The following is a 72,089-nucleotide window of genomic DNA, read 5'->3' on the forward strand; positions in this document are numbered from 1 at the left end:
GGGAGAAGCAGGCTTCCCGCTGAGCAGGGAGCCTGACGCGGGGCTTGATCCCAGGACCCTGGGATCATGACCTGAGCCGAAGACAGACGCTTAACCGACTGAGCCACCCAGGCACCCCTACACCACATCTTCTTTATCCAGGTATCAGTCAATGGACATTTGGACTTTTTCTATAGTATGGCTATTGTTGATAATGCTGCTATAAACATTGGGGTGCATGTGCCCCTTTGAATCTGTATTTTTGTGTCCTTTGGGTAAATACCTAGTAGTGCAATTGCTGGATCCTAGGGTAGTTCCATATTTAACTTTTTGAGGATCTTCCATAATGTTCTCTAGAGTGACTACACCAGCTTGCATTCCCACCAACAGTGCAAGAGGGTTCCCCTTTCTCCACAACTCACCAACATCTGTTATTTCCTGTGTTGTAAATTTTAGCCATTCTGACAGGTGTGAGTTGGTATCTCATTATGGTTTTGATCTGTATTTCCCTGATGATGAGTGATGTTGAGCATCTTTTCATCTGTCTGTTAGCCATCTGTATGTCTTCTTGGAAAAGTGTCTATTCATGTTTTCTGCCCATTTCTTAACTGGAATTTTTCTTTTTTGGGTGTTGAGTTTGATAAGTTCTTTATAGATTTTGGGTACTAACCCTTTATCAGATATGTCCTTTGCAAATATCTTCTCCCACTCTGTAGGCAGCCTCTTAATTTTGTTGATTTTTTCCTTCACTGTTCAGAGCTTTTTATCTTGATGAAGTCCCAATAATTCATTTATGCTTTTGTTTCCCTTGCTTCCTGACGTGTCTAATAAGAAGTTGCTGTGGCCGAGGTTAAAGAGGTTTCTGCCTGTGTTCTCCTCTAGGATTTTGTTGGTTTCCTGTCTCACACTTAGGTTCTTCATCCATTTTTATTTTATTTTCGAGTATGTATAAGAAAGTGGTCCAGTTTCATTCTTCTGGATGTTCCTGTCCAGTTTTCCCAACACCATTTGTTGGAGAGATCTTTTTTCATTGGATATTCTTTTCTGCTTTGTTGAAGATTATTTGAACATATAGTTGTGGGTCTGCTGAATGTTTTGAACTGATGGAATACAGTTATAATAAATGCTTAATTGTCCTTGGCAGGTGATTCTTGCATCTGTGTCAGCTCTGGATCATTTTCAGATGATTGATATGTCTCCTCATGAGGGGTTATGTCCCCTGCTTCTTGGCATATCTGAAACTCTTTGATGGAATGCCAGACAGTGTGAATGTTACCTTGTTGGTTGCTGGATATTTCTGTGTTCTCTATAATTTTGAGCTTTGTTTAAGGATGCATTTAAGTTACTTGGAAACTGATCATTTCTGGTATTGCTTTAATTATTTGTTCAGTGGTCCAGAGCAGTGCTCCCTGGAGGGCTAATGATGAGTTCCCAGTACTGTGGCAAGACCTCCCTGAGTCCTCCCCACCCTATGCCTTGGGAATAAAGAGGGTTCCTTTTCTCAGCCTATCTGTTGGGCACAGGCTCTATTCCCAGAGCTGTGTGAGCACCAGGCCCTATTCAAATGATTGTCTACTGACTTGCTGTCTTTGCCTCCCACAGAGGCCTTGAGCAGGACCCTGCTGCAGGGATGGAGGACTCTTCCACAGCTCTCACTAGTTGACTTTCTGCAGCTCTGTCCTCACCCATACACTGTCCTGTGGATTCTCAGCTCAGTGTCCTCAACTCCATGATGTCTACTGGGCTTCTCTTCAATTGCACCTCCCCTGTGCCTTGTCTGGAAACTCTCTGGAGGCAGTACCTTGGAGCAACTGTAGGGGTCTGCTCACCATTGTCTCCAGGTCAGCTGTCTTCTTTGCCCGATGCCCAGTATCTTGGAAATCTGCATTTCCTGGATCTCATTTGGTTTTGTTGCTGTTTTGTTTTGTTGTTTCAGGGAGGAGAGAAAACCAGTTCTTGTGAGTGCACATTGGTGTGACTCCCCTAAGTGAAAGTCAAAGTTGGAAAATGTCAATGTAGATTCTGAATAGAGAGTTTTACAGAGTAAAGAGCCACAGCCCTCCCTTCAAGCCTGAAGTCCAGGGTTTGTCTGAGATTTTGTGGAGTGTTTGAGGGATAACACCTAGCCTGCTTACCTCTGTCCCCAGTGGGAAGAGAAAAACACAAAGCAACTTTACCAAAGCACTGACGGGCTAAGCACTGAAAAGAGAGAGAAGCACAAATTCTGACTGTCTCAGAGACCTTGCTGTAGTGCTTCTTAGAAGACTCCAAAAAATATAAATGCAGCTCCCCTCTTCAGCAAATTATGCAAACAAGTTTTCCATACTTGGGGAATTTGCAGAGGTCAGCACAGGAATGGAATGGATAAGCCTCACCCAGGAGAAACCACTTTCAGGATCAAGACTCCCCCCGCCGAGTATGACTTGTGTTGCCTCCACCCCATCAGAGCCTCGCAGGCCTTCCACCTTAAACACACAGTCACTAGGCTGCCACACCCCAAAACCCTCTACACCCACTCCTGTCTCAAGCATCCTAACCCTCCTACACGAGTCTTCCTAATACAATGGAAGCAACAGCGCTGCTACTTTCTCAGCCCCGGTAATTCTACCACCCAGAACCACACGGCAACCTTGCCTGATTTACATCAGACACGCCCGGTCCATGACTTCAAGGGCCTCTCCTCACTCCCCCACCCCCTAACCCGGTAACCCTGCCTCCCACCTCCCCTCCCACCTTGGATTTCAGGTCTGATGCTCCTCCTCTTCCCCCACCCCTCCTCCACCTGCCTGGGCTTCCTTCCTCTCACTCCCAGTCTCCTCCGTCTTCTCCCCATCAGCCTGATTTGGTTACCACTTCTCCTCCCTCTCCCTGCGGCTCCAGGCCGACACCACACGTGCGCGCGCGCACACACACACACACACACACACACACAGCGCCCAGCACAGAGAAGGCTGCGCCAGCCTGAGAGAACCTGAGGTACAACTTTCCACCAGCCAGGGAAGCACAGATACCTCTCTCTCTTTCTCTGTCCTCTCTCTTTCTGGTCAGAACCTGTTTTGGAGGAGACAGAGTGAGAGGGTTGCACCTGTGGAGGTCAGCCTCCAAGCCGGTTCCCCCACCACCTCCCCGCCACAGGCCTGGACAACCCGGGGGTGTGACCGAAAGTCAGTAACCTCTGAGCACTGGGGCTGAGACCTGCGGGGAACACCCCACACACCGAAAACATCCAGGTGCCTGCTTTTTTACACGGCTGGTTCCTAGGGTTGGGCAGCGGCGCCCCCTCGTGGCTGCCTCGGAGAGGTGCACAAGGATCCCCGTGTTGAGAGGCAAGGGCAGGTCCAAAGGAAGCCATCCCGTCTGCCTACTCAGACCCAGCTCAGAGTTCACAGCGAGGGGTTGGTGGGGTCCCAGGCGCCCCACTCTCCCACAGCCTTCCCTCTCTCCACCACTAGGATGAGATTTCTGCAATCAAAGCCCGCCTTTTGAGGGAAAAAAACCAGGTCTGGAAAACAAAGCAAAACAACTACTCTGAATAGACTAGTACTTGGGCAATTTTATAGTCCTTGATGGAGCCCTCTAGGGTTCTGATTTGCCTTTGTCTTGATTGCGCCTTGAGGTAGTGGTTTACTTTTACTAAACTGTTAAAATAGAAAAGATTTTAGAGGGCACATCTGACATCAGTTTTCACCTGAGTTAATAGTGTGGGCCAGAATAATGCCCTCTCCATAGGAGGTCCCCCATTCTAATGCATGGAACCTGTGAATATGTTACATAACACAGCAAAAGGGACTCTACAGAGGTGCTTATGTTAAGGACGTTGAGAAGGGGAGATCATCTTGGATTATCCAGGCGGCCCCCTGGAATTACACGCAGACCTTAAAACTGGAAGAGGTAGAAAAGGAGGTCATAATGGTGCTGTATAAGGAGGACTCCACCTACTATTGCTAGGGCTGAAGATGGAGGAAAGAACTATGAGCAAGGAATATCCGGACTATAAAAACTAGAAAACGCAAAGAAACAGATTGTCCCCTAGAGCCTCAAGAAGGGAGGCAGCCCAGTTGACACCTTGATTTAAGTTCCATGAAATCCTTGTTGGATTCTTAATCCATAGAACTATATAATAATAAATGTGTGTTCTTTTTAAAAAAATTATTTTAGGGATGCCTGGGTGGCTCAGTCAATTAAGCATCCGCCTTTAGCTCAGGTCATTCATGATCCCAGGGTCCTGGGATTGAGTCCCAAACTTGGCTCCCTGCTTATCGGGGAGCCTGCTTCTCCCTCTCCTGCCCCACCCCCCTGCTTGTGCTCTGTCTCTCTGTCAAATGAATAAAATCTTTAAAAATTTATTTTAATTCCAGTCAGTTGGCATACAGTATAATATTAGATTCTGGTGTACAATATGGTGATTCAACACTTCCATACAATACCTCGTGTTGATCACAACTGCACTCCCTAACCCCATCACCTATTTCAACCATCCCCCTACCAACCTCTCTTCTGGTAACCATCAGTGTGTTCTCTATACTTAGGGACCTGTTTCTTGGTTTGCTTCTCTGTTTGTTCCTTCCTTCCTTCCTTCTTTTCTTCTTTCTTCTTCCTTCCTTCCTTCCTTCCTTTCTTTCTTCTTCCTTCCTTTCTTTCTTTCTCCTTCCTTCCTTCCTTCCTTCCTTCCTTCCTTCCTTCCTTCCTTCCTTCCTTTCTTTCTTTCTTCCTTTCTTCTTTCTTTCTTCTTTCTTTCTTTCTTTCTTTCTTTCTTTCTTTCTTTCTTTCTTTCTTTCTTTCTTCTTTCTTTCTTCTTTCTTTCTTTCTTCTCTCTTTCCATTTGCTCCCTTGTTTTGTTTTGTTTCCTTAATAACATCCCTTTTTTAAATTTACATTCAATTTGTCAACATATACTACACCACTAGTTTTGATATAATGTTCAAATATTCATCAGGTGAACATAATACCCAGTGCTCATCACATCATGTGCCCTCCTTAATGCCCATCACCCAGTTACCCCATCCCCCCACCGACCTCCCTTCTACAACCCTCAGTTTGTTTTCTGGAGTCCAGAGTCTCTCATGCTTTGTCTCCCTCTCTGATTTCTTCCCATTCAGTTCCCTCCCCTTCCCCTGTGGTCCTCTGAGCTATTCCTTATATTCCACATATGAGTAAAACCATATAATTGTCTTTCTCTGCTTGACTTATTTCACTTAGCATAATCCCCTCCAGTTCCATCCATGTTGATGCAAATGGTAGGTATTCACCCTTTCTGAGGGCTGAGTAATTTTCCATTGTACATATGAACCACATCTTCTTTATCCATTCATCTGTTGAAGGACATCTCAGCTCCTTCCACAGTTTGGCTATTGTGGACATTGCTGCTATGAACATTGGGGTGCAGGTGCCCCTTCTTTTCACTACATCTGTATCTTTGGGGTAAATACCCAGTAGTGCAACTACTGGGTCATAGGGTAGCTCTATTTTTAACATCTTGAGGAACCTCCATACTGTTTTCCAGAGTGGCTGTACCAGCTTGCATTTCCACCAACAGTGTAAGAGAGTTCCCCATTCTCCACATCCTCACCAACATTTGTTGTTCCCTGTCTTGTTAATTTTGGTCATTCTAACTGGCGTAAAGTGGTATCTCATTGTAGTTTTGATTTGTTATTCCCTGATGGCAATTGATGTGGAGCATTTCTTCATCTGTGTGTTGGCCATTTGTATGTCTTCTTTGGTGAAGTGTCTGTTCATGTCTTCTGCCCATTTATTGACTGGATTATTTGTTTTTTGGGTGTTGAGTTTGAGAAGTTCTTTAGAGATATTGGATACCAGCGCTTGTCTGTATGTCATTTGCAAATATCTTCTCCCATTCCATAGGTTGCCTTTTAGTTTTGTTGACTGTTTCCTTTGCTGTGCAGAAGATTTTTATCTTGATGAAGTCTCAATAATTCATTTTTGCTTTTCTTCCCTTGCCTTTGGGGCCGTGTCTAGTAAGAAGTTGTTGTGGCCAAGGTTGAAGAGGTTACTGCCTGTGTTCTCCTCTAGGATTTTGATGGACTCCTGTCTCACATTGAGGCCTTTCATCCATTTTGAGTCTATCTTTGTGTGTGGTGTAAGGAAATGGTCTAGTTTCATTCTTCTGCATGTGGCTGTCCAATTTTCCCAGCACCATTTATTGAAGAGACTGTCTTTTTTTCCATTGGATATGCTTTCCTGCTTTGTCAAAGATTAGTTGACCATAGAGTTGAGGGTCGATTTCTGGGTTCTCTGTTCTGTTCCTTTGATCTGTGTGTCTGTTTTTGTGCCAATACCATGCTGTTTTGATGATCGCAGCTTTGTAATATCGCTTGAAGTCAGGCACTGTGAGGCCCCCAGCTTTGGTTTCCTTTTTCAACATTGGCGTGGCAATTCGAGGTCTTTTCTGGTTCCATACAACTTTTAGGATTGTTTGGGCCATCTGTGTGAAAAATGTTAATGGTATTTTGATAGGGATTGCATTAAAAGTGTAGATTGCCCTGGGCAGCATAGACTTTTTCCCAATATTTATTCTTCCAACCCATGAGCATGGAATGTTTTTCCATCTCTTTGTGTCTTCCTCAATTTCTTTCATAAGTGTCCTTAGTTTCTAGGGTACAGATCCTTTACTTCTTTGGTTAGGTTTATTCCTAGGTATCTTAAGGGTTTTGGTGTGATTGTGAATGGGATCGATTCCTTAATTTCTCATGCCTCATTCACATTGTTAGTGTATAGAAATGCCACTGATTTCTGTGCATTGATTTTGTATCCTGCCACGTTGCTGAATTGCTGCATGAGTTCTAGCAATTTTGGGGTGGAGTGTTTTGTGTTTTCCACATAAACTATCATATCATCTGGGAAGAGAGAGAGTTTGAGTTCTTCTTCGCCACTTTGAATGTCTTTTATTTTGCTTTGTTGTCTGATGGCTGAGGCTAGGACTTCTAGTGCTATGTTGAACAAAAGTGGTGGGAGTGGGCATCCCTGGTCATGTTCCTGAACTTAAGGGAAAAGCTCTCAGTTTTTCCCCATTGAGAATAATATTTGCCGTGGGCTTTTCACAGATGGCTTTTATGATATTACGGTATGTTCCTTCTATCCCTATACTTTGAAGAGTTTTCATCAGGAAAGGATGCTGTATTTTGTCAAATGCTTTTTCTGCATCAATTGAGAGGCTCATATGGTTCTTGTCCTTTCTTTTATTAATGTGCTCTTTCACGTTGATTGATTTGTGCATGTTGAACCACCCTTGCATCCCAGGAATAAACTCCACCTGGTCGTGGTGAATAATCCTTTTATTATTATAATCCAACAATAATGAACTGTTGGATCCTATTGGCTAGTCTCTTGGTGAGTATTTTTGCATCCATGTTCATCATGGATATTGGCCTGTAATTCTCCTTTTTGTTGGGGTCTTTGGTTTTGGGATCAAGGTGATGCTGGCCTCACAGAAAAAGTTTGGAAGTTTTCCTTCCATTTCTGTTTTTTGAAACAGCCTTAGTAGAATAGGTATGATTTCTTCTTCAAATGTTTGGTAGAATTCCCCTGGGAAGCCATCTGGCCCTGGACTCTTGTTTTTTGGGAGGTTTTTGATTACCATTTCACTTTTCTTGCTGGTTATTGGTCTGTTCAGATGGTCTATTTCTTCCTGTTTTGGTCTTGGTAGTTCATACATTTCCAGAAATGCATCCATTTCTTCCAGATTGCCTGGTTTGTTGGCATATAGCTGCTGGTAATAAGTTCCAATAATTGTGTCTATTTCCTTGGTATTGGTCGTGATTTCTCCCCTTTCATTCAGGATTATATTAATTTGGGTCTTTTTTCTTTTGCATAAGTCTGGCTAGAGGTTTATTGGTCTTATTGGTTCTTTCAAAGAAACAGCTTCCAGTTTCTTTCATCTGTTCTACTGTTCTTCTAGCTTCCATTTCATTGATTTCTGCTCCAATCCTTATTATTTCTCTTCTGCTGCTTTTTATTTGCTGTTCTATCTCCAGCTCCTCTAGGTGTAAGGTTAGCTTGTGCATTTGGGATTTTTCTCATTTTTTGAGAGAGACTTGGACGGCTATGTACTTCCCTCTAAGGACAGCCTTTGCAGTATCCCATAGTTTTTTTTTTAATTTTATTTTATTATGTTATGTTAATCACCATACATTACATCATTAGTTTTTGATGTAGTGTTCCATGATTCATTTTTTTGCGTATAACACCCCGTGCTATCCCATACGTTTTGAACTGATGTGTTTTCATTTTCATTGGTTTGCATTAATTGTTTAAATTCTTTAATTTCCTGGTTGACTCATTCCTTCTTTAGCATGATGTCCTTTAGCCTCCAGGTGTTTGAGTTCCTTCTAAATTTCTTCTTGTGATTGAGTTCCAGTTTCAAGGTATTGTGGTCTGAAAATATGCAGGGAATAATCTCAGTCTTTTGGTATTGACTGAGACCTGATTTGTGACCCAGCATGTGATTTATTCTGAAGAAAGTTCCATGTGCACTCAAGAAGAATGTGTTCTACTCTTTTAGGATGGAATGTTCTGTGTATATCTATGAAGTCCATCTGGTTCAATGTGTCATTCAAAGCTCTTGTTTCTTTGTTGATCTTCTGCTTAGATGATCTGTGCATTGTTGTGAGTGGAGTGTTGAAGTCTCCTACTATTAATATATTATTATCGAGAGTAACCATTGAAAGATATGAATTTAGTGCCATTGTAGTTCCTGTAAAGTCCCTGTTTCTATATATTGTCTCTGTTAATTTCTGGTCTATATATCTTGGGGTCTTTCTTCATTTAGAGAATCCCCCTTAATATTTTTTGCAGGGCTGGCTTGGTGGTCACATATTCTTTCAGTTTCTGCCTATCCTGGAAGCTCTTTATCTTTCCATCTGTTCTGAATGACAGCCTTGCTGGATAAAGTATTCTTGGGTGCATGTTCTCCTCATTTAGTACCCTGAATATGTCTTACCAGCGCTTTCTGGCTTACCAGGTCTCTGTGGATACATCTGATATTATTCTGATATTCCTTCCTCCATACATAGAAATCTCTTCCCCCAAGCTGCTCTCAGGATAGCTTCCTTGGCTCTAAGATTTGCAAGCTTCACTATCATATGTCAGTTTTAATCTATTTTTATTGATTTTGGGAGGGACCCTCTCTGCCTCTTGGACATAAATGCTTCTTTCCTTCCCCAGATTAGGGAAGTTCTTAGCTATGACTGTTCAAATATACTTTCTAGTCCTCTCTCTCCACCCCCTTGGGGATCCCAATAATTCTGACATTGGAAAATTTAGCAGTATCATTGATCTCTCTAAGTCTATTTTCATGGGCTACTAGCTGCCTATCCTTATCTTCCTCAGCTTCCTTCCTTTCTATCAGCTTATCTTCTAGATCACTGATTCACTCTTCTGCCTCATTTACCTTGGCTGTTAGAGTATCCTGTTTAGACAGCATCACATTCATAGTATTTTTTAGTTCAGCCTGATTAGTCCTTATTTCTGCTCTTAGAGATTCTATCTTGTCATTAGTGCTTTTTTTCAAGCCTAGCTATTGACTTCATGTTTGCTATCCTGGATTCTGTTTCTGACATCTTTCTTATATCCATATCCATTAGTTCTGTGGCAGAGGTCATTGTCTCTGGTTCTTTTGTTTGTTGAGAGTTCCAACCATCCCTCTGAGGGATGGTTGAGCAAATGAACAGAGTCCAAAATACCAACCACAACCCAAGCAAAATGCACATCAAAAAAACCCAAAGAGGTCGAAAGCTACCATAGATACACAACCAAAGTCAAGATGATCTAAAACAATTTAAAAAAAAAGAAAAAAGAAAAAAGGAGGAGGAGAGAGAGATTATAATCTCTCAGGGTGGACAAAGCTGGGTGATCTACCTGTTCCTGACTGATTTTTGGTCTATGTGTTAGAAGACACTATATCACAAAATTGCAAAGAAATCAGAACTTATCAAGATAAAACTGAATACAGTGAAAAACGGACCAGTATGGGGTATAAATGTATAAAATGTAGATGTGAAAAAATAAAAGTTAAAAAGCCACTTAAAAACATAAGTTGGGAAATAAGAATCTATATGAAAAGGGAAAAGTGTTAAAAAAAAGAAACAAAAAAGAATTGTAAAATTTTAGCCTGAAGGGCAAACAAATCATGAGGGAACACCTGGAGCTCCCTATATTATCTTCCCCTGGCACTGGACTTTTACAGTCTTGTTGGAAATAAGCTTATCATCCACCCGTGTTTCCTGCTGTTCAGCTTCTCAGGCACCTTTGCTTAGATTGAGTTGCCCCACCCCAGGGGAATGGGCTTAATGTGAGCTGGTGATCTGTGTGGCTTTGTTCCCTGGTGGCTTTCCACTTCTCTTTAGAGGGTAAGAGTAAATACTGCCATGCAGGAATCTCTGGCCCAAAGCTGCAAGGTCGAGGTCCCTTTCCTTCAATAAATCTCCATGTCAAACTGTCTCCACTTCTATGTGTACCAAACTCCACAGACTCATGCAATTCTTGCCCACTACACCTGTCCTGGGGGAGATACAGGGACCCATGAGCATCTCTGAGCTTTGTGACTTGCTAGTGGCCATAGGGCTCGCTCATGCACCCTCTTCCACAGCTCCCAGATCACTCTGGGTGCTGCCACGGTGTCCCTTAGGGGGCCACACTGCCATGAAAGCTGTTGCCCAGTCATGGGCACAGCCTGTTTGTGTGCCAAACTGCCAAATCCGGTGGGTCCCACCTGCTGCACCTCTTCTGGGGGAGTTCCAGGGACTTGCAAATGTCTCTGCGAGTTGTGACTTTGCAATTGCCTAGTGCCCATGGGCTCACGAGTGCACCCTCTTCCACAGCTCCCAGGTCTCACTGGTTGCCACTCCAGTGTCCTTTCATGGGCCACACTGCCCTGAGTGCCCTGTTGTAGGCACAAACCATTTTATATTTCCCTTAGGATGTTAAACAGCCTGCACCTTCTAGTCCTTTTCTGGGTGGTCAGGCAGAGAGCAGTCTCCCTACTGGCTTGGCTTGCTGTTTATGGTGACTGAGCTGAGAGTCCTTTCCAGGCTTGCTGACTATAACCAGTCTCCCTGCTCCACTGTTTGGGCACTCTATTGGTTCAGGCTCTCCCATTTTTTCTGAGTCTCCTGGGATCCTGAGACCACAATGATCCACCTACAATTCTGCCCTATTCATCCCCTGTGCCCTTTTTGGAAAGGGGTGTCTCTCGCTAGAGCAGACTTCCAAGGGTCCCGATTTTTTGCTCTGGTGCTGTATCATTTTCCAGTGGCCAGGGTATGGAGGTTCCTTCGCCCCTCCATTTATCTTCAGATATTTCCCCCAAAGATTCAAGGTTCCATACCTCCTACCTTGCAAAAAGTAATTGTTTTTCTGATTGTAGAGTTCCAGATAAATCTTCTTACATCTCAGGTTGAATTCATGTGTGTTCAGAATGGTTTGATAAATATCCAGCTAAATTCGAGGGGCCAGATGAAATGAGGTCCCCTACTCTGCTGCCATCCTACTCCCCTCAGAAAATCTGAGTTCTTATGTGAAAACACCTGCTTATACAATGTGTCAACTAATTTTAAAGAAAAATAAAAGCATTAACAATGAAGCTGGGTGTGTGCCAAGGAAAGTGTGACTTCAGATAGGTGGCATGTAATCTCTGCTTGGCCCTGCAGTTCTTGACCTTTAGGTCTGTGTCTACTGCTCTGCCGTGTCTTCTCCCGGTAGGAACACTACCTGGCTCACCTCTGCAGTCCCTTGTTGGAGCAAGGGACTGGCTCAGTAAGCATTGCATGAAACAAACATTTGTTGAATGAATAAATGCAGGAAGGCACAAATAAATGAAGAAATTAATGAATGTGAAATGAGTGCTAGTCTGTTGCCCTGTGACTTTCCGCAGAGCTGTTGACTGTGACCCTGTAGTGTCCACTCAGGATGAAAGTGAAATGGGGGGCAGATCAAGATTAGCAGTTGGTGAGAGTGAGTGGCTAGACAGGCTTTGAAACAGATGAGACTCCACGTTGGGGGAGTTGTCAGTGGGTTCCATCAGTTTAGAAGGCTGTAGCAGGCTCCATGGTTCCAGGCCCACTCAGACTTAGGGGAGCCCAGGGTTGTGTGGTGAAGGTCCTGACCCAGGCAGCCTATTCCAGGGTCCCTCAGGGCTCCAACCCCACCTAGCCTCCTCACTGACCACCAAAGTTGGAGGTTGGGATGTGGGTGGTGGGAAGTGGGGTCTTTTTCTTGGGGAGACCCAGAGCCCCCTATTAGGGCATGATGAAGGGAAGGGAAAGTTCTCTATCCTCAATGTCTTAGCTGGACTAAGAATTAAATTGACATGAGACAGAATAGGAGAAAATACCAAAGTTTTATTACGTGCGTACAGAGACCCAATAATGAAATTGAGGCCCAATGAAGTGACCAAGGCAGGCAGTTTTTATACGTTTTTTAGACTAAGAAACAATAAATCTGTGAGGCATTGACAGTATAAAGAAAACTTAACTTTGGGAGCTTCAATTAGTAAGGGATTCTAAAAAGAGTTTGGGCAGGGGTGGTTAATTTGTGAAAAGTAACAAAGGTTGTTTATACAGCCTTCTTTGCTCTAAATTCTCCACTTTTGGTGATAACAATGTCTCTTTACTTCCTCCTACAGGGAGGGTCACTTTCACATGGAGAAGTATTTCCAGCTTTCAGGGGGACAGAGGAGAGTCTGAGTGTCCTTGTAGCACAGGGTGTCTCTTAAGTAACTTTTATTTAAAATAATTGGTATGCCAAAGTGGCACATTTTGGGGTGGTCTGCCCTTGACCCCTACAATGAATTGGGGCAATTTTCCTGGTTCTGCACAATGACTCTGGAGGTTGCCACTGGGGAAAAAAGGGTGTGAAGTGTCTGAGGAACTCAGCCATGTGTTATGTTAAAACAAATGGGTAAACAAGTGAGCAGACAGAGGCTCCAGTCCTGTCTTCATGCTTCTTCCCCCACACCCAGGACAAGAGTGGGGCTATCTCTGCCCATCTCACCTTCTCCACAGTTGTTCTGCTGTTGGTCCACAAGGAAGTTCACCCCTTCTAAGTTGTTTATTTGGTAATGGAAGGTGACACCAGGTACACAGTGGGACCCCCAGGCCCTACCTGTACTCTGTTGCCTGTGGGACTCTGGGTGAATGCTCATGGCAGACTGGGGTTATCAGAGCTGGGTTCCAGTCCTAGCTCTGCCAGACTTGCTGGGTGGGCTTTGGAAGTCATTCATCCCCTTGTCCAGGTCACCATTTTCTTATCCACTAAGTGAGGAGACAGGATTGGTTGGCCTTTAGTCATTCCTAACATTGACTCCAGGCTTTGCTGGAGTCTTGGGGGGCTCCACCAATTACACAGGCCTTATACCTCTCAGGATCTTGTTCCCACCCCATGTGAGGCTCCCCCAGCAAAGGAAGTCAGGCTCCCTCTCCCCACAGGGCAGATGGCACCTGGGGCCCGAGCCCCTTCCTGGCCACACAACCTGCTGCCTCTTTCTTCATACATCCCTTCACCCTCATTGCCCTCCCTCCCTCCCTCTCAGCCCTCAGCCCAGGACTCCCAGATGCCTTGGAGTTTATTTATTTATTTATTTATTTTTTCCTGAAGTAGGCTCCATGCCCAGTGCAGAGCCCAATGTGGGGGTTGGACTCACGGTCCTGAGATCAAGACCTGAGCTGAAATCAAGAGTTGGATGCTTAGTGGACTGAGCCTCCCAGGCACCCCTCCCCCCTTTCTAAAGATTTTATTTTTAAGTAATCTCTACACCCAACATTGGGTTGAATCTTACAATCCTGAGATCAAGAGTTGCATGCTCTACTGACTGAGCTAGCCAGGTGCCCCTCTTCCATAGAAGTTTCTGGATCCAGACTCCTGACCACAAATCTCCTGACACCCCTGCCCTTCCACTGCTCATTCTGTGTGTCTGGTGAATTAGGATGGCCACAGGTAATGTCAGACCACTGTCCTGGGCCTTTGGGCCAGTCCACACCAAGCTTGACCACCCTACCAATCTGCATCCTGAGTTGTCTGTTGCCTGCTCCCTGCCCCCCACTTCCACAGTGAGGTCCCTCCTGTAAACAGCTCCTTAGATCCCCACCTGCAGCACTCCCAAGTTAGAACATTCCCCCCCAACCCATTCCACCTGCTGTCTTCACTCAAATCCTCATGACTTCTGGGAAACTTCACCTTCCAAATAGAAAAATCCATTGTTACCTCTTGTGTTCCCTGGCTTCTGCTTTTCCAATCCCTCCTCTCCTATCTCTTGCAGAACCTGGTATTTGTCCTCATTATGCCCCGAGTTTCCAGATCCTTCTAGAAATTCCTAACAAGTATCTCAGTATCTCCCTGTTGGCTTTCCCCTGCCTGTCAGAAATTCCTTTGAAGTATTCAGTCCTTTACAGAGAATAAAGGGCTTTCACACACATCACCGTGGTGGCAGTCTAATTACATGCCTTTGGGTCTGGCTCCCTCACTAGGTTATTAACTCCTCTCGACCTGGGGTTCTCATGTTTACTCAGCCCTTTATGATAAGATTTGCATTTGAGACATCTGATAAACATTTGAAGACTAATATGTGCCTGTCTTGGTTTTGATGGGACTCATGCTTAGAGGATTACATCCTGTAATTAAGAAGTTGTGCAGTGTGGCAGAGAAGGAAAGAAAGTGGGAGGTGTGGTGGACAGCAAGGTGGGGGGACCCCAGAGAGCATGCTGCCCCCTTGTGGCCTTCCTGCTTCAGGACAGCCTGTGGCATTCCTTAGATCCCAATATTCACTTTTGCTCTCAAGACCATTTTACACTTGAAAAATTATTGAAGAAACCAAAGAGCTTTTGTTTATGTAGGTTACACGTATTAATATTTACAATATTAGATATTTTAAGGTTTAAAATACTCACTAATTCACTTAAAGTAGTATTAGCAAACCCATCTTATACTAGCACATTTTTTAACTTATATTAATAAAAAAAGCTGGAGGAGGGAAGATGGCAGAAGAGTAGGGGACCTTCATTTCATCTGGTCCCTTGAATTAAGCTAGATATTTGTCAAATCATTCTGAACACCTGTGAATTCAAACTGCGATCTAAGAAAAGAATTGCTGCAATTCTACAAATAGAAAATCGACCACTATTTGCAAGAGGTGCGAAAAGCCTTTAGAGAACAAAAGCCACATAGAAAAACCAGAAGCAGTTTACACTGAGCCCGCCCCCTGAGAAGAGGTTGTGCAACTCTGCTCAGGCAAAGACACCTGAGAATCAGTGCAACAGGCCCCTCCCCCAGAAGACAGCAGGAACATCAGTCAAATACGAAGTTTATGGATCACTCAGAACTGAAAAACTCCTGCATTAGAGGAAAATAGTATATAGAATTCAAGATCTTTTCTCATGAGTTTTTAGTTTTTCAGTTTAAAATTTTCTTTTTCTTTTTCCCTTTTTTTCAACTAGTTTTTCATTTTATCAACTCTTTGTTTTTTTAAGTTTTTTTTAAAAGATTTTATTTATTTATTTGAGAGAGAAAGTGCAGGCGCATGAAAGCAGCAGAAGCAGGTTCCCTGCTGAGCAGGGAGCCTCTTGTAGGGCTCAATTCCAGGACCCTGGGATCATGACCTGAGCCAAAGGCAGACGCTTAACCGCTGAGCCACCCAGGCACCCCTCAACTCTTTGTTTTTAAGTCTGTTTTTAATTTTCATTTTTACATTTACACATTTATGTTTTATAGATATATTCTTCATTTTTGGCTTCCTTTCACTGTATTTAGTAAAAAACACACATATATATATATATATATTTCTTTCTTTACAATTTTGGGATTTAGTGTCTTCTTTTTTTTTTTCCAAAAGAAGGTTTATTCTCCACATTGTTGCATACTCATTATATTTTATTCTCAAATAAACTAGATTTTCTACTTTAGATGAGAATGTGATCAGCTGATACCTATACCTCTCCTTTTATATAACTGTAGCATCCACAGAATCCTAACTTAGTTAGGATGTCCAAATAAAGGCCAAAAGCAAATTTTATCCAATTACAAGGAAAACTCCTACTTATTTTTCAGAGAGTAGAAACAAATATAAGGAGATAATAATGAATGCATCAGACACTACATTCACAACAGTTTTAGACCAAGGCACTTGTGAATGTGACCTATACGTAAACTTTCAGATCCAGAACAACAATAATAAGCAGGTTTATCTATAAAATTTTAGGTGGATTAACAGAAAGCATTACAAATATTTTACTATCTGTTTGAAATTCAGAACTGAAATCCAAATGTTACTCTTAAGACACAAGAAACTTACCCATTTTTATACTTGGGTACATGAAAGAATCAATGGGGAACCAGTTAATTCAAAATTCCAGCTTTGTGCATTAAGACAAATTTGCAAGGGCTATGTCCTATAGAACTTTTTCAGTTGCATCAAATACTGTCAGACCAATATTGATTTGCTGCTTCACAGAAACATTGAGCATTTTCCCCCCACTGTGAAATATTTTTTCAGACCATCAAACACCAAACTAGATGCAGTAAACTGAATTACAATCATCCACACTGAAAGATAAGAATATTAGTTGATATATTGGTTCTTCAATGCTCTGTTGTTTCAAACAAAAATCAAATATTTCATACAGTAGGATTAAAACTTGCTTGCAGTAATACCTAAACACATCTGAGAGGAAAAACAGCTGTTTTTCTGAGAAAAAAAAATAGTATAAACCAAATGAGTAATACAAACTGTTCACATAACCCCAAATTTGGCTACTTATAAACATATTGTATTTTTAGGACTTATTAGCACATATGTATATAATACTTGAAATTATCAAATCCATTTTTGAGAAATAATATTCCAATTCCAATTCTATAATGGTATGATACGTCAGTCTATTTAAATCATCAAGCTCTAATTAACAAAAGGCTGTATTTTGGAAAGCCCAATGCTCTGACTAATCAAGTTTTACAAATTATCATCTTTTTTCACTAATGATGAAGTATCATGGAAAGCTTCAGAATTGATCTATTTTCAAACATACTGTTATACATTACAATCAGCAGTTTTGAAAAAGGACACAATACATTACAATCAGTAGTTTTGAAAAAGGACACATACTTTAAAAAGAAATATTAATATTATTATTATCTTCCTCATAGCCTCACAAGCAATTTTTTCCTTTCCCTCTTAAGGTTCAACTTATGATTTGGGAAACTCAGCATTAAATGTGTAAAATATGGCCATAACAATTTTGTGGAAGATAAAGCATAGTAATGATGGTTCTGAAATTCACCAGTTAGGGTCTATGGCTGTAAGATTTACCTGTGAGAAGGACCTGACCTCAAATGGCACTTGGCAGTGCGACCTACATAAATCAGTACCACCCAAATCTTGTCATTCATGGATTCTCCTTAAGAGCTCATTTGACCAACTTCAAAGACATAATTCCAATGACAGGGTTCTGCCTGATGTTGCCCCCTTGTGCATCACTTCCAAATTCATGTAGTATATTCTCTCTGTTACAGGTCAAAATATTTGCAACACCACTAGTTTTCATAGGTCTTATAATTTGGATATAATTTTCAGTTGGAAAACTACCTGTTAAATACAACAGTGATAGAAACAGCACTTGTGTCCATTTTCAAATAATCTGCAGGTCAATGTGCACTGCAGAACACTGAACCAAGAGAGATTAATACCCTATCAGCTCTCCAGGCACAGACTTACATTCAGGTGTCACATGTTTTTCCCAAGGCCCAGAGCAGATCTAAAAGTGGGTCTTTAAATGGTTAACATTTTAATAAGAGATTCCTTCCAACTCCCACCATGCTTTTAGTTTATAACCACATAATCCCTTTGTTAAATTCACCCTATCCTCCCCCACCACCTTAAAAGTTGCATGAGAGGCTCTTTGTGATAGTGAACGGCTACCCCAGACTCAAAGGATTAACCATTTGGGCTCTGATCAGGACCACAGACTAACACTCAGGAGTCAAGAGAGGGCAAGAGATCAACCCCATTTTAGTGGCACACATACACAAAGGAACTCTCCTTTAAATTAGAAAAGAAAGTAATGTCACAGAATGTTTCCCTATAAAAGTTACATAATAAATAAATAAAGTCAATAAAATAGCTATTACTAAAGCAAAGCTTTCATCAATAATCTTTGAGAACTTCGAAGGAATTAAAATGACTTCACAAAATGGTAGTCCAGGTTCACACAGTGCGGACCCTGCTGGACATTGCTGTACTCGAAGTACTGCATCCTAATCCACACGTCTATCACAGGCTTCCCACAGTGCTTACAGTGCAGGCGGGCCTGACAGCACGAAGAGGCGGCCAGGATGTCATAGGTGTACATGGTGCCCAGCTGGAGCCAGCTGCCCTCCCACCACAATTTATACTTGATGCAGATGATATTGTGAACTTCTTCCACATACAGGTGCATGAGCCTCCCTTGAAGATAATACAGAATATCATATTCTATTTCATTGTGTCTCGATGGGCTTAAGAACAGAGTTGCATCCACCAAAGGGAACTGTTCGAACACTGGGAGTGCCCGGTGGCACAGAGAACAGTTTACAACTTTCCTGTGGCTGGTACTGAGGTCTAGGAGAATGAACTTCGGCAGATCTTCCCCCTGGCCCATTTGGGCATAGTCTTCCATCTGCACATGGAAAGTGTTCAGCTTATGCGTGGGGATGTGAGTGAGCAGCTTGGACAGGTCCAGCCACCGCAGGAACTGCGCGGGTATATCGAAGTACCCCCCCACCCCGGGGCACTGATAACCCAGCCGGACTGTAATCAAAGTGGGTGTTTTGGAACACGTGGCCCCCGGCCATGGCCTTTTTGTAAGGCTCCAAATGGATGGCATTCTTTAAGAATTTCCCTAAGTATCTCCTGGATCGCGGGCCGCTGAAGTGGGCAGGGGAGAGAATGGAGTAGCCAGTGGTGGGGACTGGCCAGGGGAGCCGCAGGATGAGCGGGGCCGGGTAGGTGGCTGTACTGACTGCCTTCGCCTGGGAGTTCTGCGGGTCCATGGAGTGCCGCCAGGGGAGGTCATGGCTCAGGCCTTTCTCGGGCTTGTTCAGTGGCCTGCACTTTTTTTTTGCCTCTTCCACCGCTTTGCCAAGGGGCCTCCCTGTGTTCTTCTCAGACCCAGACTTCTTTTTCTTCTCATCCTGCATCCACTTCACCTGGTACCAGTCTTGTCCTTTTTTAAGTGGCTCTGTCCACAGTGGCAGGAGCAGAAGTGGGGCACCAGGTCGTAGCTCTTTGTCCACATGTTTTGGCGGCACTCCTCATTCCAGCTGCGGGCACAGCGGATACTTTTAAACTGGACCAGGATGCGGCTCTCCCATTCATAGAAACACTGCAGGTGTATCCAGGGGCTGTAGGGGCAGTGCTCCTTATTGCACACCACCTTCTGGTAGTCGTCCTTGTCTAGGTCCACTGTCCTCCCGAAGCTGCGGATCAGGGACATGGCACAAGGGGCTTAGTTTTTGGCGTTTCCCGCAGCTGCAGCCCCCGAGGCAGCAGCCGCACTGGCGGCTCCAGTCCCTGCGCCTCCAGTGCCCGGCGCTCCTGCCGTTGCTGCCGCTGCTGCGGCCGTTTTGCAGGGGGTTGCAGCTGCCGGGTTCTCCCCTCCTCCACCCGTAGCCATGCCCGCTGGCCTGCCACTGCCAGGACCCAGCTTTACTTTCCTGCTGTCCCTGCTGCTGTTGGCACACTTATTTTTGCAGCCATCTTTGTTATTTTGGAGGTTGGGTATCTCACAAGTGTCCAGGTGCCCAGTGTCAGTGGAGGCAGCTCCCACCGTAGGGCCACTCTCTACCCTCATGGAGCCTGCTTGGGTGAGAGAGTGGAGGCTGTGCGCCAAGGTCTCCTTCTGGCTAGTGTAGCCTCATGGCCCAGACCAGCGGTGCCCTACCCAGCTTCCTGGAGCAGGCTCCTGGCCACCTGAGGCTCACAGACCCACCAGCACTGGGCTTCAGGGAGACATTCTGAGGCTGGGTTTAGCATCTTCTACAAACAGACCAAAATACACCCAGGACCAAGTGGATCACCCTGTTTTGTCCACCTGGGAGAATCTCTTTTTTTCCATGTTTTTTTCTTTTCTTTTTTGGTTTCTGACCTCTTTGGATTTATCTAGTGTGTATTTGGCTGGGGTCCTGGTTGATATTTTTGATTTTTCTCTCTCTTTCATCTATTCTTCTCTGTACAAAATGACTAGAAGGGGAAGTTCACAGCAAAAGAAAAGCCAGAGTAATACTCCCTGCCACAGATCAAATTGATATGGATATAAGTAAAATATGAGAGCTGGAATTCAGGATAACAATTATAAAGTTAATAGCTAGGCTAGAAAAAAGCATAAAAGACACTAAAGAATCTCTTAGTTCAGAAATAAAATCTAATCAGGCTGAAAATAAAAATGCTTTAACTGAGATGTAGTCTAAATTGGATGCTCTGACAGCTAGGGTAAATGAAGCAGAACAGAGAGTAAGTGACATAGAAGATAAGTTGATGGAAAGGAAGGAAGCCAAGGAAAACAGAGAGAAACAACTAATGGACCATGAGGGCAGGCTTTGAGAAATCAGCGATACCATAAAGCAAAACACTATTAGGATTATTGGGGTCCCAGAAGAAGAAGAAAGCATTCCATCCTAAAGTAACAGAATACACATTCTTCTCAAGTTCACATGGAACAGTCTCCAGAATAGATCACGTATTGGGTCACAAATCAGGTCTCAACTGGTACCAAAAGATTGGAATTATTCCCTGAATATTTTCAGACCACAGTGCTTTGAAACTGGAACTCGATCACAAGAGGAAATTTAGAGGGAACTCAAACACCTGGAGGTTAAAGGCCATCATGCTAAAGAATGAATGGGTCAACCAGGAAATTAAAAAATTAAAAAATCATTGAAACAAATGAAAATGAAAACACAACTGTTCAAAACCACTGGGATAGAGCAAAAGTGGCCATAAGAGGGAAATACATTGCAATACAAAGCTCCCTCAAAAAATTAGAAAAGACTGAAATATAAAAGCTAAACTTACACCTAAAGGATCTGGAGAAAGAACAGCAAATAAATCCTAAACCAAGCAGAAAAATAGAAATAAGAAAGATCAGAGCAGAAATCAATGAAATAGAAACCAAAAAAGCAGTAGAATAGATCAATGAAACTATGAACTTGTTCTTTTTTAAAATTTTTTCTTCTTAAAGATTTTATTTATTTGATAGAGAGGGAGGGAGAGAGAGAGAAAGAGAACAAGCAGAGGGAGCAGAAGACAGAGGGAGAAGGACAAACAGGCTCCCCGCTGAGCAGGGAGCCCCACGTGGGGCTCAATCTCAGGACCCTAGGATCATGACCTAAACCGAAGGCAAACACTTAACCTTCTGAGCCACCCAGGTGCCCCAGGAACTGGTTCTTTGAAAGAATTAAAAAGATTGATAAACAGCTAGCCAGACTTATCAAAAAGAAAAGAGAAAAGATCCAAATTAATAAATCATGAATGAAAGAAGAAAGCTCATAACCAACACCAAGGAAATACAAACAATTTTAAAAACATATTATGAGCAACTATATGCCAACAAATTAGGCAATCTGGAAGACATGGATGTGTTCCTGGAAACTTATACTACCAAGACTGAAATAGGAAGAAATAGAAAACCTGAACAGACCCATACCAGCAAGGAAATTGAAACAGTAATCAAATATCTGAACAAACAAGAGTCCAGGGCTGGATGGCTTTCCAGGGGAAATCTACAAAACATTTAAAGAACTAATACCTATTCTTCTGAAGCTATTCCAAAACTAGAAAAGGAAGGAAAACTTCCAAACTTGTTCTGTGAGGCTGGCATTACCTTGATCCCAAAACTAGACAAAGACTCCACCAAAAAGAATTACAGACCAATATCCCTGATGAAGATGGATGCAGAAATTCTCACCAAGAGACTAGCCAATAGGATCCAACAGTACATTAAAAGGATTATTCCACTACAATCAAATGAAATTCATCCCTGGGCTGCAAGGGTAGTTCAACATTCACAAATCAATCAGTGATACATCACATTAATAAAAGAAAGAACAAGAACCATATGATCCTCTCAATTGATGTAGAAAAAGCATTTGACAAAATATAACATCCTTATATATATATATATATATATTTAAGATTTTATTTATTCATGAGAGACAGAGGGAGGGAGAGAGAGAGAGAAGCAGAGGAAGAAGCAGGCTCCCAAGGAGCAGGGAGCCCGATGCAGAACTCGATCCCAGGACCCCAGGATCGTGACCTGAGCCGAAGGCAGATGCCTAACCATCTGAGCCACCCAGGCGCCCTATAACATCCTTTTTTGATTAAAACTCTCCACAGTGTAGGGATAGAGGAAATACACCTCAGTATCATAAAAGCCAATTCTGAAAAGCCCACAGCAAATATCACTTTCAATGGGAAAAACTGAGAGCGTTCCCTCTAAGGTCAGGAACACGACCAGGGATGCCCACTCTCACCACTTTTGTTCAACTTAACACTAGAAGTCCTAGCTTCAGCCATCAGACAACAAAACGAAATAAAAGGCATTCAAATTGGCAAAGAAGAACTCAAACTCTCTCTTCCCAGATGACATGATATTTTATGTGGAAAACACAAAACACTCCACACCAAAACTGCTAGAACTCATGCAGGAATTCAGCAATGTGGCAGGATACAAAATCAATGCACAGAAATCTGTTGCATTTCTATACACTAACAGTGTGAATGAAGTATGAGAAATTAAGGAATCGATCCCACTTACAATTGCACCAAAAACCATAAGATACTTAGGAATAAACCTAACCAAAGAGGTAAAGGATCTGTACTCTAGAAACTAAGGAACACTTATGAAAGAAATTGTGGAATACACAAAGAAATGGAAATACATTCCATACTCATGGATTAGAAGAATAAATATTGTGAAAATGTCTAAGCTACCCAGAGCAACCTACAGATTCAATGCAATCCCTATCAAAAACCATTAACATTTTCCACAGAGCTGGCCCAAACAATCCTAAAATTTGTATGGAACCAGAAAAGACCCCAAATAGCCAAAGGAATGTTGAAAAAGAAAACCAAAGCTGGGGGCATCACATTGACCTACTTTAAGCTGTATTACAAAGCTGTAATCATCAAGACAGTAGGGTACTGGCACAAAAACAGACACCGAGATCAATGGAACAGAATAGAGAACCCAGAAATGAACCCTTAACTGTATGGTTAACTAATCTTCGACAAAACAGGAAGGAATATCCAATGGAAAAAGGACAGTATCTTCAACAAATGGTGTTGGGAAAATTGGATAACCACATGTAGAAGAATGAAACTGGACCATTTTCTTACATCATACACAAAGATAAACTCAAAATGGTTAGAAGACCTCAATGTGAGACAGGAATCCATCAAAATCCTAGAAGAGAACACAGACAGGAACCTCTTTGACCTTGGCCATAACAAATTCTTGCTAGACATGTCTCCAAAGGCAAGGGAAATAAAAGCAAAAATGAACTATTGAGACTTCATCAAAATAAAAACCTTCTGCACAGCAAAGGAAACAGCCAACAAAACTAAAAAGCAACCCATGGAATAGGAGAAGACATAACAGATAATGACATAACAGATAAAGGGTTGGTATCCAAGATCTATAAAAAACTTCTCAAACTCAACACACAAAAAACAAATAATCCAGTCAATAAATGAGCAGAAGACATGAATAGACATTTCTCCAGAGAAGACATATAAATGGCCAACAGACACATGAAGAAATGCTCAACATCACTCAGCATCAGGGAAATCCAAATCAAAACCACAAGGAGATATCACCTCACACCAGTCAGAATGACTAAAATTAACAACTCAGGAAACAACAGATGTTGGCAAAGATGTGGAGAAAGGGGAGCCCTCTTACACTGTTGGTGGGTATGCAAGCTGGTACAACCACTCTGGAAAACAGTACGGAGGTTCCTCAAGTACTTAAAAATAGGGCTCCCTTATGACCCAGCAATTGCACTACTAGGTATTTACCCCAAAGATACAGATGTAGTGAAAAGAAGGAACACCTGCACCCCAAAGTTTATAGTAGCAATACCCACAATAGCCAAATTGTGGAAAAAGCTGAGATGTCAATTGACAGATGAATGGATAAAGAAGATGTGGTGTATAATATATAGAATGAAATATTACTCGGGCATCAGAAAGGATGAATACTTATGATGTGGATTGATCTGGTGGGTATTATGCTGGGTGAAATAAGTCAGTCAGAGAAAGGCAATTATCATATGGTTTCACTCATGTGGAATATAAGACACATCACAGAGGATCATACGGGAAGGGAGGGAAAACTGAATGGGAAGTCATCACAGAGGGAGAAAAATCATTAGAGAGTCTTAACTATAGGAAACAAACTGAGGGTTGCTGTGCGGAGGTAGGTAGGGTAACTGGGTGATGGGCATTAAGGAGGCAATGTGATGTGATGAGCACTGGGTGTTATACGCAACACATGAATTGTTGAACTCTATGTCTGAAACTAATGATGTACTCTATGTTGGCTAATTGAATTTAAATAAAAATATAAATAAAAATTTTTTTAAAAAGCTAATGAGAAGAGTGATATAATTTTTTTTACACTTTTATCTTTTTTTTACATTTTGTACACCTCTTCAATGCATGGCTTAAGAGGCCCCTGGATGACTCATTTGGTTAAGCGCCCAACTCTTGATATCAGCTCAGGTCCTGGGATTGAGCCCCACGTTGGGCTTTGTGTTCGGCAGAGAGTCTGCTTGAGATTCTCTCTCCCTCTCCCTCATGCGTGTGCTCTCTCTCTCTCTCCCTTTTCTCTGAAAAATAAATAAATCTTTAAAAAAATGCACAGCTTAAAAGAAGACCAGTGGATTCTCATATCCACTTCTGCATGTGTTTTCTATGTTGTTTTGATTGAAGATATGAAGAAAATTCAGCCTCATACAGATATGTAGTTGGAAAGGGGAGGAATATATTAATAGTCTTTAAAAATCAGTGTAGGGGAAACTGGGTGGCTCAGGTGGTTTAGTGTCCCACTCTTGATTTTGGCTCAGGTCTTCATCTCAGACTCATCAGATTGAGCCCCACGATGGGCTCCATGCTCAGTAGGGAGTCTGCTTGAGATTCTCTCTCCCCCACCCCTGTGCTCCTTTCCCCCCACCCTGGCTCACACTCTCTAAATACATACATACATACATACATAAAATCTTTTAAAAAATTAAAAAGAAAAGAAAAATCATTGTGGAGGGGTGCCTAGGTGACATAGTTAAGCATCTACCTCTTGGTCTTGCCTCAGGTTGTGATCTCAGGTGGTGAGATCCAGCCCCCTGTTGCTCAGTGCTGAGGCTGCTTAAGACTTTCTCTCCCCCTCTTTCTGGCCCTCTGCCCTGTGTTCATTCTCTCTCTCTCTCTAAAATAAATATTTAAAAAAATCAGTATGGATATTCTTCTTTGATAAGACACTAAAACTCAATAAGTGGAGGTCTCTTAAGCTTAGTTGCAATGTAGAATCTGAAACCATACCGATGAGTCCTTTTTTCTCTGTTGTCCATCGTGAAATTAAAATTCATTGTCTATCATGAAATATGAATGGCTCTGCTATTCAGGCATCATTTCGTGAGTTCATATATTGGACATTTGAAAAATATTGATTCACTGAGTTAGCCACATCTTCCAAACACAGACACATTTCAATATTGAATATGTGCGTGTATAAAATCACATATATTAATATCACCACTGGTCTCATCAGAAAAGTCTTAAAGTATTGGAAGACTGTCAAACACATAGTAGCCAACACAAATTTTCCAAAATTCTAATTTTTGTTTGAAAGCTCTGATTTTATTATTGCTAACAAATATCATTGGTTATTCTCCTTGAAGTAAAATTTTACTCTGTTCATTTTTGAGACCATGTCAGCCATATATATATATATATATATATATATGGAACTGGCGCATTCATGGGGCCTCCTCAAGGGGGCATTTCTGGGGCCCAAAGTCCTGAGCATAAGACTGCAGTCCCACTTAGGGCCACCTGTCTGGATTTGGGACATTCCTTTAGAAGGGTTCTTTCTGAAGTCTCAGGAGGCTGCCCCAACTCCCAGGGAGGTGAGAACCCTACAGGTGAGAACCCTGCAAGTCCCTTCCCATTAGGGAAGTATCATGTGGAGTTTCTTCTGTGAAGATTCTATGAAGACTCATGGTTTCCAGGAGGCCAGCTGTGGGCTATGGAAACAGGTGATGACTGCAATAAGGCCTTGAGCTGGGAGTGGGTGAGGGGCCAGGCATTCATGGTGGGGGTAGTAGATGCATGGGCCATGATAAGTTCTAGTGATGACGGCATTGTGTGCTGCCTCCTGGAATGTACCTTTCTATTTCTCTGCCCCTATCCTACCTGTGCAGGTGAACCCATTGGAAGAAGGTGAGGAAGGATGGGGTATTGGTCAGTGAACCTTATCTACAGCCTTGACAGTCCTGGAGCAGGTCAGTCTTGTTGGGGATGAAAACAATTTTCCTCTGCCCTTCAAGGTTCTTTAGCTGGGTTAAAATTTAAATTGATGTGAGACAGATTAATAGGAGAAAATCAAACAAAGTTTAAGAAATTATATACCTCCTGTATACATGGCAGAGCCCCAGGAAAACTGAGTAACACACTGAAATGGCCAAAGCCATCACCTTGAATACCATTTTCAGCTAAAGATAAAAAATGTTGATGGCAGGGAGACCTGCCAGTTGTGGGAGGTCACCAGAAAAAACATAGCAAATAAGGGCAAAGTTTAAGCAGATTTCAGTCATTGCTTTCTCCATTGACTGCATCTTCTGGAGATTTGACAGTCACCCCCTTTTCCTCGTACTGAAGGAGACACCCTTACACGTGGAGATTTCCCTTATTCATGTAAATGCCTCTTATGAAAGGGGACTTCTTGGTTTTCAGAATTTCTCATGGCTCTTGTGTATTTCCTTAAAAAAATAACCAGTTTGGAATAATCAATATGCCAAAGAAGCATATCTTGGGATGGCAAAATTTGTTCCTCTTACAGTCTCCAAGGCTAGAAAGTTCCCAGATGTTGGGTTGATCAGGCATCTTAAGGGCTGGGGATGAGGAAGCAGCTCAGGGAGCCTTGGGCAATCATGCCATTTCCCAGGGAGGAGGTACCTGGGCTTATTCACAGGGCAAGGCCTTGCTTTCAGCTTGAGTCTGGTCTCCCTCAGTTCCTCTGAGTGCCCTGTTTGGAACCTGTGGGAGCCTCAGAACTCTGCCCCCTCTCCAACTTCTGTTAGGGATCCAGGTATTCCTCTTCTCTCTGGAAAGCCAGAGCCCAAGATCTCCCTTCCAAGGGAGGGAGTGCCCTGGGGTGAGAGAGAGCCTGAAGGCCTGGGAAGTGGCAGCTGGAGAAGGAGGGCGGGGCCAGAGGCCAAGTCTGAAGGGAGGAACTGCCAGCCAGTGATGGGAGAGCCACCTGCACCCTGATCTGTGGGACTGGGACAGCACGGGACCCACAGATATTTCTGAGTGTGGGTGTGAGTGTGTTTCTTGTTGAGAAGCTCTCTCTCTTGGAAGGGACTGGATGTACCACATGGAGCATTAAGATCATATCTCTTCTGCCATAGAACTGGGGACCCCCACCCACTGACTCTTGTACCCTCTCTAACCCCACCACATCCCCGACTGGGAAGGAATTCTCTGCACTAGACCCATCCATGTGTGTTTGGATTTCTTAGTTCTATTATTCCTGGATCTTATAGTTCTCTTCTATAAGAATGGATGTTACAATCCTACATGGCAAGGTTAGCATAAGGATTAAATAAGATTGCATGAGCGAATTCTATGCTAGCCTTGTACATAGTAGTCACTCAGTGAAATCTAGTTGCACAGGGAAACAGAATGAGGGTGTTTACCCATCCAAGGAACACCTGACATGTACGGGGGACCTTGAGAGTCCTGGCTAGCTGCTGGCCCTCAGGAGGCCCATAGTTTGGCAGGGAGGCAGACAGGGGTGTCATGCAGTGGGGTGGGTGCCTTGTTTGAGGAGTGAAGCATGGTCTGGTTAACCATCAGTGTCTCTCCTAGGGTTGAATTCCACACATTCCTGTCAATGTTTTAGGACCACATGAGGTTGCTGCTGTGGCTTTGTGTCTTGGCTCTTGGTCTTAGGGCCTGGGGTGAGTTTTCCTTCACTGGATCAGAGGGTAACTAAGAAGGATCATCTACTTTTACAGCAGAGTTCTTTAAATGTTGCCTCTCCCTTCAGGTGAAAGAATAGCTTTGCATTTGGAACACAGAACTTGAAGTCTGTAAACCTGGTTTCAAATCCTTGGCCTACCTCCAGCAATGATTTTAAGCAAATTATTCAGCCCTTTAAGTCTTAATTTTCCCACTTGATAATTGAGATAAATTTATGATTTCCCAAATTTTTGAGGATTAAATGAGATAATGCACATGAAGGATCATGAAGGATTTTGCACCTGAGCAATGGAAGCAATGATTCTCTTCATGTGGCTGGGGTTTATGCTTCTCAGTAAGAGAAAGTTCCTTGGGGCTAGGGATGTCAGTCACACACACAGGAGCTTGGGCACAGTACATGCCCCCAAGTCAGGCCTGGAAGAGCTGACTTGATTTGTGCAAATAATTCTAATCCCTTTTCTGCATTATCTTCTCATTGTTTCTATTTGGTAAAATCCATACAAAAGAGAACCTTGTGCTTTTGAGATGCTTAGATACACTTCTAAGTTGTTGTTGTTTTCCCAATAGTGTATATAGATACAGCTCATGAGAAACGGATATATTTCTGACTCCCTGCTCTTGGCTATTTAACTGTGTTCTGGGGATTCCCTGGAGTTGGTGTTGAAGGAAAGCATGCATGTGTTGCAACTGGAGGTGGTCATCTAGTCAGCCTAGAGGGGTCTCCTGGAGGGACCTCAGTGATCTGGCCTGAGTCTGTCACTGAGATTGTTAGTACTGGGGTTCTCTGAGGACCAATGTAAAATGGACTGTTCTTCTGCAGGTGATTTCTCCTGGGATGAAACACAAGCCAAAGATGTATCAGAGGGCTTTCAGGACCTGTTTGGCAACATCTCTCATCTCACTGAGAAAGGAAAACTCAGTCTCAATGGTGAGGAGCCTTAAAGACAGCTGGGTATGTTCTGTGACCAGAGTGCTTCTGAGATCTGCACTGCCCCTTGTGGCTGGCATGGGGCAGATGGGGCAGTGGAACATCAGCAAAACACCTGCAGGGATGCCGCAGGCCTTGGGGGTCTGGGGTGGTACCAGGAGAGGACAGAAACCAGGACAGGGAGATTCAGCCTCTGCACTTAGGGCCCCTAGCCTGAAGATGGAGACTCACACCTTGCCCTGAGGGAGTTGTCTGACTGAATGGGAGAGCTAGGCCCTATTTGGAGGGAGCCCCTAGGCTGTGGAAGAGACGTAATCCCCTCAAAAAGCACTCAGGGCAGGACAAAGGACACAGTCAGAGTCACAGAGCAAATTGTCAGTGAGCATAGTGTGCCCTGAAGGCATTAGTGCTGCAGTGAAACCCAGAGGGGCCACTCAGGGCTTTCCCAGGGGAAGCAGTGGGAAGGAGCTGCTTCCTAAAGCAGGGGTCCAGGAGTAGAGCAGGGCAGGAGCTTCAGGGTGGAGTCTGTCCCAGTGGGGATGCCCTGGATAGGTGAGCAGAGCATCCAAGCTTCTCTGGGCAGGTGCATACTTTGCAGTGGGGCAGTGGAGGAGAAATAGATGTGGAGGTGAGAAGGAGAGGGTGTGTGTGCCTGCTGAAGCCCTCCTCCCAGGGTTTTTCCACCCCTGTGGGGCAGACTCAGCCTAGAATGGCACCCATGGCCCAGGGAGTAGTGAGGCAGTGATGGGGCAGGATGCACTGAGTGATGTCCTTGTGGTTACCCAACAGATGTCTTCACAATTATTTCTCACAAGGAGTAGGGGGGGAGAAGCTGTTGCCTGCAGAACCCCACTGACCATGCCCGTGGATTTCCTTGTCACGCACCATGTCCCTGGACTGGAGTGTCACAACCAGACTATGTGCAGTCAGAGGCTTTGGGAATTGCGGGCCCATCACATGCACAACAACAGCTGGTGTGACATGGCCTACAAGTAAGGGCTATGTGGGGGTATATGGTCAATGCTGCTCCTTAGGGTTCTTCTCCCACCTTTACTCATGTCTTCTTTCCTCATTTCCTGGGTTGAGGATATATCAGGTTTATAGTGAATAAAATATGAAAAACCCTATAAAATTCCAAATCCCTTTGAATTTTCTATGAGATCTCCTAAAAGGATGCAAGGAAGGTTAAGTAATAACTATACTTCCTATCCCCCTCCAAAACTTCTTCACGTAGCACACTGATAGTTATGAATGACTACCAAGTGCATGGGTGCATTTGTTCTACCAAAAACATGTGAGGTTGGTCAGGCATACATTACTATCGCCATGCTCCAGGTGAGGGGACCAAGGCCAGGACGTTGTTTGGGTTTCTCAGAGTCACAGCTACAAGGTTGTAGAGCCCAGACTGACTCAAAACTGTCTCTTTGCCCACCACATGTCCCATCTCACCATATGCAGGGGGCTCTTACTTGGCAAGGCATCTCTTACTCTAGTGGTCACTGCAGTGGACCCTCTTAGTGCCTAGGACCACATGTCCTCAGCCCACCTCTGACCTTACCTAGTTGTGAGCAGTTCCTATGCATGGTGATGGCTTTCCACTTTGAGTACCCTCCACATCTCTCAGTTTTTCTGCTTTAGACTTTTACCACCCCTGATGGTGAAGGGGAGTTAATGTCCCCTTGCGGGGCAAGAGTTGTAAATAACTTCCTCAGCCCCCAGTCCTTCTCAGGGACAATCATTAGGTGCATGTACTCAGTTCCTTGTAAGTTCACCTATCTGGTGGCAGACAATGGGAGGAACAGTTCTGAGCTCCAGCTAGCCATTGTGAAGCCAGCCCAATTGTTCACACTTTGTTGGATTTCTTGCTTCTGATTCACTCTCCTTGCTCCCTCATACTGGCTTTTGGGATCCCTTTTCAAATAAACTGCCTGTATCCATGTCCTTATCTGAGGAGCTACTTTCTGAGAAGTCTATGTAAGACAGGAACCTGGCAAGGAGAAATCATATGAACAGCCTATGTGGAGATGACACAGGTAGCATGCATTTAGGAGGAAGGAGGAGAGCCATGTTTGAGGCAATATGGAGGCTGAGAAGAATCTCAGTGTAATTGGGTCTGTGTTAGCTACTGTGGTGGCACCAGGACCTCTCCTCCTTCTGAGTGTATAGGATAATTTACATAAAGCCTGGGCATCTGAACAAAGGAAGGAGGTAGGGAATGTGGGGGTGGGTTCTGAATTCTAAGGGAATATAATTGACTTTGTCTTTCCACTGTCTGGGACAAGTCCATGCAAATTCTCTGTAGTGAGCATAGCTTGAACCCTTCTCCCTTTGGGGGCTGATAAGTGGTTCCTCTTGTGGGGATGTGCCACAGTGCCAGACACTCAGCCTATATCTCCCTGCTCCACAGCTTCCTGGTTGGGGACGATGGGAGGGTGTATGAAGGTGTTGGCTGGAATGTCCAAGGCATGCACACCCAGGGCTACAACATCTCCCTGGGCTTTGCTTTCTTTGGCACCAAGGAAGGTAATGGTCATCCCAGTTGCCCTTCTCCAAAGAGTTACCTACTTCTTTGTTTCCACACTGCCTCCTTGACCTTCTCCTACTTCCCTGATGATCTACTCTCCTGGAGTTCCCCTCTCTCGGCTTACATGAATGGTATTTGTTCTTCTCTCCCTCCTCTGGCTTCCTTCTCAGTCTCCGAGCTGTCTCCTCTCTCTCTGGATATCTTGCAGTGGAGGTGCTGTACAGCCTTCTCTCCACAGCCTTGCTACCTTCTCATTGTCATCATGGAGGGATGTGGGCTTCTGCTGTCTTCTGTCAGTGACTGTCACATCTTCCTCTCTGGCTCTAAACCTTCTCCAGCACTAGACCCTCCTTCCCATTTCCTACCAGGCACCTCCTCCTTCCATCTCTCTTACCTCAAGATTTTCTGTACAATTTTTAAAACCACTCTGAGGCCTCTAATCCCTGCGTCCCTTCCACTTTCTTCTAGTCTTACTGCTGCCCATCCCCCCAGCTCTCCCAGCATCCTAGCATACCTGCTCCAGGACCATTCCACTGACTTTGCATGTCTAGTTTCTTATTGTCCCCTCCCAATACTCTGTGAGAAAATCCAGACAAGTTTCCTGATCGCTGTTACACAAAGTACAGCCTGAATTCCAGAGAGGAAGTGACCCAAGAAGAATCAAAAGGCAAGCTCACACTTTCCATTTTCAATTCCAGGATGGTTTCCACACACCAGAGGACCTGTATTCAGCTTGGTTTGTTTTTGTGACCACTCATTGTTACCTGGGTGTCACTCTGTTAGCTGTAGGGTCTTGAGCATGTTGTTTCTTGAAGCCTCAAGTTTCTTTCTGAGAATAATGAGGCTAATAATAGCATCTATGTCAGAGGTTTTTGGTGAGGATTAAGGAAGTTAATGCAGGGAAAGAAGCTGTCACATGCCTGGAAGGGCCCTTGCTGATGGGAAACCCTGACCCAGCTAGCTGGGCATTCCTGAGCATGGGGCTGTGTTCCAACTCTTCCATGGAGAAAGAGCAATGAATGAAGTTTTGGCAGGTCATTGAGAAAGGTCTTCATCCTGGGCCAGGTGGATCCTTGACTTTCAGGCTTTCTAACCTGGAGGATGAGCCAGTTTCCCTCTAACAGCTGTGTAAGGGCTGGCAGGGCATCTAGTCCTTCCCTCACAGCCCCCTGAAACTCAGGTCAGACCCAGGTTGCCATAGATGGCTCTCTTTCAGGCCACAGTCACAGCCCTGCTGCCCTGTCAGCCATGGAGGGCCTGATCTCCTATGCTGTCCAGAAGGGCCACCTGTCACCCAAGTATGTTCAGCCACTTCTCGTGAAAGGTGAGAACTGCCTACTCCCTCTTCAGAAGGCAAGTCCCAAGAAAGGTAAGACCTTCAACCCTACTGGGCCTCCCTCTAGACCCACCCACCCAGCCTACCCCCTACTAATTTCCAAACACCATTGGGAGTGACTTTTCAGTCAGGGTCTCATTGGATCCTTTCTGATAGGCAACCGGTCACCCAGCTCTCTGAACCTTTGGGCTGGCGCACCTTGAGAGGAACCCTCCAGGTCACCTCTTTATCTCTCAGATTTCTAGAATAATAGAGCCATGGCATTAGCATAGTGTAATATATGTGCATCCATTTCTTCAATCAGTCAACAATTATTTACTGAGAACCTGCTAGTCACTGAGGATATATCATGGAACAAAACACACAAGCAGTTCCCTATGAAGTTTCAACCTAGAGGGTAGAAAAAAAATAAACAAATAAGTAAATAAAATATTTGGTATGTTATAAGGTGAAAAGTGCTGTGGAGGGAAAAAAAAACATGGAGAGGAATAGGCATCTAACACATACAAGCACAAAAGCACAAATGCACATCTTTCTGAATACAAGAACCACAACAGCACTGATAGACCAAAGTGCTTACATCGCCATCTATACTGACATCAGAGGAAGTTGTTACAGTACTTTGGGTAATAAGCACTAGATAAAAGGTAGATTTGGGGTTTAAAAGTAGCATCAAAACCAGTATAGTTAAGGGTCACCTGGATGATTCAGTTCATAGAGCATGTAAATCTTGATCATGGGGTCATAAGTTTGAGTCCTACACTGGGGCCGTGGAGTTCACTTAAAAAAAAAAAGGACAATATAGTTAACAACCACTTTCAACCTTTTCCTGGACTTAATAAAGTTTTAAAGATAATTGTATCTATTATATGAAAGCTCTGAGTAAATCTGGTCTCTGCCTTTGGATTAGTGCTATCAACTAATATTAATGATTGCTTATATTGACAGAGAGTTTTAGGGATTACAGATGAGTTTCAAAGACATGCTTTCAGTTGATAATTCAGCTGATTTGTCCAAAGGGCCCTGTCATGCAGGCACACACACACACACACACAAGACAATCATGCAGATAGATAAGATATCCTTTGCCCTTGGGGATGAGTATCCATATCTTCTTAGGATCAATATACCCACTGTCCTTTGGGTTCTGTTTTTGGGTTAGATCCCATGGCTCTATGATTCTTGCCTCTTGAATATAATCCCATCAGGCAGACATACTCCACTCCCAGGTGGGCTCTCCTGAGTTCCACAGTCAGAGTCAGGTCAGGATGCTCAGAGGCCATGGGGATGTTAAGTAGTGAGGTAGTCGACATGGGTGGGCACAATAAGTCCACACATCCGGTTTTTTTTTGCCCCCCTCCTCAGCTTTCTCCAACATTATCCCACGGTCTGCATGGGAGGCCAGGGAGACCCATTGCGCCAAGATGAACCTCCTGGCTAAGTACGTCGTCATCATCCACACTGCTGGGAAAACCTGCATCATGTCTGATGAGTGCTACTTGCTGGTCCAAGATATCCAGTCCTTCTTCATAGACAGGTTGAACTCATGTGACATTGGGTATAAGTAAGTGGACCTGAGGACATGTGGGCTTCTTTTACCTGAGGGCAGACTATGAATCTTCGAATGGGAGAGAAGGGAAAATAATGTTTACTGAGTGCCCACCATATGAGAGGTGTGCTATGTTTAACCACATTGATTTTTCATGCAACTCTGGGTGAGCCTTACTTAGGATATAGCTAAAAGGGTGGTCAATCTCCTTGAGCATGTACTCAAAATGTGTCCTTTTTAAATATCTTATATTGACATGATGGAGACCAAGACTGCTGGAAAGATACTAGAGGAAGTTGTATACATGCAAGATTGTGAAGCCTGTAGAGAATATCTTTCCTGTCTGAAGGCAAACGGAAACACCAGATAATATCCTCTGATTGCTCTAATGCCAATATCTATAATTTTTTAATAATGAGCACACTGACCTAATGAAAGAATAAAAACTTCTTGTAGGATGCTCTCCAAGCCCACACCATCTCAGTCCATCAGAAACAATTACACTGAATGTTAAGTCTCAGAATGGGCCACCACTAATCCAGACAGTACACATTAATCAAGGAGCCCTTCCTCTAGGGGCATGATGGCTTAGCTAGTGGAGTTGGATTTTAGACCCTCCTTGCCTCCTGGCCAGGCACTCTGTGCAGCGTGCAAGCAGCATAGCTCTGTGCAATGGCCCTGCCTTGGCTGGATTTACCAATTACCATTGGATTACCAAATCTAATTGGCTTGGATTTACCAATTGTGATTACCATGGAATCACAATTACCATGTGATTCTGGGCTGATAGCCTGTCTTATCTCCATCCTGTTTTAGTTGCAACACTCTTGAGATAGGAGAAAACTTCCTTCAATACCTTTCATCTGTTAAGACTTGCCATGTGCTCTGCTAGATCCTGCTATGCAGGATTATTCACAGGGTTGCTCTCTTTGATTAGAATGTATACCTGAAAATTGACTATATGTTTTGAACCTAAACTGGAAAATGATGGGTGCTGAGAGAGGACATTTTCCTTTTTCCATTCAGGCTTCAGAGGTCAGTTTCTTGTCCCTTGGCTTTTGACCTTTTATTGTGTCTTTTTTGCCATAACTTTCATTACCCTGCTCACTGTGAAATGATCTGTAGTCAGGAGTAAACACCCACTTGCTATAAATTAGTTCACTGAGAACACAATTGAGTGCCTACTCTGTGGCATGAGGTTATGCTCTGGGGATGCTATCAGATGTAGCACAGATATGGTTCTTGCTTTGATGGAGCTAATACTCTGCTGAATGAGAAAGATAATTAAAGGAATAAATCCTAATAGAATACATTAAATGTTATGATAGAGGGTGCAAAGATGTAAGCAGGATACATTTTTAACTTGTTAGCTTGCTGGGGGATTGAGTGTGAAGGAAGTACACTTGAGAGGTGACATATCAGCTGACCTAAGAAATGAGTGAGCTTGTCAGAGGAGAGGGAAGACTGTTTCAAACACAGAAAAAGGACCTCTGTGGAAAATCCTGGATGCCACCTTGAGAATGGTGTCTTTGAGTAACTGAGGGAAGTTTATCATAATAAAAATAGATGACAGAGAGAGGGATGGTGAAAGGTAAGAAGGCAAACAGGGGCCATCTCATGAAGGATCTTGTCACTTAAGCTGGGGAGTTTGGACTGTGTTGCCAAGGGACTAAAAGCAGGGTTTGATATAAGATTTGTATCCGAAAGACATGAAGAACTACATATTTAAGGAAAGGACACAGGGAGACAAGGTGCAAAGGAGTGAGGGGGCAGTCACAAAAGACACCTGGGAGAGTAGAGTGCGATGGAAGTGAAGGGGGGAGGATATTTGTGGATGCAGAGGGATCAGGCAAGGCAGGACTGGAGAAGTGTACTTTGACCTTAGTGGTAAGGCAGCCACAGCTCACCTCCAGGGAAACAGTGTCATTAGTGAGGTATGGGGAAGGCCAGATTGGCAGGGATGGCTGTTGTTGCTTTTCTCTTCCTAGACTATGAACTTCTTGGGGCAGCAGCAGTGTGCCAGAGCTGGATGGGCTCATGAGAGCAGACTGTTGGAGAGCCAGGGCCTTTGTTAAATCACCAGGGGCTGAAAATCAGCCATGGTAGGAGTTTTACACCACAGAAATCAGTAAAGGCTATAAATAGCACTTCCTTCCCTTCCCCCTCTTTGATGAGCGCACCCCTGGCAAAGACTGTCTTTTTTGTAACTCTGCTTAGAATTTAATAGCTAATCAGTGTCTGCCGAGTAAAGGCATGAGTGATTGAATGAATGAGCAAATGAATAAATGAAACAATCCCAGGTTGTCTGTCTGTCATGCTGATCTCCATCTCCCCTCATGGTCCTCTAGCTTCCTCGTGGGGCAGGATGGTGTCATTTATGAAGGAGTGGGGTAGAATGTCCAAGGCTCCCGTGCTCCTGGCTACAATGACATTGCCCTGAGCATTGCCTTTATGGGCACCTTCTTGGGTAAGTGGATGCTTTGGGCAGTAGCAGTCATTGTATGGTGTTTGAGGGAGAGTGTCCTAAGTGGAAGACAACAGCATCAAACTCAGGGATCACTTCAGTGCCTGCATATGCTGGATTTACCCAGCTTCAGATTTGTCATTTGACTAAGCTGAGTGTGACCAGAGTGACCCCCTCCCAGACAGAATGCCCACTCTGAATCAATCTCCTTCACACCCAACCAAATGTCTCTCTCTTCTGACATCCAAAACACATATGAGACAAGGAGAAAAGATCTTTGTACATATATTTTGCTAAGTTTTTACCATGGCAACAATGTGGGGACCCTTACCTTACTTGCCACAGCCCTGGATTAGCCCTTGTCTCTGCATCCAGAGTGTACACTGAGGATTGTCATTGCTCAGAGCTCTTGACTAGAGTTTGTTTAGACTCTGGGAACTTTTGCTGCACCTCTGGGAAGAGCCATGTCACTGGGGCTGGTTCAGTCTGATACTAAAATGGATATTGGGTGGGGTAAGGGGATACCTAGGAAGGTGTCTGGGGATGGGCTGGGCGTGTGAAGGTACAGGAAGCACAGCTTGTGGCCAAAGCAAGGTTTCTCAGCCTCAACACTATTGACATCCTGGCTCAGGTAACTCTTTGTAGAGGAGCTGACCTGTGCATTGTATGACCCTTAGCTGCAACCTTGGCTTCTGCCACTGGATGCCTGTAACACATTTTGCCTAGCTTGAGAACCAAAAATGTCTCTAGACAGTGTTAAATGTCCCCATGGGAGGCTAAATTTCCTCAGTTGAGAACTACCATGTTAAATATTTGCAATGGACAAAGTCTCCATGCATCCCCCAAACAGTTGTATGTCTTATCCCAGGCTCTGCTCTTTTCATTCAAGAAGAACTTTGGTGCTGAGGAATCTGAGTCCTGACTTGATTTTCTGTCTATAGGGTGTCTGACAGTATCAGAATATATTAGCATGGTGGTAGGGGTGGGTTAGGGGGGATTCAGGAGTGGGTCCTGACCTGGGCAGGGTGCCCTGGAAACCTGTAACAGAGAGATAACTGTTTTGCAGGTACCCCACCCAATGCTGCAGCCTTGGAAGCAGCCCAGAACCTGATCCAGTGTGCAGTGGACAAGGGATATTTAATTCCCAACTACCTGCTGGTGGGGCACAGTGATATTGTCAACACCCTGTCTCCTGGACAAGCTTTGTACAACATCATTAAGGCTTGGCCTCATTTCAAACACTGAGGGAGCCCCTGCTCCTTCTGAGACTGTTCCCTGTGCCCGCCTGGCTGCTAGGCTTCCCCTGTCCTCACCCTCCACCCTGACTCAACACTTGGTGTCCCCTCCCAGCCAGCCCCATCTTGTCCCTCCTTTCTCAGGTTAGTGTGATCCTCTACTGCTAGCACCCCACCATCCTCCAAGTAGCTCTGAGACCCCAGAGCTGGGCATTCCCAGCCCTCTGAGTAGGCCCCACCTTCCTCTCTCCTCATCTTCCCCTCCCCTGGGCACCCAGCTCCTAAGCCAGGTGGGAAGTTGGGCTGATGCTTGTTTGACTTCGCTTTCCCTTTCTGGCTGCCCCTCTGCCCCATGTACCTTAGCCCTGCCATCTGCCCGGCAACCCCCAAGATTCACACAGGACCCAGGTTCAAGGCCTGAAGCCCCTCCCTGCTCACACACTGACTTGTCCACATGTGGATATGGCCCTTATTTCAGAGCTCTATCACTTATAGGTGTGCTTCTCCTCTCCACTGGATTGTGAGGGTTTCCAGTTTTATTTGTCCCCATGTCCTCAGTTCCTCAGCAGTGTCTGGAGTCTAGTAGTCACTACAGAAATTTGTTGGATGAATAAACGAATGAGTGGATCGAGTCCCTGCTCCCCTTTTCAGTCTGCTCCACCACCCCTTCTCTGGGGATGCCTTCTGGGGCAGTCCTCCCTCCTGCCAGCTTTCTCTCTGTTCCTGCCCTTCCAAGTCTGAGCCTCAGAGCCAGCTCTGGTGGCTTATGTGTAATGGTTGCTGTGCCTCTAGGGTCCTATCTCCTGTCCTCCCTGAGCTCCCTGAGGACAGAGACTGCATTCCTCCAGGCCCATCTGGGCTGTGTCCTCACAAGTCTCCTGTGCCTGTAGTCTGCCTTTGCCTAGCTGTGTCCACTGGGTGTGGGGTTCAGTGGGGACCCAGAGCCTGGGCACTCTGCAACCCTCCAGGTCTGGGCTCCTCCTGCCCAGAGAGAAGCCAGACACTGAAGTATTCCATACGGGGTAGGCAGTATTCTGCTGTTCACTGGAAGCACATGGGTTGGCTCTTCTTTCTCCTGATCTGGAAACAACAGGAAAAAGGAGGGGAGGGATAAAAAGAAGTAGCCAGAAACATGGACTTTTCTCCCCTCTACACCTTTGGTATTCATACAGTGTCTTTGCCCTTAGAGTGTTTTACATATCTTCAACTAGGCAGGTTTTAACAGCCTCTCAGTTTTACAGCCCTTTTGCTTTTCAAAGACTGTCCCTGTGATCTTACTGGATTTGCTGTCCTTTTGTTATTTGCCCTCAGGCCACCTGGCATGTAAACAGAGGAAGGAATGGTTTATCTGGAGGGTCAAGTATGCTAGAGGACCCAGTGCCCCTTCCTGATTTACCGAGCCGGCAAGAGGTGGCTCCTGGAGAACCCCCTGAGCTCTCTCCACCAGGGGCTCCTTTCTTGGGGAGAGGGGGCTGGATACAGACTTCCCAGAAGAAGAACCTTATGTTTCTCCGTCTCTTAAAACATCAAAGATGAGTTTCCCAGCCCTTCACACAGGGAGTAGCCAACAAGTTGGATGTGAGATGTTGAGAAATAGTATCACGATAAAAACTGTGTCCTTCAAATTTCTTGACCTTTCTTATAATCCTACCTTTGATTGAGGAAGGTTCTCTTCCCTTTGATTCAAACCCCAGACCTCAGGGTCTTGTTGACCCCCCTTAACCCCTGTCCCAGGCAGGCTGTGGACAGGGCTGTAGACTCTCCCACCTCCACCAGCACTCATCAAGGCCTCCTCAAATCAACAACACTGCATGGTCTGGACTATTGTCTTCTCCAAATTTTTAACTTGTATTGGTCTCACATATACAATCTAAGTAAAAGCAGAGCACTCAGCTGGCAAATGGTTTTTTTCATGGCAAATTCTGAGGCAGCCCATTCTGTGCAGTTGCCTTTTCTGAGTCCTCAGTATAGAGAAATTCTTCCCAACTCCCCTTAATCATATAAAGTGGGGTTCATACTACCCCTCACCACCTCAAGAAGATTGTTGTGAGGATTAAGTGAATGAAATGTGGTAAGGTTTTAGACCTTATGGTTGGCATGTGATAATGATTCTATTAAAGTTCGTGGAGGTATGGCTATTCATGTCGCTATTGCTGTGGTTTTGCTATCATAGAGGTCAAGAGCAGGCTGCCCAAAATGTGCCACTTTGGCATACCAATGCTTTTAGGTAAAAGTTACTTAAAAGACAGCCTGTGCTAGAAGGACACTCAGACCCTCCTCAATCCCCCCAAAACCAGGAAATAAATCTCCTCCTGTGAAAGGTACCTTTCCTGTAACAGAAGGTAAAGAGACATCCTTATCACCAGAGGTGGGGAATTTAGAGCAGAGAAGTCTGTATAAACAACTCTTGTTACTTTTTACTAATTTACCACTCTAAGCTCCCAAAGTTAAATTTTATTTGTTCTGTCAATGCCTGACAAATTTATTGTCTCTTTGTCTAAAAAGTATAAAAACTGCCTGCTTTGGTCATTTCTTTATTTCTCAATTTCATTCCTAGGCCTCCATGTGCACTTAATAAAACTTTCAGGTTTTTTTCTCCTGTTGATCTATCTCACATAAATTTAATTCCCAGTCCAGCTGGAAGACCTCAAGGTTAGAGAAGAACTTTCTCTTTCCTTCAATTATCTATTAGTCCTATTTGCAGCAGGAAGGATGTGCCTTCGCAGGCACCAGCCCTGGCAGCCCCAGGAGTTTGGCACTCCCTGCGAGACCAGGCTGGCCTGAAACTTGTGGCACATAGGACTTGGCAGGTCTGAAGGAGCCCATGGTAAAGGAGGGACACACCTCCTTCATGGCCCTTGGACTGCCAGAATGAGAGGGATTCTAGAGCTCATCTTGCCAGTTGTTTTCCACAACTATTAGCTGGGAGAAAAAAAAAAAAAGACACCCAATGAAGTTTTCTTTGGTTCCAGAATAAAATACTTACCTGGCTAAAACCCTACATTTTATAGGAAATTGAACCCAAAGGGGTCAATGACCATTCAAGTTCACTCAGTGAGTTAAAGAAAGGAAGGGACACTCAGATTCTGAGCATGGCACCATTCCTCTGGTCAAAATCATTTTGTGGTCCCTCCTTTTGGATAGAGTAAAGTAAACAACTCAGCATGGCAATTAGGGCTTTCCACAATCTCACTCCAAGTTACCTTTTCTCACAGAATGAACCCAGGTGGGCAAGGTATGGGCTCACCTCCTGGGCTTGTTCATCTTGGATGCTTTGCCCACACTGTCCCTGCCCCACTCCTGACCACTGCGATTATACCAGGTTTTAAGACACTTATCCAGGCTAGCTCTTCCAAAAGGCTTCTTGTTTCTCCAGACTAGAAATGACATCTTCCCCCACCCCCAGGTGCCCGTGAATGTCACCTGAGCCTCTTGGTGCCTCCTCACTGCCTCCCCCCACTTCTCCCTCCTGACCTGGACTCCCCAGGCTGCACCACACCTGCCAAGTCTCAGGATCTCCAGGGGCACATGGGGGCCTTTGTGTCTGTGCAATGGAAGGGCAGGAGCCATGCCTGGGCAGGGCTGGGTGAGCACAGGCAGCATTCCCAGCCTGGGAGGGCGGCTGCTCTTCCCTTAGCTGGTCTTGAGATATTTGTCAGAGTGGAAAATCCACTGCCAGAAACTGCCCACTGTTGCAGCATGTTGGATTTTTCACAGGTTAATTCCATCTTCATTCCAGGCCAACCATTGCTCCCACCTTCTGGTGCACCCCCCCACCCCCATCAGTGAGATTTGGGGCAAAACATGCTCCACCACCAAAGTTTCCCCACCATCCTTGAATGCTTCTGTGACCTTCTCACTATGAAGGCCACAGCCAGGGGTGTGGTGGGGAGGGGCAGGAACTGTGTCCCAGTAAATATTAGTTAAAATGTTAGAAAACAGTGATCAAGAAGGTGCTTTGTTCTAAATGCTGCCCAGAGTTAGAGATAACACGCCATGAGGCTGGGGTAGAAGGGAGTACCATAAATCAAAGAATGAAGATATAGTCCCTGAAGACTAAATGAAAAAGGAAAACATTCCCTCGGCATCTGGCATTTTCCATTTGGAATTTCCAAATTTATGGACAACTCTCTCTTGTCTGTACTAAATAATCATAGCAAGGCAAGGGAAAGAGTGAGAGAAATCTTGCAAAACTGTGTCCCAACCCCACCTGCCCAGCCACTTCCTATACTCTGTCCCTTTGGCTTCTTTCTTTCCCACTTGAGTTGTCTCTCTCTCTCTCTCTTCTTTAGTAACTCTTTGTCTCTGTCTCCCTCTCACCTCTGCTTATCTCTCTCTTTTTCTTTCTTTCTCTCACACTGCCTCCCTCTCTGCCCCTTGATGCTTATTTTCTGTTTCTGCCCTTCTGCTTCTGTGTCTGCCCTGATTTTGCCCTTCTTCTTTTGCACTCCCCAGCATCTAGAATATGGCAGCATGGAAGAAACAGCAGGAAAGGGGCCTGTGCCTTAGCACTGTCGATCCCCACCAATGTGCCCCACACTGCTCCAGGGCTGCCATGGTGCCAGGGAGTGGAAGGAAGAGCAGGAGGCCAAGGGTGGGGTGGCTCTGGGTAAGGTACACATTTTCCAGAATTTAATGCCACACAGAAGCGGAAGTAGGACAGGTATGTTTCTGGCCCAGCAGGTTTTGCCTGGCAGGGCTGGCTGAGAACAAGGACTTAATTAGAAATGCTGACTGGGAGAGAGGAAGGTGTTATTAGCTGGGAAGAGTGGTAGGAGGGGTGGGAGGTCCTGGAAGGTGTGGCATCCTGGGAGGTGTGGCAGGGACTTGGGGGACTTTCTGCAGAGGCTGGAGTAAAATGTGACTCCCCATGGTAGGGAGCCAGGGGTTCCCTCTCTGGGTGGCCAGGAGCCTTTTGGTACCCAAGAATAATGCAGCTGTCTGCATGGAAGGGGAGATGGGGAATTTCTTAACTCATTCTCTAGCTCGGCTCATATGTTCCTTCTTTTAAGAGTCCATCTCTTGGGGCCACCAAATTAGGTTTCTTTTATTTGGTTCTTCTTTGGCATTCTGTTCATTTGTAATTGCTTTTTTTCACATGTTTCTCTCTCTGTGTGTGCCCATAGGTGTGCACATATTGTCTGACTGACCCACTAGATTATAAGTGCCATGAGAGTGGGGACCGTGTTTACCCCAGTCATGTTGTATCTTCTCCTGGTGCATAGTCATTACTCAGCAAACATTTTAGACATGCAGATTTCAAAGGGAAACTGGTGCTCTGATTGTCTATTGACTTGTCTTGGAGCAGGTGGCAAGTGTAATTTGTCTGGTCTGTCCTGGATGGGGTCCCTCCCACTGGCTCATCATATGGTGGTTGGGGAGAGAGAAGGAGCCCAGGGTGTGAAGATGGAGGGATCAGGAGGAAACTGACCTGGGGTCAAACCAGATCACAGCAGACCCACAGAGTAGACACCCATACATGAATAATTAAGATAGCTGAGTGCCTAATAATATTCAGTGGTCTTTCCTTCCTGCAGGGAATCACTGTATGTGATTTCATTTAATCTTCAAAACAGCTCTGTAGGGCCCTTTGACAGCTGAGGAAACTGAGGGTAGGCTTGGAGAGATTACATCACCTTCTTAAGGTCACATAGCTAGTGCATGCCAGCACTGAATTGAGTTTCTGTTTCTTTGTCTGCACATTAAGCTGTTCTCCAGGTTGTTTACGTTCCCTTTACAATGGGTGGCCAGGACTCGACAAAAAACCCAGGGTCCCTTGAATCAGACAAAGTTCACAGGAGTAATTACTTCCCTAATCCAACAATATTCTTTAATTTATAAATGGTATAGTTCTGATTTCATGTTGTAATAATAATGATAGCAATGACAAAGAAACAAACAAAAAAAAACAGACTCTTATATATACAGAACAAACTGGTGGTTGCCAGAGGGGAGGTCAAGGGGGCAATGGGTAAAATAGATAAAAAGAATTAAGAGGTACAAACTTCCAGTTATAATTGAATGTCATGAAGACGAGAAGTACAGCATAGGGAATATAGTCAGTAATACTGTAATAACATATGGTGACAGATAGTGACTACACTCACTGTGGTGAGCACTGAGTAATGTATAGAATCACTATATTGTATATATGAAACTAATATAACATTGTATGCCAATTATACTTCAATAAAAAAAAATATAAGCAATTCATTCCAAGACTGCCTTTTGGTCATACTGCCCAGTGGATCTTTCCATCACAACTGCTAATACCCCACCTCTTACTCCATCATGTCCTCACCAGGCCTGTTTTTCAACCTAAGTGTGGGACTCTAGTTTGTCTTGATTTAGTGTCATATTATAGCAGTATTTCCTCATAGCTAAAATCTGCTGAAATCTTTTGGATTTTGATTTCATCATCCTCTATGAGCCAAAGCTCCTTCTTCATCTTCAGCATTTTTTTCAAATCCCTCAGTCACCTCCCAAACATCCACAGGCATTGGGCAACAACCTCCAGGCATGCCTACACACATTGCCCCATTTGACCTTTGCAAGAAGCTTCAAAGATGGCACTGTGCTCACATTTCCTTGATAAATAACTGAGGAGATGTGGTCAAGAACCTAGATTGAGGCCCCTTTCCCTGCATCACCATTGTCTTGTACAGTTTTTCCAGAAATCTACCTCAAATTACACTCAAGCCACAAATCTCTGCTGTTTGATGCAGAAACCACAAATACAGTGGCAAGTGCTATTAACCATTCACTCCCTATAATTCTGTGAGGGCTAGAAGGAGAAAGAAATTGTGGCTGAAATGTGTGTTTATGCGTTTGTGTGTGTGGAGTGTGTGTGCAGTGTATGTGTGTGTGGTGTATATGTTGTATTGTATATGTGTGGTGTGTGTGTGTTTGTGTGTTGATGTGTGTGGTGTATACATGTGTGTATAGTATATATGTGTATGTGTGCGTGGTATGTGTAGTGTTTGTGTGTCATATGTGTGTGGTGTGTGTGTAGTATATATGTGTGTGGTGTGTGTGGTATGGGTGGTGTGTGTGTGGTATACGTATGTATGATACATATGTGTGTGTGGTATGTGTGGTGTGTGTGTGTGATATATGTATGTGTGGTCCATATGTGTGTGTGGTATGTGGTATTTGTGGTGTGTGTGGTATGTGTAGTGTTGTGTGTGCAGTGTGTGTGTGATGTGTGTATATGTGTACGGTGTGATGTCACTGTTCATTCCTATCAATTAGTCCATTTTCATTATGGAGAACCCACAGTCATCATTTCATTTATTATTGATATTCTTATGTACCCCAAATATGGAAGTTTTATTCGTGTTTTTTACTAAATTTAACTCAATTCTTAATTATTTTCCCTTCTTGTTCTTTCTTTTGAAATATTTATTTATTTATTTGAGAGAGAGAAAGGGAGAGAGCAGGGGTAGAGGGAGAGAGAATCTTAAGCAGACTCTGTGCTGAGCACAAGCATGAACCTGAGATCATGACCTGATCCAAAACCAAGAGTCTGACAATTTAACTGACTCTACCACCCAGGTGCCCCCTCCCTTTTTGTTCTTTTTACATACATGTCATGAGGTTCATGAGGTGTGCATCTTCTGGTCTAGTGGCCACTGATCTGGATGTGGCCCCTTAACAGTTCAAGATATCTTTGGGCACACTAACCTGTTACTGATCCAGGTACACAGGAAATAGTGTTTATGTATATAGCAAGCCAGATATAACAGATAAGACTTTTCTGAGTGATGTGTGGCTTGTGGAAGGTGGATAGAACTTCGTGACCTGTAGACTTCTGGCGTGAGGAAATTAAACATATACTGCTACTGGGGCACCTGGGTGGCTCACATGTTGAGCGTCTGCCTTCAGCTCGGGTCATGATCCCAGGGTCCTGGGATTGAGCCCCACATCAGGCTCCTGGCTCAGTGGGGAGCCTGCTTCTCCCTCTCCCCCTGCTCATGCTCTCTCTCTCTCTGTTTCTCTGCGTCTCAAATGAATAAATAAAATCTTTTAAAAAAATAAAATAAACATATACTGCTACTTAAAATCACAGAGATTCTTAAAAAAAAAGAAATCACAGAGATTCTTGGTTTGACTTCTAGCTCAGTGAATCTAAGGATACTTGCTCAGCCCTTTTGGTTTGTTATTCTACCAAGTTTAGGTAATAATGAAATTCTCTGGGCTGGTATTTAAAAGGGAAAAGAGAGGAAGAATTTGCAATGTCACAAATAAGCTGAAGTATAAAAAATACCATATGTTCTTAACACTTGAATAAACTAAGGGCAACCAATATCTCCTTCCCTCAGGGAGGTTTTCATCTGGAGATAAGCGGGAATAAGGGAGGAGAGGGGATGCACCAAGGAAGAGACATGAGTTGAGACAGGGTCATGGACTGTGGACCTCAGCACCTTCTCTATCTGGAATGTTGTCCCAACCCCCCTTCATTTCTTTGCCTGATCAATTTCTATACATTCTTCAGTTCCGGGTCTAAATGTCATGTCTTCATTCACTTGTATGTGGAATTTAAGAAACAAAACAGATGAACATAGGGGACAGGAAGGAAAAGTAAAATAAGATGAAATATGGAGAGTGAGGTTAGCCATAAGAGACACTGAACTCTAGGAAGCAAACTAGGGTTGCTGGAGGGGAGGTGGGTAGGGGAAGGGGTAATTGGGTGATGGGCATTAAGGAAGGCACTTGATGTAATGAGCACTGAGTGTTATATGCAACTGATGAATTACTAAATTCTACCCCTGAAACTTATAATACACTATATATTAACTAAATTGAAATTAAATAAATAATTTAATAAAAATAAAATAAAATAAATGTCATGTCTCCAGAGAAGAACTCTCCCCCCATCATCCATCAGCCACGTATTCATTCAGAAACTTGTGCCTTTCCAACAGTGCATGATTTGGAACCATATCTTTAATTCTGCTGTTTTTCATTTTATATCTGTCTTACTCAATAGATGTTAGCTGTATGAGGGCAGGGACCTCCCCAGTGTTTCCCTAGCTCCTGAGATGGTGTCAGGTATAGCAGCACATAATGGCAGGCTAACACATATTTGTGGAGTGAACGAATATCCTTGGTGTCTTCTCTGCAGCAGTGAGGTTGAATCAGGTGACCTGGGCATTTTCCAGGTATAGGGGTCCCAGTGTGGGCTGACTCCTGTAGTCGTTGGGGTGGAAGGTAGGTGAGGGATCAGTGGCAGAAGGGAGCTAGAGTCTTGATGTAGTTTGACCAGGAGGTGGTGAAGGTAGTCTGGCTCCTGGCCAGGGCAGGGGCTGGGCAAGTTGTGGTGGGTGTGGAGTTGGAACACCTCCAGGCCAGCAGCAATCCCAGCAAGTGCAGGCACAGGGGAGAATGGCTAGAGATGCATGCAGACCTGCTGGGGCACTTGATGCAGGGATATGTTGGTGTTGGCATCTTGTACTTGTGGCCATCAAACTGTTCTTGGCACATCAGGATGACGAGTGACAAGGTGGCCTGTCCTGAGACTGAGGTCAGAGAGGAGACCCACCCACCATCTTGACAGTTCCTGGTGCTGTCCTGCTTGTTTGGTCAGCTCCTGTTCCTTGGGCCCTCACAAACAACCTTATGTTCTACTTCTTTCCCCAGGCTTCCCCTCCCACCATCTCACTCTCATCCTTGCTGAAACCTTGCAAATGAGTCTGCAACCTTATTCCCAAAGTTCTCTTTGCATCAGCCTCTGGAGTGATGAGTCCACTCTTCCATTAAGGTCCAACTTTCTACCCCTTCCTTTGATCCCCTACTGAGCTCTTTTGGGATCCCCTTTTTCAATCCATCACTTTACCTCTTGGATTTATATTTATCACCAAAACTTCTTTTTTGAACATGAGAACATGAAGTTCCTATTCTAACTCTGTGCTTTATTCAACTTGAATACCTATTGGCATCTTTGTATCTCAATTTTTATAGTTGGTCTCCATATGCATGTAATTAAATGTGTTGTTGTTGTTTCTCTCCTGGTAGTTATCTAATGTCAATTTAAGTCGTAGACCAGCTGCAAGAATCCTGAAGGGTGAGAAAAAAAATTTTCCTCTGCAAAAAGGCCTACCCACATTACTAAGGGTCATCTCCTGTACCTAAAGTCAACTGATTGCAGATGATGGCAATACTACAAATGCCTTTACAGCACCAGAGATAAGTGTATGATTAAATAAGTGGGTACTATAGCCTGGCCAAGTAAATACATCAGACTAATTGTCACAGATTCCAAAGGGCTACTCTGTCAGGGTAAATGTGAATGATAAATGCCCCATCCTGCAGAAAAGGATAAAATTGTTTATTGAAAATTAGTAGCAGGTATAAAGAAAAAAATCATTTCAGAATTTGTAAGTACTAGCTAGAATGCATTTGAGTTTGTGATCTGAATGCATGCAATCAAAGTGATGAAAAATTGGAAGTGATTACATGTTAGTAGTATGCCCAGGGGACTGGAAATACTAAGTATACATTCTTTCTAGAGGAGCTGACTTCAGTCTAGGTCTAAAAACATTCCATCATGGTGAAGCTCCTAGTAAATTCAGCATGAAAAAGTAAAAAACACAAGACACAGAAAGATAAAAGATAAAATGACTAAGAATCAGCAGAAACCAGACACAGAAGAATTCGTTCCATAGACATCAGATATTAAATTTGTCAGACATGGAATAAAAAATGACATTGCTTATTTATGTTAAACTAAGTTGAAAAATTCTAACAAATCAATAAAGACAACTCAACAATGGAATGAGCAAAAGTGAAGAACAAATCACAAAAGAGGATATCTAGATATCTAATAAATATATAAAAATATGCTTAACTTTGTTTTTCATCAGAAAAATATAAATTAAAATTACAATGAGAGGGAGGAGTTAAGATGGCAGAGGAGTAGGGGGCCCTAATTTCATCAGGTCCTGGAATTCAGCTAGATAATTCTCAAATCAATCTGAACATCTGCAAATTCAATGGGAGATCTGGGAAAAAAATTGCTGCAATTCTACAAATAGAAAAGCAACCACTTTTTGGAAGGTAGGAGGTGTGGAGATGTGAATCCCGGATGATCTATCAGAAGATAAACTGCAGAGGGCAGAGAGCTTGCTTAAGGAGGCTACTGCAAAGTATTATAAACAGTGGAGCACAAAATCAGAACATTTAGAAGTCTGCTCAGTGGGGTACATCCCTGGCTTAAAGGAGCTCAGTGACAAAACGGCACAATCTCAGGTGGGACAGCATGGCCTCAGGATCCCCAGGGTCACAAGAAGAATGGGGGTACCTGAGTGTGGCAGAGTTTCCAGGCATCGGAGCAGGGAAGCTGGATGAAAGCAGAGAAGCTAGGCGCCGGCTTTCTGCTCGATGTTGCCATAAAACTTGAACCACTGCACAGCCACGCAACCACTCTCTGGTCAGGAGCCTAGCAAAAGGCAGAAGCAAGGCGATATCCTCCTGCTTTCCCCCAAGAGGAATGGTGTGGGTCCATGCCACAGGAGTCCATAAAGTTTGGAGACTCAAAACTGTGTCACATGCCTGAGATAAAAACGCTTGATCATGGGCTGGGTGAACACAGAGTTCAGTCAGAAACCAGGGAGACAAGAGTGACTGCTTTTCTGCGAGAGCTCACTGAAGATTGGGGGTTGTGTGTGAACTTTCAGCTCCAGAACTAGAGATAGGGGAACTGCCATTTTCATCCCCCTCCCCCGCATTGGTGCTGAAAGATTTCAGGGAGCAAAACAGCACCATATAGTGTACTCTGGAGCCACTTACACTGAGCCCGGTCCCCTGGCAAGGGAGGTGCAATTCCACCAGGGCGAGACACCTGAGAATCAGTGCAGCAGGCCCCTCCCCCAGAAGACCAGCAGGAACAACTCGCTAACACCAAGTTTACCGATCATAGAGAACTGCAAAACTTCAGCTCTTGTGGGAAACATTATATAGCATTCTCATCCTTTTTTTTTTTAATACTTTAGTCTTTTAATTTTATTTTTTTCAGCTAATTTCTTCTATTTTTATTCTTTTTTATCCTTTTTTAATTTGTATTTTTATATATACATTATATAGTTATATATTTTTTTTGGTTTCTGAAATTTATTGTATTTTATTGCATTTTTATGTATATATATATAAGTTTTTCTTTCTTTCCTATTTTGGGATCTAGTTTATTTTATTTTATTTTTTATTATGTTATGTTAATCAGCATACAATACATCATTAGTTTTTGATGTAGTGTTCCATGATTCATTGTTTGCGTATAATACCCAGTGCTCCATGCAGTACGTGCCCTCTTTAATACCCATCACCAGGCTAACCCATCCCCCCACCCCCTCCCCTTTAGAACCCTCAGCTTGTTTCTCAGAGTCCATAGTCTCTCATGGTTCGTCTCCCCCTCCGATTTCCCCCCCTTCATTTTTCCCTTCCTGCTATTTTCTACTTCTTTTTTTTTAAATATATAATGTATTATTTGTTTCAGAGGTACAAGTCTGTGATTCAACAGTCTTAAACAATTCACAGTGCTCACCATAGCACATACCCTCCCCAATGTCTATCACCCAGCCACCCCATCCCCTCTACCCCCCACCACTCCAGCAACTCTCAGTTTGTTTCCTGAACTTAAGAATTCCTCATATCAGTGAGGTCATATGATACATGTCTTTCTCTGATTGACTTATTTTGCTCAGCATAATACCCTCCAGTTCCATCCACGTTGTTGTGAATGGCAAGATTTCATTCCTTTTGATGGCTGCATAATATTCCATTGTATATGTATGTGTGTGTGTGTGTGTGTGTGTGTGTGTGTGTATATATATATATATATACCACTTCTTCATTATCCACTCATCTGTCAATGGACATCTCGGCTCTTACCATAGTTTGGCTATTGTGGGCATTGCTGCTATAAACATTGGGGTGCATGTACCCCTTCGGATCCCTACATTTGTATCTTTGGGGTAAATACCCAGTAGTGCAATTGCTGGGTCGTATGGTAGCTCTTTTCAACTTTTTGAGGAACCTCCATACTGTTTTCCAGAGTGGCTGCACCAGCTTGCATTTCACCAACAGTGTAAGATGATTCCCTTCTCCCCATCCCCGCCAACATCTGTCATTTCCTGACTTGTTAATTTTCGCCATTCTGACTGGTGTGAGGTGGTATCTCATTGAGGTTTTGATTTGGCTTTCCCTGATGCTGAGCGATGTTGAGCACTTTTTCATGTCTGTTAGCCATTTGGATGTCTTCTTTGGAAAAATGTCTGTTCATGTCTTCTGCCTATTTCTTGATTGGATCATTTGTTCTTTGGGTGTTGAGTTTAAGAAGTTCTTTATAGATTTTGGATACTAGCCTTTTATCTGATATGTCATTTGCAAATATCTTCTCCCATTCTGTAGGTTGTCCTTCGGTTCTGTCAACTGTTTCTTTTGCTGTGCAAAAGCTTTTTATCTTGAAGTCCCAATAGTTCATTTTTACCCTTTCTTCCCTTGCCTTTGGCAATGTTTCTAGGAAGAAGTTGCTGCGGCTGAGGTCGAAGAGGTTGCTGCCTGTGTTCTCCTTTACAATGTTGATGGATTCCTGTCTCACATGTAGGTCTTTCAACCATTTGGAATCTATTTTTGTGTGTGGTGTAAGGAAATGGTCCAGTTTCATTCTTCTGCATGTGGCTGTCCAATTTTTCCAACCCCATTTGTTGAAGACTGTCTTTTTCTATTGGACATTCTTTCCTGCTTTGTCAAAGATGAGTTGACTATAGAGTTGAGGGTCCATTTCTGGGCTCTCTATTCTGTTCCATTGATCTATGTGTCTGTTTTTGTGCAGTACCATACTGTCTTGATGTTTATGGCTTTGTAATAGAGCTTGAAGTCCTGAATTGTGATGCCACCAGCCTTGCTTCTCTTTTTCAACATTCCTCTGGCTATTCGAGGTCTTTTCAGGTTCCATAAAATTTTAGGATTATTTGTTCCATTTCTTTGAAAAAAGTGGATGGTATTTTGATAGGGATTGCAATGAACATGTAGATTGCTCTAGGTAGCATTGACATCTTCACAATGTTTGTTCTTCCAATCCATGAGCATGGAACATTTTTCCATTTCTTTGTGTCTTCCTCAATTGCTTTCATGAGTATTTTAGAGTTTTCTGAGTACAGATTCTTTGCCTCTTTGGTTAGATTTATTCCTAGGTATCGTATGGTTTTGGGTGCAATTGTAAATGGGATCAACTCCTTAATTTCTCTCTCTTCTGTCTTGTTGGTGTATAAGAATGTCACTGATTTCTGTGCATTGATTTTATATCCTGCCGCTTTACTGAATTCCTGTATGAGTTCTAGCAGTTTTGGGGGTGGAGTCTTTTGGGTTTTCTACATAAAGTATCATATCATCTGCAAAGAGTGAGAGTTTGACTTCTTTTTTGCCAATTTGGATGCCTTTCATTTCTTTTTGTTGTCTGATTGCTGTGGCTAGGACTTCTAATACTATGTTGAATAGCAGTGGTGATAGTGGACATCCCTGCCATGCTCCTGACCTTAGGGGGAAAGCTCTCAGTTTTTCCCCATTGAGAATGATATTTGCTCTGGGTTTTTCATAGATTGCTTTTATGATATTGAGGTATGTACTCTCTATTCCTATACTCTGAAGAGTTTTGATCAAGAAAGGATGCTGTACTTTGTCAAATGCTTTTTCTGCATCTACTGACAGGATCATATGGTTCTTGTTCTTTCTTTTGTCAATGTATTGTATCACACTGATTGATTTGTGGATTTTAACCAAAATTGCAGCCCAGGGATAAATCCCACTTGGTCGTGGTGAATAATCCTTTTAATGTACTGTTGGATCCTATTGGCTAGTATTTTGGTGAGAATTTTTGCATCCATGTTCATCAAGGATATTGGTCTGTAATTCTCCTTTTTGATGGGGTCTTTGTCTGGTTTTGGGATCAAGGTAATGGTGGTCCCATAAAACGAGTTTGGAAGTTTTCCTTCCATTTCTATTCTTTGGAACAGTTTCAGAAGAATAGGTATTAATTCTTTAAATGTTTGGTAGAATTCCCCTGGGAAGCCATCTGGCCCTGGGCTTTTGTTTGTTAGGAAATTTTTGATGACTGCTTCAATTTCCTTAGTGTTTATAGGTCTGTTCAGTTTTTCTATTTCTTGCTGGTTCAGTTTTGGTAGTTGATACATCTCTAGGAAAGCATCCCTTTCTTCCAGATTATCTAATTTGCTGCCATATAGTTGCTCATAATATGTTCTTATAAGTTTGTATTTCTTTGATGTGGGTTGTGATCTCTCTTTCATTCATGATTTTGTTGATTTGGGTCATTTCTCTTTTCTTCTTGATAAGTCCGGCCAGGGGTTTATCAATCTTGTTAATTCTTTCAAAGAACCAGCCCTAGTTTTGTTGATCTCTTCTACTGTTCTTTTGGTTTCTATTTCATTGATTTCTGCCCTGATATTTATTATTTTTTCTTCTCCTGCTGGGTTTAGGCTTTATTTGCTGTTCTTTCTCCACCTCCTTTAGGTGTAGGGTTAGGTTGTGTATTTGAGACCTTTCTTGTTCTAGAGAAAGACTTGTATTGCTATGTACTTTCCTCTTAGGACTGCCTTTGCTGCATCCCAGAGATTTTGAATAGTTATGTTTTCATTTTCATTTGTTTCCATGAATTTTTTTAATTCTTCTTTAATTTCCTGGTTGACCCATTCATTCTTTAGTAGGATGCTCTTTAACCTCCATGTATTTGAGTTCTTTCCAACTTTCCTCTTGTGATTGAGTTCTAGTTTCAAAGCATTGTGGTCTGAAAATATGCAGGGAATGATCCCAATCTTTTGGTACTGGTTGAGACCTGATTTGTGACCCAAGATGTGATCTATTCTGGAGAATGTTCCATGGGCACTAGAGAAGAACATACATTCTGTTGCTTTGGGATGGAATGTTCTGAATATATCTGTGAAGTCCATTTGGTCCAGTGTGTCATTTAAAGCCTTTATTTCCTTATTGATCTTTTGCTTAGATGATCTGTCCATTTCAGTGAGGGGGTGTTAAAGTCCCCCACTATTATTATATTGTTGTCGATGTGTTTCTTTGGCTTATATAAGTGGCCGCTCCCATGTTAGGGGCATAGATATTTACAATAGTTAGAACTTCTTGTTGGATAGACCCTTTAAGTAGGATATAGTGTCCTTCCTCTCTCTTATTATAGTCTTTGGTTTAAAATCTGATTTGTCTGATATAAGAATTGCCACCCTAGCTTTCTTTTGGTGTCCATTAGCATGATAAATGTTTTCCACCCCCTCACTTTCAATCTGGGGGTGTCTTTGGGTCTAAAATGGGTATCTTGCAGACAGCATATCAATGGGTCTTGTTTTTGTATCCAATCTGATACCCTGTGTCTTTTGATTGAGGCATTTAGCCCATTTACATTCAGGGTAACTATTGAAAGATATGAATTTAGTGCCATTGTATTGCCTGTAAGGTGACTGTTACTTTATAGTGTCTGTATTCCTTTCTGGTTTATGTTACTTTTAGGCTCTCTCTTTGCTTAGAGGATCCCTTTCAATATTTCTTGTAGGACTGGTTTCGTGTTTGCAAATTCCTTTAGTTTTTGTTTGTCCTGGAAGCCTTTTCTCTCTCTTTCTATTTTCAATGACCGCCTATCTGGATATAGTATTCTTGGCTGCATATTTTTCTCATTTAATGCTCTGAATATATCATGCCAGTCCTTTCCGGCCTGCCAGATCTCTATGGATAGGTCTGTTGTCAATCTAATGTTTCTACCATTGTAGTTTACAGATCTCTTCTCCTGAGCTGCTTTTAGGATTTTCTCTTTGTCTCTGAGACTCGTAAGTTTAACTATTAGATGTCAGGGTGTTGACCTATTTTTATTGATTTTGAGGGGGATTCTCTGTGCCTCCTGGATTTTGATGCCTGTTTCTTTCCCCAATTTAGGGAAATTTTCTGCTATAATTTTCTCCAATAGACCTTCTACCCCTCTCTCTCTTTTTCTTTTGGGATCCCAATTATTCTAATATTGTTTTGTCTTATGGTGTCACTTATCTCCTGAATTCTGCCTTCGTGATCCAGTAGTTGTTGATCTCTCTTTTTCTCAGCTTCTTTATTTTCCATCATCTGGTCTTTTGTATCACTAAGTCTCTCTTCTGCCTCACTTATCCTAGCAGTTAGAGCTTCCGTTTTTTATTGCACCTGATTAATAACCTTTTTGATTTCGACTTGGCTAGATTTTAGTTCTTTTATTTCTCCAGAAAGGGTTTCTCTAATAACTTCCATGCTTTCTTCAAGCCCTGCTAGTATCTTAAAAATCATCATTCTGAACTCTAGTTCTGACATCTTACTAATGTCTTTATTGATTAGGTCCCTGACAGTTGGTACTGCCTCTTATTCTTTTTGTTGAGGTGATTTTTTCTGTCTTCTCATTTCGTCCAGTGGAGAATAGATTAATGAGAGAACAAAATGCTAACAGGGTAAAAACGATCCCAGAAAAATACACACTAAACAAATCAGAAGAGACCTGAAACCAGGAGAAAAGAAAGGGAAGGAAAGAAAAAAGAAAAAAAAAAAAAAGAAAAAGAAAAAGATAAAAACAAACAAACAAAAACAGAATATGGTCATTTATGATCAGGCTGGTTCATAGATCAGTGCCACACACTAGATTTTGGGCGTATTTTGTTCTGTTAGAAGAACGTGCCTCCCAAAATTTTAAAGAAAGAAAAACTTATATAGTTTTTCTATAAGTACAAAAATGTATATATAAGTACAAAAATAAGGGTAAATATGATGAAGGGATGGAATATGACTGCAAAGATGAAAATTATAAAAGGTATCCTAAAAGGAATTGATAAGTTGTTGACAAAAGAAAGAAGAGGATTTAAAAAAAGGGGGGAGAGAATGTGATCGGGCAGGAGACTAGAATAAAGCCATACACTAGAGATTTAGGGTATATTTTGGTCTGTTAGAAGAAACTGTATCCCCAAATTTTAAAGAGAGAACAATATATATATATATATATATATATATATATATATATATATATCTCAAAAATAAGGGTAACTACTATGAAGGGATAGAATATGACTCTAAAAATGAAAAATAAAATTGTTTTTTAAAAAAGGGATTGGTTGAAAAAGGGAAAAAGAAAAATTCAAAAAGAAAAAGAAAAAAGAAAAAGAACATTAAAAAAATTAACTTTGAAAGACTAAAGAATCATAGGAAAAAAACCATGAATTCTATGCTGGTTCTTTGAAAGAATTAATAAGATTGATAAACCTCCAGCCAGAGTTATCAAAAAGAAAAGAGAAAGGACCCAAATTAATAAAATCATGAATGAAAGAGGAGAAATCATAACCAACACCAATGAAATACAAACAATCATAAGAGAATATTATGGGCAAATATATGCCAACAAATTAGGCATCTGGAAGAAATGGATGCATTCCTAGAAACACATAAATTACCAAGAATGAAACGGCAAGAAATAGAAAACCTGAACAGACCCATAACCAGCAAGGAAAGTGAAACAGTAATCAAAAATCTTCCGACAAACAGGAATCCAGGGCCAGATGGCCTCCCAGTGAAATTCTACCAAACATTTAAAGAACTAATACCTATTCTTCTGAAGCTGTTCCAAAAACTAGAAAAGGAAGGAAAACTTCCAAACTCATTCTATGAGGCCAGCATTACCTTGATCCCAAAACTAAAGACCCCACCAAAAAGAATTACAGACCAATATCCCTGATGAACATGGATACAGAAATTCTCACCAAGATATTAGCCAATAGGATCCAACAGTACATTAAAAGGATTATTCATCATGACCAAATGGGATTTATCCCTTGGCTTCAAGGGTGGTTCAACATTTGCAAATCAATCAACGTGATAGATCACAGTAATAAAAGAAAGGACAAGAACCTCATGATCCTCTCAAAAGGTGCAGAAAAAGCATTTGACAAAATACAGCATCCTTTCTTGATTAAAACTCTCTGCATTGTAGGGATAGAGGGAACATACCTCAATATCATAAAAGCCATCTACAAAAACCCACAGCTAATATCATTCTCAATGGGAAAAACTGAGTGCTTTTCCCCTAAGGTCAGGAACACGCCAGGGATGTCCACTCTCACCACTGTTGTTCTAGGAAGTCCTAGCCTCAGCAGTCAGACAACAGGAAGAAATAAAAGGCATCCAAATCGGCAGAGGAAGTCAAACTCTGACTCTTTGCAAGTGACAGGATACTTTATTGGAAAACACAAAAGACTCCACCCAAAAGTTGCTTGAACTCATACAGGTATTCAGCAAAGTGGCAGGATATAAAATCAATGTATGGAAGTCAGTTGCATTTCTATACACTAACAATGAAGCAGAAGAAAGAGAAATCAAGGAATCGATCTCAATCACAATTGTACCAAAACCCATAAGATACCTAGGAATAAACCTAACAAAAGAGGTAAAGGATCTGTATTCTGAAAACTGTAGAACACTTATGAAAGAAATTGTGGAAGACAGAAAGAAATGGAGAAACATTCCATGCTCATGGATTGGAAGAACAAGTATTGTTAAAATGCCTATGCTACCCAGAGCAATCTTTACACTCAATGCAATCCCTATGAAAATATCATTGACATTTTTCACAGAGCTGGAATAAATTATCCTATAATTTGTATGGAATCAGAAAAGACCCCAAATAGCCAAAGGAATGCTCAGAAAGAAAACCAAAGCTGGTGGCATCACAATGCCAAACTTTAGGCTATATTACAAAGCTGCAATCATCAAGACAGTATGGTACTGGCACAAAAACAGACACATAGATCAATGGAACAGAACAGAGAACCCAGAAATGGACCCTCAACTCTGTGGTCAACTAATTTTGACAAAGCAGGAAAGAATATCCAATAGAAAAAGACAGTCTCTTCAAAAATGGTGTTGGGAAAATTGGACAGCCACATGCAGAAGAATGAAACTGGGCCACTTTCTTACACCATACACAAAAATAGAGTCACAATGGACGAAAGACCTAAATGTGAGCCAGGAATCCATCAAAATCCTAGAGGAGAACACAGGCAGCAACCTCTTTGTCCTTGGCCAGAGCAACTTCTTGCTAGACATGTCTTCAAAGGCAAGGGAAACAAAAGCAAAGTGAACTATTAGGACTTCGTCAGGATAAAAAGCTTTTGCACAGCAAAGGAAGCAGTCAACAAAACCAAAAGACAACCGACAGAATGGGAGAAGATATTTGCAAATGACATATCAGATAAAGGGCTAGTATCCAAAATCTATAAAGGACTTATCAGACCATGAACATTTTTTTTAAGGATTGTATTTATTTATTTATTTGACAAAGAGAGAGATAGCAAGAGCAGGAACACAAGAAGGGGGAGTGGGAGAGGGAGAAGCAGGCTTCCTGTCGAGCAGGGAGCCCAATGTGGGGCTTGATCCCAGGACTCTGGGATCATGACCTGAGCCGAAGTCAGACACTAAACGACGGAGCCACCCAGGTGCCCCAAACCATGAACATTTTTGAACGTATTTCTTTGTGTACATGTGCAAGGATTTCTATGGAATTGTCAGATTCTAGGCTATGCATGTCTTCAACTTTACTAAGTTAAATCAATGCCATTTAGTTTTCAAAGTGGTTGTTAAAATTTGCATCTCCATGAAGAGTATATAGAGCTCCTCTTCTTCCACATCCTTACCAGTAGTTGGTGTTGCCAGAAATTTGATTTTTACTAGTTTGTAGATATGTTATTATGACTTTAACTTGAACTTTAGTTGCATTCTGCTGTTCTTTTTTAGACTTATCAAATTATATGGTTAACTCACTTATCACCATGATTACTAATGAGACTAAGCATATTTCATGTATTTATTGGACAATTATGTTTTCTCTGTTATAAAATGTCTATTCAATATTTTGCTCATTTTTCTACTAGGTTGACTGTCTTTTTCTAGTTTAATCATAAGAGTTCTCAATATATCATGGATAATAATCCTTTGCCAGTTTTGTGTATTGCAAATATTTCTTTGTTTCTGACATCTTTTCTAGCTTTATGGTATTCCTCATTGTTTGAATTCATAAAAGTATAGGTTTGCTGAAATTGAATATGACTCAGTCATGAAAACACAAAGGAGCCCCTTTCTCTTTCAAACATTCAGACTCCTCAGACTGGGAGGGGATGGTAAGTGTGCAACCTGGCACCCATTCACAGTTTCCACCTTTAAGTCTATCATGTTTTCTAATATCTCTTACAAATTCTAAAAGTTCATAAGACTCTTGGGTTTTTTTGTGTGGACACTTATATTTTCTGTGATTTGTGGCATTTTTGTTTATTCCTTTCCAATCATTATGATTTCAATTTCTTTTTCTTGTCTTACTGCACTGGTTGAATATACAGTAATAGTGGGCATCTCTGGCTCATTTCTTATTTTTAAAAGAATACATTTAACACTAGATCATTGAGTATAATGGTTGCTCTGGATTTTTCATACATACTAATTTTATATTTTAAAATTCCCTTTTTTTATTAGGTTTTTAAGAGTTCTTATATACTTGTTGAAAACTGAGATGAATTCCATGGATTTTCTTTCCTCTTTATTAATGGAGTAAATTATATTAATAAATTTATTCATATTGAGTCAATTTTGCATTCCTGGAGTAAAAGTTGAGTTATTGCATACTGTTTTTATGCATTTCTGGATTTAGGTTACTAATAATTGTGTTTAGAATTTTTCATCCACATGCATAGGAGAGTTTGGTTTGCAAATTTTCCCTTATTTTACTGGTCATCTCTGGTCTTGGTGTCAAGGAAAACCTGGCTTTTCAAAATGCATTGGCATATAAGCTTTTTGCTTTTTACTTTGTAAGAGTTTTTATACAGGTAGGAAAATCTGTTATCTGGAACACCTGTAGAACTTGCAGCTGGATGTTTTGTTCATTGAGAAGATTTGAAATTTTTCATAGTTATATAACCATTCAAATATTCTGCTCTTCATAATTTTGTTTTGAATATTTACATTTTTCTTAGAATATTTTCCATGGAAAACCGTGTTTTCTTTTTTTTTTAAACATGTTTTTGGGGGCACCTGGGTGGCTCAGTAAGTTAAGGGTCTGCCTTCGGCTCAGTTCATGATCTTGGGGTCCTGGGATCAAGACCACATTGGACTCCCAGGTCAGTGGGGAGTCTGCTTCTCCCTCTCCCTCTGCCCCTCCCCCCACTTGTGCTCGCTCTCTCTCTCTCTCTCATACTCTCTCTAAATAAAATCTTTTAAAAAACATGTTTTTGGAAACAAAGGACATTAGTGTTATGTTTATTCAACTTGGAAGAACCAGGCCATTTGGCATTTCTTAGAGTATCTAAACAATGTTTCCCAAAATGAAAGGAAAATGTATCCCATAACTTTGGAGAAGGGCAAGTAATGTTCTGCATCTTGCTAAATATTTGACTTATTTCATTTTACAAAAGTTTTTATGGCAATTCTCTATTACCATGAAAGCAAATGTTCTTTACAATTCAAACTAAAAAGTGCAACTTGTGTACAATATCTCATTGTAATTTTTAGTTTTTTTATTTAAATTCAATTTAATTAATATTTAGTGCATTATTAGTTTCAGAGGTAGAATTTAGAGATTCATCAGTTGCATGTAACAACCAGTTCTCATTCCATTATGTGCCCTCCTTAATGCACATCACCAGTTGCCCCATCCCGTCCACCCAACTCCCCTCCAGCAACCTTCAGTTTGTTTCAAGAGTTAATAGTTTTTCATGGTTTGTCTCCCCCTCTGCTTCCATCTTATGTTATTTTTCCTTCCCTTCTCCTATATTCATATCTTTTGTTTCAAAAATTCAACATATGAGTGAAATCGTATGGTATTTGTCTTTCTGACTTTTTTTACTTGGCATAATACCCTCTAGTTCCATCCACATCATTGCAAATGGCAAGATTTCATGGTTTTTGATGGCTGAGTAACATCTCATTGTGTGTGTGTGTGTGTGTGTGTGTGTGTGTGTGTATATATATATATATATATATATATATATATATACACATCCCTTTGTATATACCATATTTCTTTATCTATTCATCTGTGGATGGGCATCTGGGCTCTTTCCATATAAAATAAAAAAATTTTAAGTCAAACCATCATAAGTTGGGGACCGTCTGAATATGCATGCTATACTACAATTTGCAAATATTTTTGACTATATCTCTTTGTATATATATATTTTTAATTTTAGTGGCTGCTGTGGATATTACATTATGTATATGACATAACTCATCACGGTCTATTGGCATTGACATTTTACCTCTTTGATTGATATGTAAACCTTAACCCCATTTGGTCCTTCACTCTCCCCAGTTATAATACAATTGTCTTAAATATTTCCTCTACATACATTGAGAACTACATCAGTGTTTTGGTTGTTGGTTCAACTGTCAATATAATTTAAACCAACTTGAGAGAAGAAAGATACTGTCCTACATTTACTTGTAATTTTACACTTTGAATTGTTCTTTATTCCTGATATTCCAAGTTGCCTTCTTTGATTATTTCCTTTTTGTTTAATGAAATTCTATTAGCCATTCTTTAAGAGTAGGTTTGCTGGAAACAATTGTTTTTTCTTTCACCTGAGACTACATTTCACCTTCATTCCTGAAGAATATTTTCACTATATAGAATTCTGGGGTGGGGTGCGCGCCTGGGTGGCTCAGATGGTTAAGCATCTGCCTTCGGCTCAGGTCATGATCTTGGGGTCCTGGGATCAAGACCCACATCAGGGTCCCTGCTTCTTGGGGAGCCTGCTTCTCCCTCTGCCTCTGCCTCTCTCTCTCTCACTGTCTCTCATGAATAAATAAATAAAATCTTAAAAAAAATTAGAATTCTGTGTTGGAAGTTTTTTTCTTTTAGCACTTGAAAAATGTGCCACTTCTTTCTGGCCTTCATGGTTTCTTTTACTTTTGTTTTGGCCTTCATGGTTTCTGATGAATAATCTATTGCCATTCAAACCATAGTTTCCCTATAGGTAATGTGTCATTCTCTACCTGCTTTCAAGATTTTTTCTTCGTCATTTTTTTCTTTTTCTTTTTGGAAGTTTGATTATGATGTTTTCTGGTGTAGTTTTCTATTTTCTTTCTCTCTTTCTTCTTCCTTCCTTCCTTCCTTCCTTTCTTTCTCTCTCTCTCTCTCTCTCTTTGCTTTTATATGTACAACTCTTAAAAACATTTTTTTGCATGTTTTTTCCAGCTTTATTGAGATATAATTGACACATAATATTGTGTAAGTTTAAGGTGTACAACATGTTGATTTGATACATTTAAAAGTTGCAAAATGATTGCCACCATAATATTAGCTACCACTTCCATCTTGTAGTTACCTATTCTTTTTTTGTAATGAAAAGATTTAACATCTATTCTCTTAGCAACATTCAAGTATATGATACAGTATTATTAGCTATAATCACCTGTTTTACATTATATTGCCAAACTTATTAATCTTATAACTGGAAGTTGTGCCCTTTGACTAGTATCTCCTCATTTTTCCACCCCCCAACTCCTGGTAACCATTAGCTACTCTCTGTTTCTGAGTTTGTCTTTTTTAGATTCCAGATACAAGTAACATTATACAGCATTTGTTTTTCTCTGTCTGACTTATTTCACTTATCATAATGCCCTCAAGGTCCATCCAAGTTGTCACAAATGGAAGGAATTCCTTCTTTCTCATGGCTGAATAATATTCATATGGTCTTCTTTATCCATTCATCTATTGATGGACACTTAGGAATTGGGAGTAATGCTGCAATGAACATGAATGTGCAGACATCTCTGCAAGATCCTGATTTCAATTCCTTTGGATACATACCCAAAGGTGAGATTGCTGGATCCATATGGTAGTCCTATTTTTAATTTTTTGAGGAAACGCCATACTGTTTTCCATAGTGGCTGTACCAATTTGTGTTCCCACCAAGAGTGCACTAGGGTTTTTTTTCTTCCTCTACATTTTTGCCAATATTGTTATCTCTTATCTTCTTGATTATAGCTATCCTGACTGGCGTGAGGTGATATCTCATTGTGGCTTGATTTCCTTTTCCCTAATGATTAGTGATGATTAGTACCTTTTCATGTACCTGTTAGCCATCTGTGTGTCTGGACAACTGTATATTCTAGCTACTCTGTCAATGTTTAAATTAAGTTGTTATGTTTTTGCTGTTGAGTTGTAAGTCCTTTTTATAAATTTTAGATATAGGTGGCTAACAACATAAAAAAAAGAAAGAGAAAGAGAAAAAAAATAAATTTTAGATATACCCCTTATCAGTTATATGATTTGCAATTATTTTTCCCATACTGTAGGCTACCTTTTCATTTTGTTAATTGTTTCTTTTGCTGTGAGAAGCTCTTTAGTTTGATGTGGTCCCATTTATTTATTTTTGTTCTTGTTGCTTGTGCTTTGTTGTCACATCCAGAAAATTGCTGCTGAGACCAATGTCAAAGAACTTTATCCCTAGGAGGAGTTTTCTTAGGAGTTTTACAGTTTCGGGTCTTAAATTTTAGTCTTTAATTCATTTTAAATTCATTTTTGTGAAGTGATGAATTGGTGTGGTTTTCTTTGGGTTTATCTTGTTTGAGGTTGACTTATCTTCTTAAATCTGTAGATTTATGCCTTTCACCAAATTTAGGTAATTTTGATCTATTATTTCTTCTAATTTTTAGTCCCACACTCTCTTCTTCTTTTGGGACTCTGATCACATGAATGATAGCTCTTTGGTAGTCCTACAGGATCTTGAAGCTCTCTTTCTCTTTTTTTTTTTCATTTTTCAGCCTATTTTCTCTGTCACTGAGATTGGATAATTTCTATTGACCTATTTTTGAGTTCACTGATTCTTTATTCCGTCATTTCCATTCTGCTATTGAACCTATCCAGTGAATTTTATATTTTTCAATTCTAAAATTTAATTCTATAACTGTTTATTAAATTATTAGTTCAAAAATTTCCACTGAATTCTTCTTTACATCTTCTATTTCTTTGCCAAGACTTTCTATTTTTTCAAGTGCATTTGTAATTTCTTGTTGAAGCATTTTTATAGTGTCTTTAAATTCTCTGTCAGAAAATCCCTAAATCTGTATCATTTCAGTGTTAGTATTGTGTCTTTTTTCATTCAAGTTGAGATTTTCCTGGTTCTTGGTATGATGAGTAATTTTTTATTGTGTGCTAGACACTTGGAGCATGTGTTATGAGACTCTGGATCTTATTCAAATCTGCTATTATAGCAGGTCTCTGCTAATACTGCACCAGTGAAATAAGTGTGTGTGTAGGGGGTGTTATCTCCTCACCACTAGGTCCAGGTAGAAGTCCAATTTGCCAATTTTCTTATTCCAGGATGGTTCGCTAAAGTAGGGTGGATTGTCAAAAAATATTTCTGCCTTGCTAGGTCATCTCTTTATCTTTTTCTTCGTCCTTTGGATAAAGAAAGCAGGTTTGGGGGGAGCTATTTTTTTGCCTGCACCTGTTGGCATTTCTCAGTTGCAGACTTTCCAGTGCCCAATCTGAGATAAATAGGAGGCAAAAAGAAAACCCAAGGAACTTACCACAGTGTCAGTCCTTAAGTTCTGAGGACTGTAGCTACTCTGCCTTCTTCTCTCCACTTTTTTGACTTTTTAAAAAAAAATGTAAAATATATATTATGCCCAGATACTTTAGTAATACTTAGCAGGAGCAATAAGGAGAAATGAATCTACTCCATTTGACAAAGAACTAAAAATCCTACTTTAATGCAGTGGTTGGCCTAGTGGGTCTTGAAAGCTGCTACCTGTTTTGATTCTGTAATTGGAAGAGTCAAGGAGGGATAATTTGTCTTTTTGTCTCCAGCAATGACTGTGTAGGGAGAGTACTTTGGTTTTTTATGTAGCAAATGTTTTGCTCTGAGTAAATCAATAAGTTAACATTTACCTAAAAGTAGTAGAATTAGTATATGACACAGGGCCTGGAGAGTTCCTGACCAGGCTAATGTTCTACATCTCTTTTGAAAGCTATGCAATTAAAGAGCAACTGTAGTTTCTTCCTTGTTAATTGGTATGCTTCCTGTATTTCCCCATGACCTCTCTGGTACTGGCCTTTACTGTATACACTTATGCTGTATATTCCTAAACTGGGTGAAGCTCCTTTAAGAGAGCAGGAAACAGCTCCTCTACATCCTTCTTTGCTTACAGGTGCCTCCTGAACAGTCTTACACCCTGTAGAGGGTCACAAATCTCTGATACAATTATTCTTTCTCCTGTGAGTCTGGGTAGCATAAGCTAGTCCTCCTTAGGTGCAGCCAGCCTGCTTTCAGATCTTGAAGAGTAGCCATGGACTATGAGAGATAGCATCTTCCCAGGGCAGACCTGTCTTTAAAAAGCACTGAGCTCAACGAGAAGACCCACAGTGGCTACCCAACCCACCAGGAGCTGTTAATGGAAATCTCTTCCCAGGATCTTTGTGTTTGGGCCTCACCTCACCATTTTAAGCCATAAACCAGAGAGTTCACATCTTTATTGGTTGCTAGCCATTCCTCTATGACTTTCACCTATCCACCCACCCTTCTCCCAATAAATACATTTGTTGATGAATGAAATAGAATGAATGAACTTGGAAACTACAAAGGTGCCTGGAAACCCAGAAATTCTCATGAATTGCACATTTATTGACTGAGGATGTACCGGGGTTGGGAGGTAATTGTATAGAAACCAAAGATGAAAAACTACAGAACAAGAGGCAGCCCCAGAGCTCAGTGGCTCGGGTGTTAACACCTGAAGGATTTGGGAACCTCAGGGCAATACCATGAGAGAGCTAAGCCCATTGGCGCCCACGGAGAACACCTCCATCTCTTCTTCTCCGCGGCCTTTAACGGACCTTATTTGCTTGGCCAGGTAGGCGCCTGCTTCTGCTGGGTCTGGTGGCAGATCGGGACGCCCTTGCCACCCCCAGGGGAACCGCCACCCCCACCGCTGGAGAAGCAGCCCCCGCCACCCCCGGAGGAGCCGCCGCCGCAGCCGGAGCCGCCGCCACCCCCACCACCGCTGGAGAAGCAGCCCCCGCTGCCACCGGACGAGCAGCCGCCGCCGCCGCCGCCGCCGCCTCCGCCGCCGCCGCAGCTGGAGAAACAGCCCCCGCCGCCCCCGGAGGAGCCGCCGACGCAACTGCCTCCGGAGGATCCCCCTCCGTAGCTCTGCTGGGGCACGCACGAGGTCGGGGTGGTCTGCTGAGAGAAGTAGCCGGAGCCGCCGCCGGAGGAGCCCCCGCCGCAGCCGGAGCTTCCACTAGAGGAGCCGCCACCGCAGCCGGAGCTGCCGCCGCCCCCGGAGGAGCCACCACCCCCGCAGCCCCCGCTAGAGACGCCTCCGTAGCTCTGGCACTGGACCTGCTGACCGGAGTCGCCGCCGCCGCCGCCGCCGCCACCGGAGTAGCAGCCACTGCTGCCGCAGGAGGAGCCGCCGCCGCAGTCGGAGCCGCCGCCGCCCCCGGAATAGCCACCCCCGCAGCCGGAGCCGCTGCGGCCGCCGCCTCCGGAGCTGCCACCACCCCCAGAGTACTTGACACTCCCACCGGAATCTCCTCCGCAGCCTCCGGAGCCGCCGCCGCAGCCGGAGCCTTCGCCGCCACCAGAGTAGCCTCCGCAGCCAGAGCTGCTGCCGCCCCCGGAATACTTGACGCTCACTCCCGAGCCGCCGCCGCCGCTATGAAAGCCACAGCCGCCGGAGCCGCCGCCGCAGCCCGAGCTGCCGCCGCCGCTATGGAAGCCACAGCCGCCGGAGCCGCCGCCGCCGCCGCAGCCCGAGCTGCCGCCACCGCTATGGAAGCCACAGCCGCCGGAGCCGCCGCCAGAGCCGCCGCCGCCGCCGCCACCCGAGTTCTTCCCGCAACCCACTGGGGGCATGGGGGTGGGCTGCTTTTTCTGGTGAGACATCTCGTCTAAGGAGGAATGGAACCCTGTAAGGAGAGCAGAGAGCATCACTGGACCAGCCATAAGAGGATGCAGCGGAGGAGGCAGTTGCAGCCATGGAAACGCCCATCAGTCTCAGAGCAGCACTGCCTGGGTCCAGCTTGATGCCTCGGTTGAGATCTAGGAGAGCTCGCAGGTGGGACTCCTAGGATTAGTGCTTTGGAAGAGTTGCACTCTTCCTCAGAAAGTCTTTACCAAGCTTTAAGTAGCTCAGTATGTTGCCCATTTTTCTCTCCCAGCTCCGCCTCTGGCATCTGCTGTCTGATTTGGCAGCAAATGACCCACACTCCCTCCTCTGTCCTCGACTTCCTGTAAAATGAGAGGGTTAGAGCACTTCATCTCTCAGGTCTCCAATCCCAACATGGATTCTCTGAGTGCAAATAGAAATTAGCACAAACCTCCACCTAAGTGGGGGATTTTACCCATCCTTGGCACAACAGAGGGAGGTTTGTCTGAATGTCAGAGGTTGTTGCTCCCCACCCCACATTCTCTGCAAAAGTTCTTAGTTCAGGGGTGCCTGGGTGGGTGGCTCAGTCAGTTAAGTGTTAGACTCTTGATTTTGGCTCGGGTCATGATCTCAGAGTTGATAGATCAGACTCAGAGGTAGGCTCCTCCTTCAGCAGTGAGTCTGCTTAAGATTCTCTCTCTCTCTCTCTCTCTCTCTCTGCCCCTCCCTCCTAAAATAAATCTTTAAGGGGAAAGAAAAAAAGCTCTTAGTTCAAACTCTTGGTCTGAGCCTAGCCATGATACCAGGGCTAGTTAACAGAAAAGCCCTCACCCCTCCCCCATCCTGTCTGGACATAGGGGAAGGGACCCAGTGGTCCTTTGGACCAGCATCTCTGACCAAAGATGTAGGCTTTGCTTACATCCAAGCTTGGTTGAGGGGACCATTACTAGTAGGAAGTTGTGTCCCAGCATCTCATACAATTTGTTTCTCAGAACATCTCTGAAAAACTGGCACCGGGTTCCTGTGGTTCCCCAAATCTCCCCCATCTGCAGCATTCTCGGAATTACTCTCCCTGTTCTCCCTTACTCTCTGGAAGTAAGACTCAGCCTCTCCTCCCGACAGGTGCAAGAGATCCATCCTGCCCACTCACAGGGGCAGTCTGCCGAATGTCCCTCTGTGCCGATCACTGGCCTGGCCCCTACTGGGATGCCAGAGAGACAAGAGGTAGTCTTGCCTTTGTGGAGTTCCCATTCTGGCCAGAAAACCAGAGACACCATCTGCACAGCAGCAGCTCAACTCCCAACTTCCAACCTAAATTCCCTCTAAACATGAATGCAGTTGGAAAGACAGAGGTCCTGTAGTTTCCAAAGAGGAGAGAGGCCTTGCAGGTCTGTCCCCTGGTCCACCTAGTCTGAGCAGGGCTGGGGAATACTAGTTGGGAAGACGAAAGCCAGGAGAACTCACACTTACCTGAAGCACCAGAGGCTGAGTGAGGAGAGGAAATGCTGGCTTCTGTGAAGAGCTCTGGAGCTCCCAAGGTTTTATACACTGAGCCCTGACTCATCTATTGATCTGAATCCGCCTCTCATGTTTGGAGTCAGTTATGTGACCCATGGCTGTTGCCCCACCTGTCTGTTGATTACAGGCAAAGGGTGGCCCATTCATGAAGATTTTGGCATACTCGAGATGGGCAGCCTAGTGTGCATCTCTGAAGCAACTATGTGGCAGCGGGATGGCCAGCCAGAGTGGATGGCAGACATTGTTTCCAAAACCTCTGGCAAAGGGCGCATGCCAGGAGACCTAGGTCTCTGACTCTTGAGGTGGCCCAAGAGAGTCACACTGGAGATTTCAGTCCTTAGTCTGAGGAGTAGGACCTCCTGTTTGGCTTCTGATCCCATTGCTTGGAACTCTCAGAATTTTAGAGAGAACCTGTCCCTCTTTTGCCAAAAGTTTCTCCCCCAGGGTTTCATGTGTGCTTCACTGAACTGTTCTTGTCTTGAAACTAGTTTGAGAGAATGCATGAGCCCCCAGTACCCAGTTCTGGGCTGCACACCATGGACAGGGCTGTAACTAATGGGACATGGGTATCTACTTGGATTTATTCCTGGAGATTTATTCCTCTGAAAAAAGTGTTGATTCTCACTTTCCATGCAAAGGAACAAGCTAAAGAGCTTGATCATGTGGTCCTTCCTACCATGGCCCTTTGGCCCTGGCATCCTGTGGTCTTGTGTGGCAACAGTGGCCTCAGCCTAAAAGGCAGCTGTGGAATGGAAGGGACTTGAAGTTAGGTGACTGGATTTGGGTGCTCCCTATGCTACTTGTGAGCTGTGTCACCTTGGACAAAGTCACAGCACCTTGCCTGACATAGGAGGCACTCAGTATTTGTTGACTGATGAATGAATAGGCTTCTGATGACGAGTTACCTTGTCTATCACATAGGAATAGCAATATCTGTTTCATAGGCTTGGAAAAAGGCAATAGTTATAATAAACTGTAGAAGGTGATGCTGTTCTTTTTATTGTTTTCTCCTATTACAGCACAGTCTTACCTCCAACTTGGCCTGCCTTTGGACAGCAAGGTCAGAAGGGAGTCTATGGATAGCTAGAGGCAAGTTCTTCAGTAAGAAAATACTCAAAAATTCTCCATTGACACTGGACCAATAGCATCATTTCTGTGTATGAACAGCATGCTCCCCCTTCTTTCATCACAGGAACTCAATTGCTATTGTTTAAGATATGGCATTCGAACTTTGTTCTGCCCACCTATGTGTTGAAATGACAGCCCCAATAATAAATTGACTGTTAATTATGGTGGCTTAATGATCAAGTGATCCTGATTAGACTGTGGTCTTCAGAAACTTGTGGTGCTAGTTCTAGTTTGGATAGCACGAAGCCAGGCAAACCCACATGCTCCCCTCCTGAGAGAATAGCCAGAAGGGAAAAGCCAGGATCTGTTGAAGAAAGCAGGCTTCTCAGCTTGAAGGTGAAGCACCAGGGAGATTTTGAAGGGAAACAGGCTCCAACTAGATGATTGCCATGGGTATAACAAAGAATGGTTTTATTTAGTTGGGCAGCACTAGAGAAGGGGAGAAAGTGTAGACCATGTGCAGTTCCAGCACTGATCTGTGGACCCATGTTGATCCATTACTGTGTGTTCTCCAGTCTGGAGGAAAATGTTAGTAAAAGGATTTCAGCAGTGCATTCTTGAGAAGTCTTTAATTTTGAAATTATGGCCTTCCTACTTTTGTGTGTATTAAAAATGTCATTTCTTTTAAAAGTGATGGAAACTCCAGGAGGTTGTAGTTGTTTCTTTCAAGTCTTTGCTTTACCAAAAAAAAAAAAAAAAAAAAGGCTATAATAGAACAGTTACCATATTGTTTTGAGGGAGCTGTTATTACTCTATGAAATTCTGAAATTTGGGAACCTCAAGTGCAGGTGACCCCAAAGCCCCAAAGAGCTAATAATCTTCAAATTGCCCATGTCGATTTGGAGGGTTCACGTTCTTTAAGGAAATACATGTCTGAGGGGAGATCACAGCTCTTGAGTTTGGGGAGCCCCAGTCTGAAAGAAGCCTGCTCATCACAATCTTTAAGTATCTAAAGCTACACACATGCATTCTTATGACTGAGTGCTAACAACCTACCTGAGGGTTAAAGGGCAGCAGGTGGTTTGTAAAGAATAAAATGGACACAGGGCAAGAGCTCAGGAGCATTGGCAGGGCAAGCATAAAGCTTGGAAGCCCTTAGCATTGTTTACATTCAGTGGGAAAGTTTCCTCTTAGAGTCCTGCCCAGGAGATGCCTCAGAGCCTCAGGCACCACCCCCCACACACACCAGGCTACATTTTTGTCCTCTCTCCAGCCCTCCTGTGTTAGCAGTTGGAAGCTAACTAGTTTGGATAGCACGAAGTGGTTGTCTTTGTTAGAAGTCTAGGAGAAGGACAGCTCTGTAGTGGTTCACATCTGCTAGAATTACTTCTCCAGGAAGCTTCCTTAGATTCATCCACCCACTGGTTCCATCTTCTTTGACACTTTCCCTTTCCAAGTCCTTAAGGAACAACTGTACTAGTTACAGCCTGCTAATGACACATCCAACAGCCTTGTCTCCTTTTTCAAGTTATAACTGTTCTTGACAGCCAGGGCCCCATTAGTTCTTTATTCTACATCTTAAGATTTAAAGAGAGTTCATAACATCCTTTATCTGGACAAGTTGACTCTTGAATGACTCTTTTGGGTACTCCTGGAGCTCACCCTTGCAGGGAGAAGGAGGCTCACAGCTAAGTTCTATCACTCCTGAATAGCTTTTAGATGCATGCAAGATGAGCAGTGTGCGCAGGGACCTCACTTACTTGGCCCAGACACTTTCTGTGTGGACAGACTCTGGTGTTTATGGACTGCTTCCACATATGTGTTTTGTCCATTCCTCACAAGGGTCCTCTGTGGGGTGCCTGGTGTGGCTCAGTCGCTTAAGTGTCTGCATTTGGCTCAAGTCATGATCTCAGGGTCTTGGGATCAAGCCCCACATCAGGCTCCCTGCTCCGTGGGGAATCTGTTTCTCCCTCTCCTCCCCACTTGTGCTCTCTTTCACTTTCTCTCTGTCTCAAATAAATAAAACCTTTAAACAACAACACAACAACAACAAAAACAAGGGTCATGTGTGTGCTCAGTGATATGTTATCCTCATTACCCAGGTAAGGAAGCAACCCATAGAGCTAATGAAATTGCTCAAATTTCCATGACCTTTAAGCGGCAAAGCCAGGATTCAGTCAGTTCTTTCAACTCCAAATCTCGCATTCTTTCCAGGTACTACATGACTCTTCCTTTTGAATCAATATAAGCAGAATGAGGGGATGACATTCCAGTCTGGCTCAGGCTGACACCCTCTTGGAGGCAGGGAACAGAGCTTGCTCT

At 43.0% G+C, this 72,089-nt stretch overlaps 2 protein-coding genes and 1 pseudogene across 4 annotated transcripts; 1 reads left to right on the forward strand and 2 right to left on the reverse strand.

The window, feature by feature from the left end:
- Positions 1-18,124: 18,124 nt before the first annotated feature.
- On the reverse strand, positions 18,125-19,808 carry LOC114202435 (headcase protein homolog pseudogene; annotated as a pseudogene).
- Positions 19,809-28,139: 8,331 nt separating this feature from the next.
- LOC114202434 (peptidoglycan recognition protein 4-like) lies at positions 28,140-38,259 on the forward strand. Its single transcript, XM_028095612.2, is given in 9 exon segments — positions 28,140-28,191; positions 29,034-29,141; positions 29,931-29,959; positions 29,961-30,133; positions 31,549-31,664; positions 32,882-33,034; positions 34,367-34,565; positions 36,899-37,017; positions 38,081-38,259. Coding segments are annotated over 9 exon segments (1,128 nt in total).
- A 27,886-nt stretch (positions 38,260-66,145) lies between these two features.
- LORICRIN (loricrin cornified envelope precursor protein) lies at positions 66,146-67,198 on the reverse strand. 3 transcript variants are annotated; one of them, XM_088022895.1, is made up of 2 exons: positions 67,018-67,198; positions 66,146-66,846 (listed from the first exon to the last, which is right to left on the reverse strand). In XM_088022895.1, the coding sequence occupies exons 1-2, from the start codon at positions 67,196-67,198 to the stop codon at positions 66,146-66,148; spliced, it is 882 nt and encodes a 293-aa protein (XP_087879021.1). The 3 variants fall into 3 exon arrangements, with proteins under 3 accessions (XP_087879021.1, XP_027951415.1, XP_087879020.1); XM_028095614.1 differs by having other exon boundaries at positions 66,146-66,882; positions 66,985-67,198; XM_088022894.1 differs by having other exon boundaries at positions 66,146-67,198.
- Positions 67,199-72,089: the final 4,891 nt, after the last annotated feature.

This window comes from Eumetopias jubatus, unplaced genomic scaffold, assembly GCF_037043125.1.
Source record: "Eumetopias jubatus isolate StellerSeaLion01/CBP00866 unplaced genomic scaffold, mEumJub1_p1.0 scaffold_4, whole genome shotgun sequence".
Taxonomy (NCBI): Eukaryota; Metazoa; Chordata; class Mammalia; order Carnivora; family Otariidae; genus Eumetopias; species Eumetopias jubatus.

Coding starts and splice junctions, on each gene's coding strand:
- LORICRIN (XM_088022894.1), bottom strand. CDS start 67,198: ATGTCTCACCAGAAAAAGCAGCCCACCCCCATGCCCCCAGTGGGTTGC.